The 70,730-nt window shown below is 46.9% G+C and overlaps 2 protein-coding genes across 9 annotated transcripts in view; one reads left to right on the forward strand and one right to left on the reverse strand.

Annotated features, from left to right (window-relative positions):
- The first annotated feature begins 26,976 nt into the window (after window positions 1-26,976).
- On the forward strand, window positions 26,977-55,373 carry PAX6 (paired box 6). Of its 8 annotated transcripts, none has more exons than XM_027562747.1 (14): window positions 26,977-27,206; window positions 33,989-34,168; window positions 37,961-38,037; window positions 38,411-38,471; window positions 42,039-42,169; window positions 42,964-43,005; window positions 43,100-43,315; window positions 44,074-44,239; window positions 49,956-50,114; window positions 50,578-50,660; window positions 50,890-51,040; window positions 51,137-51,252; window positions 53,849-53,999; window positions 54,930-55,373. In XM_027562747.1, the coding sequence occupies exons 4-14, from the start codon at window positions 38,462-38,464 to the stop codon at window positions 55,013-55,015; spliced, it is 1,311 nt and encodes a 436-aa protein (XP_027418548.1). In that variant the 5' UTR covers window positions 26,977-27,206; window positions 33,989-34,168; window positions 37,961-38,037; window positions 38,411-38,461; the 3' UTR covers window positions 55,016-55,373. The 8 variants fall into 8 exon arrangements, with proteins under 8 accessions (XP_027418548.1, XP_027418551.1, XP_027418547.1 ...); XM_027562746.1 differs by lacking the exon at window positions 26,977-27,206 and adding an exon at window positions 33,676-33,889; XM_027562752.1 differs by lacking the exon at window positions 26,977-27,206 and adding an exon at window positions 33,676-33,889 and having other exon boundaries at window positions 43,100-43,114.
- Window positions 55,374-61,178: 5,805 nt separating this feature from the next.
- ELP4 (elongator acetyltransferase complex subunit 4) overlaps window positions 61,179-70,730 on the reverse strand; it is a 257,476-nt gene continuing 247,924 nt past the window's right edge. The window contains exon 10 of the mRNA XM_027562744.1: window positions 61,179-61,579. Within this exon, the coding sequence (XP_027418545.1) occupies window positions 61,448-61,579 (132 nt within the window). The 3' untranslated portion in view covers window positions 61,179-61,447. The remainder of the gene's footprint in view (window positions 61,580-70,730) is intronic.

Raw genomic sequence — 70,730 nt, forward strand, 5'->3', positions numbered from 1 at the left:
GGATCTTCCTGACCCAGGGATCTAACCCTCATCTCTTCGGTCTCCTGCCTCGGCAGGCGGGTTCTTTACCATGAGCACCACTGGCGGGTTCTTTACCATAAGCCTAGGGACTGGAGAAACAGTGCTAAATGAATGAGGTTTGCACACTCCCAGAACTTACAGCCTAACAGGTATAACAAGTACAATAAGTGAGTCAAAGGACAGGCTGCCCTGGGTGCATATGTATCAGGGTCCCATCCTATTCTGAGGGTTAGGGAAGGCTTGCCTAGAGCAGAGAATGATTCGGCTGAGATTAGAAGCACAGTGTTAGATGGCGTGGGAGCTGTTTGGACCGAAAGGGGATCCTTCCAGGCAGAAGGAGCAGCGTGACAAGCCAGAAATGAGGGCTCAAAAAGAAAGCCCAGAAGTGGAGTTAAAAGGTAGAGAGAGGGATCTAGCTATACAAAGGCAGGGGTAGATCATTCTAGGTCTTATGGGTCAGGGAAAGGATTTTGGACTTCATCCTAAAGCAATGGGTCAATCACCAGAGTGTTTTAAGTGAATTTTGTAATTCTATTGCAATCTATTTCTCTTAATTTGTCTATTTCCTAGCTTCCTAAGTCAGTATTGTTCATGTTTGAGAATGACTTAAAATTCCTAATTATTAGTGACTTTGCATAAGAACGTACCATTTTTCACCCCAACCCCATCTCTATCTTCCAGCAACGAGTTGCGTTGACATCTCCTTTATTGACGGAGCCATATTGTGGGTGAGCAGGGAAAGATATTTGCCAGTTGGTTCCCTTGCACTCAGACGGCCTTCCATTTGGGAGCACTCTCTTCATTGCCAGACCTTTGGTAGAAGCCAGGGCCCTATCTTCTGCTACAGATGCCCATGACTTAGACTCAGCTATCTGGGTCTCCCCATTCAGATCTTTGAATCTTAAGCGGATGAAGCAAAAACACAAGGGCTATCTAGAACTCTTCCTGGGGATGAGGTGCTGGCAACCAGGTCTAGAGTCACTGGCGGCAGCAGTACCAGCAGAGATATCCAGAAATCAGACAGTCCTTTGGCATGACATGGGCCCTGATTCTGTCACCAGCCTCCCATTGGCTCCTCCCCATTCACTGATCCTAATTCTCTGTAGGCAATCCAACATCTTCCCAACTATGTTTTTATTTGCAGGTCTTTTTCTGATACCTTTTCTGAAAGACACTGACTCATGACCATCAGAGTTCACATTTCTATAGCACTCATTATTTCCCCAGCACTGTGCTAAGTGCTTTGCTAACCCATTATCCCTTCAAATACCAGTAAAATAGAGAAATAGATTTCTCTGCTGACACAGGGAAGTCAGTTGGCAGGATCACTTACTTAGAAGAAACTAAAATACAGACAGAAAACTCTTTTCAGACCATGAGATTTAAAGCTTGCTTTTCCCTGCAAGAAAGAAATTGGAAAGCAACCTGAAATGTTTGAAAATGGGGGACTAAATAGGCAAATTACAGTACAACCACTCCAGGGACTAGTATGCAACCATTCTGAACAATAATTAGCAAAGCTGAGATGTAAAATGAGAAAAGCGTGTGACTGCAACTGTGTGAAAATACGAAGGCACATGGTCACGGAGTTGGAAGACCTGTGTAAATATTCAGAGCTGTTTTGTTAGGGTGGGGTTTCCCCCTCTGTGGCTGAATTCTCTAACATTGTTATATCATATCTATAATTTTAAAAGGAAGCACACTTTCCTTCACTATATATTTATCCCAGTGCTCTGGGATGACTCTGCTCCAAGTGTGGCAAAATCCCTATAATCATCCCCTTAGCAACCATTTAAAATAATGAACTTCAGGGCCACTTTTAAGTCTATGCTGGCAGAGCAGATACTGACCACCATGTTGGACTGAAGTTTTCAGTACTAAATCCCCAAATGAGCCAGTATTTCAACCCTCATGAGCTTCTGTTGTGAGGTGAAAACCCTGATCCAGATGCATGTACTTTGGGCAGAGATGGGAGCCAGTGCTGCCCTGATTCATCATTTTTGTTGCACTACAGTTTTCTGTTTCATGCAGGGGACCTGGGGCATCTGCTTCAGTTCATGAAAATTCACAGAAAAGAGACATCAGTCCTTTGAGTCACACTTTTATCTTCTACACAGTCTCATTCCCAGGGGTCTCTGATACCCTTAATTTGTGATGTTCCTATCCACTTTCCTGACCCTCGATCCTCTCTTTCTGCTTCCCAGGCTCCAAAATCCACCTTCCCTGTGAAACCTTCTCCAGTTCGCTAAGGAATTTCCCTTAAAGATACCAAAAAATAAACTTAATATTAGTTGAGCGGCTAATGAAATGAAAATGATGGCTGCAATTTTTGTAGATCAAAAATGGTCTAACATCTAAAACATCGTCTGGGTCAGCTTAATTAATAGCAGGCAGCACCACCTACTACAGTTTGCAGCTTTGGCAGCCCCTATAAGCCCCAAGGTCACTGACTATTGCCCATCAGGATTTGCAGGGCTCTGTGGGTCTACCTCGGAGAAAGCAATGGCACCCCACTCTAGTACTCTTGCTTGGAAGCTCCCATGGACGGAGGAGCCTGGTGGGCTGCAGTCCATGGGGTCGCTAAGAGTCAGACACGACTGAGCGACTTCACTTTCACTTTTCACTTTCATGCACTGGAGAAGGAAATGGCAACCCACTCCAGTGTTCTTGCCTGGAGAATCCCAGGGATGGGGGAGCCTGGTGGGCTGCCGTCTATGGGGTCGCACAGAGTCGGACACGACTGAAGTGACTTAGCAGCAGCAGCAGCAGCAGTGGTCTACCTTGACATTGCTTTGGTCAGGTGGGCCTTGTTGTTGTTCTTTAGTCACTAAGTCATGTCCGACTCTTTTGCATCCCCGTGGACTGTAGCCTGCCAGGCTCCTCTGTCCATGGGATTTGCCAGGGAGGTATACTGGAGTGGGTTGCCATTTCCTTCTCCAGGGGACCTTCCCAACCCAGGGATTGAATCTGCCTCTCCTGCGATTGTAGGCAGATCCTTTTCCACTGAGCCATTTGGGAAGCTCAGGTGGGCCCTACTTAAACCTTTTCCATATTTTCCAGAGTTTTGTAGTTTGCACCTAATTGAGAAACTTGCACAAAGGAAATGTGAGGTCCCTTCAGGATGATCTTATTAAAGGAGAATTACTAAGTAGTTCTTAGTCACACACTGATTATATTTCAAACTTAAAAAATTCATGAACCCTGTGACCTAGCAATTCTATTTCTTGATAATTTGCCCAACAAGTATACACACTTGTGCAAAATGATGTCTATTTAAGAAGATTCATTGCTACTTTGGTTTGTAAAAGCAAAAGACTGTTTTTAACTGATTAAATCCATGTGGTACATCAATACAGTGGATTGAATAATGTGCCTCCAAGATACGGCTTTCAGTGAAGAAGTAAGATGGTGCTCTGGTATGTTTTCACTTCTGTGAGAAAGTAGTGCAGAGAAGATATGTGTATGTGTAATTGCATGGAAATTGTATAGAAAATCTCCAGATACACAAAATGATGGTTGTCTCTTGGTAGGGGAACTGGGTGGTACAAGTAAGGAGAGGAGACTAATCTTTCAGTGTACATCATTTGATACATGGCAAATTTTCTACCGTGTGCATGAATTACTTATTTAAAAAAATAAATGTGATGTTTTTAAACTAGTTTTTTTTCTCATCAGTAAGATTAAGAATTAAGAGCACAGTCTTGCTTTGATATTGACAGAAGGAGGAGTCCCTTTCACTGATTCTCATGCCTTATATTCTCCTGCTTCTTCTTGACAAAAGGTTGAGGTATTTACACAGAGGATCATACCTCTCCTGACCTGAAACTCCTAGACCACTCAAATTTCAGTTTCCTCAGTTTGCTCTTTCAAGTCTGGGGCAAGGGGAGGAAGAAGACAATTTCAGGAGGAAAGCAGAGAAAATTCAATTTCATGAATGCTTTTAAGTTTGGAATTTAGTAACAATTTCAGAAGGAAAAAGACTATATCAAACAAATTAAGCATAGATATAGATATAAAGATCTATCTATCTGTCTATATATCATACCATATGATCCAGAAATCCCACTTCTAGGTATAATTCAGAAAAGAAGAAAACTCTGGTCAGAAAAGACACATGCACCTCAATGTTCATAGCAGCACTATAATGGCCAAGATATCTATCAACAGATGAACAGGTAAAGAAGACAATGTGTGTGTGTGTGTGTGTATACATGTATATAAATGTATATATATACATAACTTCTCTGGTGGCTCAATGGTAAAGAATCCACCTGCAATGTAGGAGACTCAGGTTCCATCCCTCGATTGGGAAGTTTCCCTGGAGGAGGGCATGGCAACCCACTCTAGTATCCTTGCCTGGAAAATCCCGTGGACAGAGAGCTGGAGGGCTACAGTCCATAGGGTCGCACAGAGTTGGAGACTATGAAGCAACTTCGCACACACAGCACCCATTCACACACACACACACATACACATATATGTGTATGTATATATACCTGAATCACTTTTCTGTACACCAGAAAATAACACAACATTGTAAATCAACTATGCTGTGTTGTGCTTAGTCACTCAGTTGTGTCCGATTCTTTGGGACCTCATGAAGTGTAGCCCTCTAGGCTCCTCTGTCCGTGGGGATTCTCCAGGAAAGAATACTGGAGTGGGTTGCCCTGCCGTCCTCCCAGGGGATCTTCCTAACCCAGGGACTGAACCCAAGCCTCCCACATTGCAGGTGGATTCTTTACCATTTGAGTCACCAGGGAAGTCCAAATCAATGATACTTCATTTAAAAAAATTTTAAGATATATAGATCTCTATATTCTTGTAAACCACTACTATGAACACTGTCTCATAGTAAATGTCCCCCAAATTTATACAATATTTGTTTGTTTCTAGAAATTTGACTTAAGATCCTTCAAAGCAGAGCATTCTTTTGAGTAGGCAACATATCTTCCCCACAATTTTGAAAGTAATTTGAGCCCAATTGAATAAAGATTTCCTATGCAGACACCTCTATCCATTAAGTACTATAAAGCCAGCACATCAAAATCTGGGATAGTGTTTTCCAAGGTTGTTTTATTTCTGACTTGATTCCTTGTCTTTAACCACTTATTGTCAAGTAAAGCTAAATCTAGGTCAATTCCTTATACAAAGGACCACACATTCGATCTTCAGATAGATTTTAGATATGAAGCCTTTTGAGGGAAAAAAGAAGAAAGCAAATGATAGTAAAAGAGAAATCATTCAATTATGTTTTAGTTTCAATAACCTGGTGCTATAACCACTAACTACTCACCCTCCAAACAACCCTAGTCTTAAGTGCTCTGAGCAATTTATGAAACATTGAAAAAAGGAATGAAACTGGGTTTTCTTTCCTTACTTTTGGGAAATGCATAAGCAAATAGTGTTAGAATATCTTTAGAGGCTTTGGCAGAGGAACTGCCAAGTGGATCCTTTTGCGTCCTCAGTGGAGGGTACCGCTTACCCCTTGTTTCCTCCAGTCAGAGTTTTGGTAACATTATGAAACATGTATAATTTCCCCTTTTAAAGTGCATTTTTCACTTTTAAAGGGGAATGCAAATATATAATTAATTAAAATAAAAACAAAATTATAAAACTAATGAGAAACATATGCAAAACGTGACATGGTTACTATTCTTCATAAATAAATATTCTATATTTTTTGATGAACACAATACAAACTGATCATTAAATGTATGAAAAACTGTCAAACTTCACTGATAAGGAAATGCAAATTTAACTCAACAACAAAATAACATAAATAACCTGATTTAAAAATGGGTAGAGGATCTGCACAGGTATTTTTCCAAAGATATTCGAGATGTTCAGCATCACTAATCATCAGCGAAACACAAATCAAAATCACAGTAAGATATCATCTCACACCTGTTAGAATGGCTATTATCAAAAAGACAAGAAATAACAAGTGCTGGGGAGGATGTGGAGAGAGGGGAGCCTTCAACAACTGTTGGTGGGAATGTAAATTTATACAACCACTATGTATACCAGTATGGAGATTCCTCAGAAAAACTGAAAAAAGAACTACCATACGATCCAGCTATTCCACTTCTGGGTATTTATCCAAAGAATATGAAAACACTAATTGGAAACGACATATGTGCCCTTATGTTCACTGCAACACTGTTTACCACAGGCCAGATGTGGGAACAACCTAGGTGTCCATTGAGGGGTGAAGGGATAAAGAAGATGTGAATGTATGTGTAATGAAATGCTACTCTACAGAGCCATAACAAAGAAGAAAATCTTGCCATTTGTGACAACACAGATGACCCCTGAGAGTATCATGCTAAGTGAAACAAGTCAGATGGAGAAAGACAAATACCATATGATATTATTTATATGTGGAATCTAAAAAACTAATCAAGCAGAACAAAAACTAGCTCACTGGCACAGAGGACAGATTGGTGGTTACCAGAGAGGAAGGGAGTTGATGGATGGACGCAACGGGTGAAGGAGAGCAATTGTATGGTGATGGGTGACAACTAGACTTTTGCTGGCGATCAAATCATAATGTTGTACACCTGAAACTTATGTAATGTTCGTGCCAATTTCACTTCAACTTTTTAAAATTAAGCAAATTAAAATCTGTGCCATTTCACCTATCATGTCAGCAAAGATAAATATTAATGTTTCATAGTCAATGTCTGCTACCCAGTGAGGAAATAAATTTTCAAAATATGCTATGGAATTATTACAGAACTGACTGAATAAATAGTGATGAAGCCATAGGATAAAATGTTTCTCAATGTCCAAATAATAAACACAAGAAAATGGCAATCAATAGTTTTGAGTGGAAAAAAGCAGTTTACAAGAATATAGGCCATATAAAATCAGACTGTTTCTAGCAATGTACTTCATTAAAGTGTAAACGTTATTCTCTTATAATTTCATGGATTATTTTTTAAACTTTGTTCATTGTAGTTTTTTGCATTATTTGATTATTTACTGTAACCATGTCAGTTTCACAAAACCCAAAAGGCTCTTCTCTTTAATAATATAAAGGAGTAAATTAATCTCCTTTGGAAAGCATCTATTACATATGTAGAAAGATTCATTTTTCTTGGGGCCTCTTATTACCCATTAAAATGAACTGCACATTATTTTTACTGCTTGAAGTCCTCTGAATAAATTTGTGAGCATTCTCTTCCAAAGACTCAGTCTGGAGAGATTAATCTGTGGTTTTGGTTTAAGAAATGAAGTCTATTAAGTGGTCCTAAAAACAAAAGTGGGCATCAATGTTAATGCAAATCATTGGCTTTAAAAGTGCTGAGCTTCAGCGAGCACGGCTTTCTCTTCCTTTGCACTTTATTTTAAATCACTGGAGAAGGCAATGGGAAGGGAGCCCTGTAACCCAGACATCCACCTGACCTACACACTTGGAATGAAGGCCAATAGACCTTCTAAAGTTGGGAGTCTGAGTGAGCCTTTGAGATGACAGTGGGACTTTGATTTTGTGATTACAATTAAAGATCAAGGTGAGCACCCAGTGCCTGCAGACTTTGCCTGATGGAAATGAATAAACACTTGGCTCTAATACTATACCCAGCTAGAATACAAATAGAGCATATTATCAGCCATCAGAGCATGTCGTCTCTGAATAGCAGTGGACTGAGGAGCAGACTTTAAATCAAAGCAAAGGAGAGTGCCCCAGTGCCCCTCATCAACCATTCCTCGCCTAGGCTCCCCATGGAGCCAAGAGAGAGGGGGGACCCCCCTTAGGCAGCCCAATCAGCAGAATGAGCTCTGGGATTCAACAAGGTGTCAGGTGTATTCATTGTACACAGATTCTCATTTGCCTCTTCCGCTGTCTGACAGATTGCTTCTTTGCAGACCTCCAGAAGGAGGCAAATTACTGGGTAGGGTGTGTAGAAAGGGACACACTCATGCACTGCCGGTGGGAGTGGAGGTTTGTACGTGATTTGATGAGAAGGACAATTTGGCAGTGTCTGTCAAATTTTACAATGCACATGCAGTAGCAACTTTGTTTCTGGGAGTCTAACTTCCAAACTTCTAGCACAAGAATATTTATACAGGGAGGCACACTTCGGCATTGCTTATAATGGAAAAAGTTCCAACCAACCTAAAGGCCCATCGTTATGGGCCCATTTAAATAACATTGTGGAATATTGTGTGGCCATTAAAAATGAACTACTATGGCAATGACTTGGAAAGATATCCCTATTAAATGAATCCCTTTGGAGGGAAAAAAGAAGCCTTTATCTCCACAAATTAGCATAGATATATGTATATGTAAATGTAAATGTCTGGCTAGTGTTGAAAAGAATTTGAAATAGTTACTAAGGATTATTAAGTTTCCCTGGTGGCTCAGATGGTAAGGAATCTGCCTGCAATGCAGGAGACCTGGGTTCGATCCCTGGGCAGGAAAGAGTCCCCTGGAGAAGGGCGTGGCTACTCCCAGTATTCTTGCCTAGATAATTGGACAGAGGAGCCTGGTGGGCTACAGTCCATGGGGTCACAAAGAGCTGGACACAACTGAGCAACTAACACTTTCCCTTTTCTTCCCCCAAGGATGATTAAACCGTTAATAAGAATTCTTTTTTTTTGGCCATGCCACATGGTTTCTGGGATCTTAGTTCCCTGACCAGGGATTGAACCTGGGCCCTTGGCAGTGAGAGCGTGGAATCCTAACCACTGGACTGCCAGGAAATTCTCAAGAATTCTCTTTTTTAGAGATGTGGTTAGGATTGAAATAGAAGAAACTCACTTCCAACTTTTATAAACTTCTGTATTGTTTAAATTAGAAACTTTTTCCTTATGAAGTTTACTGTTATTTCTTAAATTACATATTTTTTATTAAATTTTTAAATTTTTTATTGAGATATACAGCCCATTAGCAAACAGTATTGTGATAGTTTCAGGCGAACAGCGAAGGGACGCAGCCATACATATAGGTGAATCCATTCTCCTCCAAACTCCTCTCCCATCCAGGCTGCCACATAACATTGAGCAGAGTTCCCTGTGCTATACAATAGGTCCTTGCTGGTTATCTGCTTTAAATATAGCAGTGTGTATATTTCAGTCCCAAACTCCCTAACTATCCCTTCCCCCATCCTTCCTACTGGCAGCCTTCTCTAAGTCTGTGAGTCTCTCTTTTGTAAGTTCATTTGTTAAATGATACATTTTAAAAAGGTGCCCAAACTGACTTAGTATACTTCCTGTTGTTCACTTAGTATACTTCGTGTTGATGTTTTGTTCAAGGTGACACCGACTCTGTCCCCTTAGCTGCCCCCAGCCCTGAGGATGTGAGTGCTGGGCAGAAGCCAAGGGAGAGCCTCAGGCTCCAATGATATTACAATGAGTTTCAAGGCAGGGGCTTGGTCACAGTGTGGCGAACTAAGTGGCCACTTGTTACTGACTCTAGATTTGAGCTCGGAGCAGGATCACCACTGACTTTGAACCCCTGATCCCCGTCACGTCCTGCTTCCTCTGTCTCTGAACCCCATCTGTCCCCAAGGTTGGTGTGGGGCTGAGCTCACAGTGGAGGGCTGAGTGGACTGTAAGACCAGGATGGAAGTACTTGGGCCAGAAGGCAGAGGGCATTGCCTCGGGAAACTGGATCTCCATCCAGTCTCCAGCCCTATCTAGCCACTGGGCCACAGACAAATTTCTCAATGAATCTAATTGATTCCTACAGTGTCCTCTGTTTAGGGAAGCAGCCCATGGTGGGGGAAAGTGGGAGGCATGTGGGGTTAGAAGGCCCTGCAGCCAGTCTTCTTATCTGCTCTCTGGGCAGCCTTGAGAAAAATTACTGCGACTTGGTGGGAAAAATAACGCTGAAACGACATTGTATCTATTTGAACAATATGTTTTCTAAAGATACTCTGGAAGTCCCTTGTAAGTCTGGATGGCTGCATGCTAAGTCGCTTCAGTCATGTCCAATTCTGAGAGCCTACAGACTTAGCCTTCCAGGCTCCTCTGTTAACAGGATTCTCCAGGCTAGAATACTAGAGTGGGTTGGCATGCCCTCTTCCAGGGGTTCTTCCTGACTCAGGGATCGAACCCACAGTTCTTATGTTTCCTGCATTGGCAGGCAGGTTCTTTACCACTAATGCCTCCTGGGAAGCCCCTCTTGTAAATCTGTGTGCGTGTGTGTTAGCCAATCAGTTGTGTTTGACTCTTTGCGACCTCATGGACTGCAGCCCCCCAGGCTCCTCTGTCCTTGGGATTTTCCAGGCAACAATACTGGAGTGGGTTGCAATTTCCTTCTCAGTCTTGTAAGTCTACCATTCAGTAATTATAGTCTATATAAACTAAGGTTAATAAGCCCATAAGACAAAAACTCTCTCCCCATTGGGAGTCATGGGTGACCTTTGATAACTCAGCGACTGGCTAGAACATGGCACTTTAAGTCAGAGAGTGATGATGGTGGGAGTTGATGGTGGTGATGGTGATGGTGATGATGGTGCTGTTTGGGCAGCATTGTACATTCCCATCATCGGTTTCTGAAGGCTTCCTTCCTCTTCTATCTTCTTGAGAAGTAAAGTATACTCTCTGCATCTTTTGTGCAGCTTCCTGAAGCTTCTTCCCGTGGCTGTGTGTGGAGGAGGTTGTCTAGTAAGTTCTGAATGGACTAGACCAAACTTGGCCATTGATGTTCATTCCTCAGAGAGTGTTTTTCTCCCTCTTTCAGTTCTGGCAACGTGAGGAGAACATGAATGTACAGGAACACAGATGCGAAGGAGGAGGCAGGAAGACCTCTTCCTCAGAGTCCTTTTGGGAACAATACTCCCTGTGTCCACCAAGTGCTAACAGCTGATGGAGCCACTTGTCATTTCTTTCTTTCTTTTCTCTTTCTGCTATTTTACACTTCATGTTCTAAGTAAGAAAGGAGAACAAAAGGAATAGGCAAGAGAGGAAAGAAGAAAGGAAGGAAGAAGGAGATGAGGGCTGGAAATATTCATCTGTGATAAATTAGTATGAGAATGGATGAAGCTACTCACTCAAGGTAAAAACATGACTAGAGAAGAGAGGTTCCAATATTAAGACCTGGGAAACACCAGCATTTTGAGATTGGGTGAGATGGAGAAACCAATAAAGGAGGCAAGTATTTAGAACCAGGGAGGGACAGAGCAAGGGAGGAGAGAAATGGGAAAGTAAGTGGAAAGCCTGGAAGGTGAATGAAAGAGAAGACGCAGGGAGGACCAGAAGAATTTGGGATGACTAGAGAGGATGGTCCTGTAGAAACAAGAGAGAAGCCTCCTGGAGGGAAGGAGTATGTTAGAAGTCATAAAGTCTTGGCATTCCCAGAGAGACTAAGATATGCGAGGTTCAGTAGCGTCTGACTCGTTGAGACCCTGTGGACTACGGGGAGCTCCAGGCTCCTCTGTCCATGGGATTTTCCAGACAAGAATATTGGAGTGGGTTGCCATTTTCTTCTGCAGGGAATCTTTCTGACCCAGAGATCGAACTCACATCTCTTACATTGCAGGTGGATTTTTTACCACTGTGCCACCTGGGTGGTTCAGGATCCCATGCAATTGAGTCCTTGTCCTTACCTGCCCCATCGCCTTCCGCTGCACCCCCAGGTCTGTCTCAGCACAGTCACCTCCATCCTCTTTTCACTTTCTTCTTCTGACTCTTGAATCTTCCTCTGCCGCTTCTTCAGGTGGTAGCTGCTTCTCTCCATGCCCTTCACAACCTCATGACCTGTTCTCTCGCACACTTTCACACTAGTCTCTCCTTAACCCTGGGCGCTGGAAGTAAAAGCCCCAAATCCCAACCACTAGGCCACCAGGGAGCTCCCTAAAGATAGATCTTGACCTCTATCTACTGCCTCATTGTCCTGTTCCCTTTTGCAACAACAAAAATCACTGAAATAGTTGTATGTACTGTCTTGCTCCAAACGTCTCTCCTCTCACTGTGCAGGGATCTTCCTCCAACAAGATTCTATTCCCACTATTCACGTTATGCAACGGTTCATGACAAGGTCCCATTGACAAGGCTCCCCATTGGTAAATCCTACAGTCAGCTTTCTCTCACGTGTTCTCCACTTCGCCTCCTGTGTGTCACTCTTTTTGGACTCTCCTCCTGCCTTTCAAGCTGATTTTCTCAATTTCTTTTGCTGATTTTTTTTTTTTCACAAATCTCAGAACTCTAAACACTGATACAGCTCAGAGCTTGATCCTCAGACTTCTTCTCTGTCTGGTTTGCCTCCCTCTCTAATTTCATTCAATCTCATGGTTTAAAAAATTATCCCAGGGACTTTCCTGGTGGTACAGTGGATAAGAATCCGTCTGCCAATGTAGAGGACATGGGTTTGATCCCCGGTCTGGGAAGATCCCACATGCCTTGGAGCAACCTAGCCCTGGGCGACACAGCTACTGAGCTCATGGGCTGCATGCCTAGAGCCTGTGCTCCGCCACGAGAGAAGCCACCCTGACATGAAACCAGCATGCCGCAGCAAAGAGTGGCCCCCGCTCACCGTATCTAGACAAAGTCTGAGCACAGCATCAGAGGTCTAGAACAGCCACACATTAATTATTAATAATGAATTTTCAAATGTATCTCTTCATTAACTATTCCCAATTTTACCACCCTGGACAGATTCCCAGAACAGCAGAGTCATAAATCCAACTCTTAACATTATATTTTCACTTGGATGTCTAACAGACACCTCACACTCAATATACCTACTACCAAGTTAGTCATTTTGCTCCATAATCCTCATCCCACAGCCACTGCCCCGGTCTTCTTCTTCTCCATAAGTTGCAAATCTATTCTTTCTGTTTCTCAGGCTAAAACCTTGACTCCTCATTCTCTCACAACCCAATACAATCCATTAGGGAAAAATTTTTTTAATATATCCAGAATCCAATCACTTCTCACACTCTCCTCTGCTACCATCTTTAGCTCTTACCTGGATATTACCACCATTTCCTGACTACATCGTGTGTTGTTGTAGATATGCTGGCTGTCTACCTAATCCATCATCCTTTCCTTCTTTGCATGTGGGTTGATACATTTCCCAGTTCTACCTGTAGTTTATTGTGACTAAGTTCTGGACAATGAAATGCAAGACGGGCTGTGTGCCCCTTCCACTGCAGACCTGCAGACCATGGCATGCTTCCTAAATCCTTTTTTCACTTCCCATGAGCCAGAACCTGAAGAAAGCTAAAGCCGTGAGTTTTGTAAACAAAGGCAATGGCCTAGGGGATAGCGGACCCCAGATGTCTGAATAATCATATAAACCATAGAGTTGAACGGAGAATAAGAAAAAGACTGGTTTTGAAAATATTTTGCACATACTATGGAAATATATGGAATGAATACTGTTATATTAGAGGTTTCCATGAACTATCAGTGTTTGAAAGCAGTGAGGTAAGTCCATTGTGCCCAATACAACAGACTTACCTAGAAAGGTTTTAAAAACAGATGGTAATGGGAATTTCCTGGCAGTTCAGTGGTCAGGACTTTATCCTTGCACTGCCTGGAGCCTGGGTTCAATCCCTGGTCCAGGAACCAAGATCCTACAAGCCAAGCTAGTGCCGAAAAATAAAACAGAAAAACCCAGATGGTGGTAAGGCCCTTCTTTCCAAAGAGTCTCATTAAGGAGGCCCCGGGATTCTGTGTTTAAGCTCCCCTTTGGAGAAGGCAATGACAACCCACTCCAGTACTGTTGCCTGGAGAATCCCATGGACGGAGGAGCCTGGTGGGCTGCAGTCCATGGGGTTGCTAAGAGTTGGACACAATTGAGGGACTTCACTCACTTTACTTAGACAAGAAGGGCTTCCTTGGTGACTCAGAGGTAAAGAATCTGCCTGCCAATGCAGGAGATGCAGGTTCAATTCCTGGGTGGGGAAGAGTCCCCTAGAGAAGGAAATGACAACCCACTTCAGTATTCTTGCCTGGGTAATCCCATGGACAGAGGATCCTGGCGGGCTATAGTCCATGGGGTCGCAAAAGAGTTGGACACAACTTAGTGACTAAACAACAACAACATACACAAGAAACTGGTAATATTAGTTACTTCCAATAGCTAAAAACTGGGTGGCTAGGTGACAGGATCAGAGAAGGTGATGGCACCCACTCCAGTACTCTTGCCTGGAAAACCCCATGGATGGAGGAGCCAGGTAGGCTGCAGTCCATGGGGTCACAAAGAGTCGGACATGACTGAGCAACTTCACTTTCACTTTTCACTTTGATGCATTGGAGAAGGAAATGGCAACCCACTCCAGTGTTCTTGCCTGGAGAATCCCAGGGACGGGGGAGCCTGGTGGGCTGCCGTCTATGGGGTCGCACAGAGTTGGACACAACTGAAGCGACTTAGCAGCAGCAGCAGCAGGTGGCAGGATAAGGAGGATTTTCACAACATTTTTTTGAAACTTTAGATTTAGAATGACATGAATACATAATCATATTTAAAAAGTAATCATATTAAAACTACTTACTGTATTAACCAGTAGATAATGAAATGTTCATTGAAGGATCCTGACATAGCTAGTCCTGAACAGGAGTTTGGGAAACAGGTCAATTTTCCCAACCATTATTCATGAAGATTTAACCTTCGCTGCAACCCAGATTCCATTTGAACATTCCCAGTGTCTCCACACACCTCTCTTCATAAAGCAGACCACTCAGTTGTCCGACAGCTGTAATTATTAGCATGTTGTCGCTCTATGCAAGTCTGTTTCAAAGCGAGGATGCTATAAACATCATCATGGAGTTGGGGGCATGATAGGATCTACAACATAACTGAATTCACTGACAACAGTGAGATAAAGAGTCTATTGGATATGACTCTGGTGGGTCTCTGCCTGTCACCAAGACAGAAAACTGAGATTGATTTTATCTTCAGATTTTTGCTTGACCTACTGCTGTGATTGTGGCTTTGCTTATCAGGGAGTTTTTAAAATGGGATGTGAGTCCTTGTTTAATTAGTATTATATCTATCTTGTCCCTGATTCTTATTGTCTAATGGAAATGGGCTTCTTTATTACCTAATATAGTAGCTTAAAGCAGGGAGAGACAAGAAAACTGAAGCTACAAAATTCAAGCAGCTGAGTACTGTCTTGTCCTGGCAACAGTGGAAGATTTCTTGGTAAATGAATGTGTCAATGCCCCAATCCAAATGCATTGCAATATTCAAAAGAGGAGACATTGCTGTGAAAGAAATGAGTGGGAAGTGTCTAATTTCGTACTTGGGTCCACGGTTTTGGAATAGAAACCAATCCTTTCAATCCCAAAGACTATATCAGTCGCTTCTACTTTATCCCCACCTCCACTACCAAATTCCTATTATTTGTTCTCATTTGAATGGTCTGAAACTGTCAAGCAACAGAAAGGTTGTTATCAATACTACATCAGCCCCAGATGGATTAGAGGGGAGATGATGCCTGTGGCTCTTTAATCCCTCCATCGATTCCAGGATTCTGAGCTTCTCCAGGGAATGTGGCAAAGCCACAGGAAGTCCCCAAAGGCAAAATGTTGCAGGCTGCTCTCCGGTTCAGCAGCCAAACACACACACACAAAGTAATGTAGGCAAGATGAGAAGAAACTCTTCTTTGCCTGCAACTCAGAGGCAGGGGAGAGCATAGGGTATTTTTTTTTTTTATTCGTCCTGTAGTCCACCTTAGCTTGTGAGTTCCTAAGGAACACATACTTCCATGTATGTCTTCTGTTTCCAAAACGAACCCCAAAGCCACCTGCTTCAAGTAACCTCATATGGAGTCAGAGATGTGTACTGCTGTTGCCTCCAGCCCAATTCTGTTTTCAAGTCCAAAAATAGATTTCAGGGAGGCATGGAACAAAATCTTTATATTCCCTTTGTTTGAGTTCCACTAAATTGAATGGCACTTGCCATTTACTTTCATCATGAAATTGAGGAGAAATAGCTGCAATGGTATTTGTTAAAAAAAAAAAAAAAGACTTTGGAGCAGATTGTAAAGAAAGAACAATGAGACATAAAGTAACCATTCTTTACTCTTTTAAGCAGTAATCTATATTTATTGAAATTCATAGTGCACACATAAGCTGTGAGAACACAGCAAGGCAAGCAGTACAGGCATTCTTATGGCAATATAGAATGAAATAGCGGAATACTGTCCACTGAAAAACTCAGATTCCTTAAACACACACAAAAAAGGAGGACCACAAGCAATATTGTAGGCAGTTCCAACAGCATTATCTTTTCTCTGCATTCAAGTATTTTTCTCAGCATTGTGTAAGACATTAAATTCTCAGCATTATGTCTTACTTCATTAAAGTAACTATAAACAAAACAAAAATTTTCAGTTTTATTTGTTACAAATATAGAGTATTTGATTTTTTAAAAGGAGTTAAGGTTGCCCCAAACGTTTTGTATAAAATATTCATCAAACTGTTAGAGAGTAAGAAAGAGAAATATACACACTGGTTGTCTTCCTAGAGCATCCAGGCCCTACAATGGCCACGACTGACATTAACAGTGCAGGTATTTAAAAATCAAGAATAAGATAACAACTTTAACAAAAACAGAGTTGAAGTCTGTTTTCATACATATCTGTATTTTAAAATATTTTCAGACTATAAAATCATAGGTACATTGACACTGGAGAACGTTCGGAATATATTTTTTGGAAAACACATCATGTGAAAAACACACGGTGTGTTATGCCTCTTGGCAATTTTTGTTTCATTTTGAATGAAAAGCCATTCATTACATTATTTGCATTAAATACAGAAGCTAGGGGGATTTCCTAGCACAATTTTCCTCCTTATTTGAATTTCTCTGAACTTTGCATTCTCTTTCAACTTATCTGTTTTGTATCAAATACTAAACTAGGAAAAGAAAGAAATTCCTACGGAAGAGTTAAACAGGGCTTTAATGTTTTCAAAAATTACTTCTGTTTTTGCACACTTCCTGCACATGACCCACAGCAAGAAAGGCAGGAGAGCTAAGAGTGAAGCAAGGTGACATTTGATCTAGCTACAACCCTGCAGGGATTTTTCTTCCCTGCAAATAACTGGAAAGTGGCAGCGATAGGAAACGTCCTTAAAATTTGGACAAATACTGAGGAATACTTCATTATACAAATAGGAAGTCAAGAAATCGCCGCTATTTCTATGGGTTTCCGGGGCAAGCGAGGCTCTTACACCCAAGTTTTGAAACTATGAACTACAGTATTCCACAGATGATTGTGCCTGGTGTTTAAAAGGCCCCTGCAGAGGTCTAGTCAAAATATTTACATTCCTCTCGGAAACTGTAACGCCAAAGAAAAGAGAAGCAAAGTGAGAGGACGAATCAAAAGAAAAACTTTCCTTCCCCCGCAGCGAGAAAAAGTGTCAGGCCGCTGGGTCTTCTCCAACGACAGTCCTGTTCTCTCCGTTTAAATCAGGCGTGGATAACACACCTTTTCAGTGAACATTCGTCTCTGGCAAGGTGCACTGGTAAAATTTTGCGTCAAAATCAGGGTTATATCAATTTGTGAAAGCCACTGGGTGATTCGAAAGCCGTAAGTGGGCGTGTTTAATTGTCCATGTGGGTTCCCCACCCTGGGCACTGCACCGGCGCTGTAAATAGATGGGTGAGTGATGGGCATGTAGATTTTTCCCATAAAGTGCAGCCACTGACTCAAAGTGAGTCAGAACCTGACTTGGAAGCGAGTTCGAGGCTGGCCGGCTGCAGGGATGGGGTGCGAGTGGAGGATGGAGCAGGCGAGAGAGGGGTCGATGGTTAGCGAAGGAAATGACCCAACTCCCTCCCTTCTGTTTTCACAATCTGCGTCACGCTTCTGGAGTTGACGAACCGGCGCAGCGCCGGGCGGCCGCGCAAGCCAGGTCAGGCAGGGCACCCGCCTAGCTGTCGTCTTCCCGGCCCAGGGTTCTCCTGCCCCGACCCCGCCTGCAGTAGGCCCCCAAGAGAGGCCGAGGTGGGGATCTGGCCTGGCGCCTGCGGGCCTAACCCGGAAGCCGTGGAGCTCGTCCCATCGCGGCGCCCCTCGACGTGGGCGCGGAGCTGGGAGTTCAGAAGCGGGGTCTGAAGCGCCGGGCTGCGGCCGGCCGGAGAGGAGGGGCCGCGGAGACATCGTGGCCTGCCCGCTCCCGGGCCGCTCCACTCTTGCCGCCCGCGTCCTAGGCAGAAACGCACCTCCTGACCAAGCATTAGTAGTAATACTCCATTATTCCTGTTAGAACAAGTTAATGTAAGGGTTGGGCCAGGAAGCCCCGGGCGGGGTCACGTGCGCCCCCGTTACTCCGGCTCCCCTCGCCTCTCCAGTTCGAGTTATGCCATCAAGCTAATATATTGTGACTGCTCTTCTCTCCTGTGACAAAGGCTTGCAGCTGCCTCCAAATCAATAGACGTCAAAGAAATATGAAAACAATCATGACACAAAACTTAAATCCTGGCTGGAGCCTACATAATCAGAACTGTGCTTCTGTTCTCCAAGCCGCAGATTAATTTATCCCAAAGTTTAGTCAAATTTTTATTCCGGTACCTTTTTCCCACCAGATCCCGCTACATCTGTCGGGTTTGTAATGTAATTTGTAATTACTGCCCTTCATGTGGTCCGGTGCCTTGAACCATCTTTAATTAAAAGCATAATTAAGGGAAGATCTAAAGAAAGACAATTACCAGATGGTCTTTTTTTAGAGGCGGTAGTTTCGCGGAGAAGGGCGTAGGGTCTGTCCCAGGGACCCCGCGCCTGGGGAGGGGGCGGCGGGCTCGAGCGACGCTTGCGCACTACGTAGGCCTCGGCCCCAGCCCACCCCTATCCCCCCGCCTCGCCCGCCCCCCAGCGTTAGCCCTGAGGCTCCGCCAAGGCCGCGCCCCAAGGTGAGCGCCAACCTCCCCGCCGTGTAAAGAGACCCTGCCTTCCTTCGCTTTTTTCCTGGGTTTGTAGGGTGTGCTAGGGAAGCTGCGGCAAGTTCAAGGCCAAAGCAACTTCCAAATCCGCGAGGGAGCCCCCGGAGCCTGCCCCGCCCGCCCCGCGCGCGAGCCTGGGAACTTAGGAACTGAAGGAAGGGAACGACACGAGGGCTGGAAGGAGGGGGAAAGGAAGGGGGAAAGGCGGCTGCCCCCAAGAGGGAGACCTGGAGATGGGGTCCCAGTTTAGGTCCTCCCTAGACCTAGCAGGGCTAGGGTGGGAGCTGGGGAAATCTGTCCCGTGCGGGCCCTAGAACTCCTGGGGACAACAATCCTTGCCATCGCCCGCAGCCCCTTCGGGCAAAGGTGGCCCCTTGACGGCGATTGTCTCGACTGTCCATTCCTCCGTGTCCACTAGTCCCTGAGATTTTCAGAACAAGTTTCGAGGGGCGAGGGAACAAACCCATTCTCCACCCCTATCCCACCCCCACGTCCCCGAAATGAATGATAGGGGCAGGAGCCAAGATTTCTGCATTTAGAGCCGGGTTGCCCCGGCGGCTGGCGCTAGGATCCCGAAGTCGGATCATGGAAATTAAACTGTTGTTGTACAGAGGGGTTGTCGTTATGTGACTGTTCATATTCAAAGTCAGGCAGAAATGAATTGTAATCATTTCAATTATCTTCAGTACACTTTCTTTAGGACACGAGTTGTCAACGATTAAAAAAAAAAAAAAGTAGATTCTTGCGGCTCTGTGGGTCCATTTTCCAGACGGTTTGTTGCTCTTGCTGCCTAATTTGGTTTCGGCATTTATTCCCCAGCCTCAGATTCTCTTATAGAGACTCCGGCGGAGTGAGCGAGCCCGGGCGGCCCTCGCGGCTTCTCCAGCGCTGCCGGCCGGCCGCGACGCGAGTCCGGAATTGGCCTCCGTGCGCCCGGCGCGCGCATTTTGGTAGCTTTCAGGTTTAATTAACTTTGAACAACAAATATGCCTGGAGTTCTAGATCTGGTGTCGCCTTGGGGAAGGGGGCCACCGTATTATATTGTGTGTTCTCCCCAGCCTAGGAGGGTGGGCTGGCTCCAGCAGCCTGCGTCCCCGGAGGCCAGAACTGTGCATCAGAAAGGCACGTGCCCGCGCCTCGGAGAGCTTCCAACCCAGAGAAGGCAAGAACGACCCAGGACTCGCAGAACCTGCTCTCCTTTGTTGAAACTACCCCGAGCGCGTCCTAGCTCTCTCTTGTCCCTGAACGTGAAGTGTTGGCGAGCTGGATGTGGTGTCCTCCGGGGATGGCAAAGCGCCCTCTGCCCCGGGAACGGGCAGAGAGAGTAGGGGTCGCCTTTGAAGCCCACGTCCATCGCACCGATTAGGACTAATCCTGATCTTTACACTAATATCGCCTCTCGGGTTTTTATTACACTCATTTGGGAGGAAATGAGCTCTTGCCAGGCAAATAGCACCCCGCATCCCACTTTTCATAGCTGCGCAGGGCTGGGGCCTGAACAACCCCGCGGGCAATCCCTGAGCTGCCGATATTATATTTGTGAAATGTGCTTTTGTTGAAGCTTTTAACACCTTCTTATAACGAATCATTTGTTCTTTTCTCTTTAATTTTGATAGACAATTAGCCATCAGAGATACACCAGTTGACTGTAACCGAGCATTAAACTCGCCTTTATGTAACGCTAATTTAGCATAGCTGCTTTGTTTAACTTTGCTATATAACAACCAGGTTTTGTAGCAAAAAAAAAAAAAAAAAAAATAGGTGTAATTTTATGTGGGGGTTTCATTTCTTTTGGCCCTGTACGCAGCAAGCCTTCTCTTTGTGAAGCGTTCTGCTGGGGCCTGACGCCATTTCCAGTGCCTAGCACCTGCAGACTAGGCTGGGAGAGAGGGAATTAGCATTGATATAGATTTAGTTGAAATGTAATCTCTTAAATCTGTCCAAGATTCGGGGAGATAATTACACTTTCACTGAATTGCCAGGGGTCAGCGTCTCAGAGGACCTGAGGAGTTGATTTACTAACAATAGTGTTACATAAAAAATGGCGTTTGAGATTATAATGTTAATGGCTGCGGTCGCTGGGGAATGCGGCAGCTACCAGCTAATTCCGTGTAACTTGTTTTTTGCTTCCCTTTCTCTCCCTCCCCTTCCTCTCCTTCTCCTTCTTTGGAAAGATTGAGGGCTTCGCGCTGTTTCATTTGGTGGCGAGCGCAGGAGATTAGTACGCTGGAGTTTGGGGTTGACGCGCTTTTTCAAAAAAGTGTGATGACAGGTAGTGGCCTGGACAGCAAGGCTGGGCTCTTCCCCACGAGGGCGCGGGCTCCCGGCACCACACAGCGAGACTCGGGCTGGAGCTGAGCGCAGGCGTCTGAGGCGGACCACGGCCTGGGGAAGAAGCCTGGTGCCCTCCGAGTCTGGGCCTCCCCCGCCTGCCTGGAACTGGACGTGCCCCACTTGCAGTGGCTTCAAGCTCCGAGGCCAGGCGAGGATCAGGCCCTCCCTGTGTTCTGTACCCTAATCTTCCCCCAGGCTTCTGCTCCTAGGGAGACTCACGTCCTGCTGCTAACTTGGGAAGTTCCAGCCGGAGTTTGGCATGGGGCCGGGACATGCGGGCAGACAAGTACCAGTATTACACCTTTAAAGTCCAGATTCTATCTGGGGGGGTCGGGGTGGGAGAAGTACTAATCTTAAAACTAAGAGGTAAACCTCCTTTGGGAATGGAGGTGGTTAAGTTTACACTCTCCTACACACTTGTCAAACTCGGGTCAAATTTCACCCACACTGGTCTCCATACCCTGGACTCCATCAGAAATTCCAAAGTGGCCCCTAACTAGCTGCCCTGGCTGAAAACTCCTGATCTTTACTTCTTCTAAACCTCACTAACCCTTCTTGAATGGCCTCAGGCCCCCAGGGTTGCCCAGGCTCCTCCCCATCCATGGGCCAACAAGGAACTCCCGAAATTGTGAACAAAAATCGAGGGATAAATAGGGGAAGTAGCCCGTCATCCTGGGTAGGACTAGAAGAGCTGGGTTTGTGCCCTCCGTCCAGGTGACACTTGGCTGGGCAATTAGAGGAGGAGTCTAGGGGTCCCAGAGGCCACACCAGGGTTCAGGAGCCTAGGCCTGGCCCCAGGATGTGGCCATTGCTGATACCTCAAAACCAGGAGCTCTGTTTCTTTCCTGAGGGCAAGACTTTGGAGTGTAAAATGGGAGAAGACATCTCCACCCTCTACCTCTTACTTCCTATGCAGCAACTAAGTAAGGCAGAGAGTGGGGCTCATCCTGCCAGACCTGGGTGCAGGCCTTGTCTGGGTTCTTTTTTGGGCTGGGTGCTCTGCTTCAGCGAAGAAGAGGTATTGGAGCCACAATTTGTAGGTCAAGCAAAAGAAGGAGCCACCCCTCAGCCTAGCACAGTCTCAGCCACCTTACTAAGCCCAGGCTATGGACTGACTGGGCACTGTAGCCCAAGGGTGCCCTCCAGGGCTCACCTAAGATCACAGTTGGAGAGGCCTGGGCACCCAAGCCCTTGGTGGTGGTGGGGGTCCCTGAGTATCGTTCATGTTTATGTCAGCCCCCTCTTATCTTATATGTAACAGCAATATATATGTTAATTGAAAACTTCTGAATTTAAAAAGGTTGTGACAAGTCATAATTTGTCCTGTCAATGCCTGGAATCCTTATTTATCTCTTTTGCTTGCCTCCCGCTCGCGCCTGTCAGCTAACAGCTTGCCTGACTCGTTGACTTCCTCACTCATGGCACGGAAATGACAAATGTGCTGTTTTATCCGTACAATTTATTTCATTATTGTTGCCAGCACGAAGCATCACAATCAATCATAAGGAAGTCCAGTTGGCAGGTGTCAATCTTGGTGTGTTTTTGTATGTCTCAGTCTATATTTAATCCAATTATAAGGGTCACGGAGTAAGTGCCAATCCTCTTGTTACAACTCACATCTTATTTAAGATTTAAAGTAAAAAAAAAAAAAAAGTCAACTCAATCACATGGACATTTTAGGGGAAGGGAGGGGATGTCTTTGAAATCCCCATCTCTCTCTCTCTGCCTTCTCACCTCCAGTTTAAATTAGGCAGCCATCCTTTTTTATTAAAGAGTTGCAGAGAATCTGAGTTTTATGAGCATTTGTGTGCAAATGAAGGCTCTAGTTATTTTGCTAAAGTAGAAACAGGCTTAATGATGAGAGATCTTTCCGCTCATTGCCCATTCAAATACAATTGTAGATCGAAGGCGGCCTTGTCATGTTGAGAAAAAGTGAATTTCTAACATCCAGGACGTGCCTGTCTACTTTCAGCGAATTGCATCCAATCACCCCCAGGGAATTCAGCTAATGTCTCAGTCTCCACCCGGACTAGAGAGAGAAAGAAATCAAACATGGTACCACAGACTGACTTCACATGAAAATATTAAAAAAAAAAGTCAGAGTTTTCTTCAATTGATTGTAATACAGATTTTCTTAGTGGGAAAGCAAGCTGGAAACACTGGAAGATTTTTCTCAAACGTGCAAGAAAAGTTTATGGTGGGGTAGAACTGACTTAACAGAGAAGAAACCAATCATTTCTTTGAATGAGAGCAGAAAAATAATTGAATAGCAGAGAAACCAGTGTTGCACATAATCATGCCTTTATGCAGTCTTTTAGATCTGGGTAAAGGGACAGCAAATATTATCTATTCTACTTCCTTTTTTGATGCTCAGATTCATGAACATTCCTCCAGTTTTTATTTAAAATGGAATCTTGCTTAAAGGGAAGGAAGTGGAAGGGAGGGAAGCAAGAAACACATACACTAACTACTCAGTAAATTTAATTTCTGAGATAATATATGGATTTCTGGCTTGTACAGCTGTTTGAAATGACACACACACACACACACACTATATATATATATATAGTATTTTTCCTCAATTAATCAGACTTTTCCCTCTCCCTCGATTAATTTGTATACGAACAGCTTTATTAAGCCCCTTTATGAACTAGCACCCGCCCAGGAATAATAATTAAAAACAGAAGTTAACAGCATGCGTTATCGTCCAGACGTAGTAAAATGAAATTAAAATACTAAGATGGAAAAATCAATTTCGACTTTTCAATTGTTCGGGAGACTCAGTGTCATTCTCAGTGAAAAGACAAATAACCAATTCCCACCCACCATGTAGCACAGATCCGGCAGGAGGGGCTCCGCCAATCTGGAAGCCTTTATTTGTACAAAGTAGTTGAGGGAGGGGGAAAAGAGAGCGAGAAACATACCTTGGACAAGAACAACAGATCTCTGCTACACTTCAAGCCAACAACCGGCTATCTTCTCCCCTAGTCTCCTTCCAAGCAAGCCTCGCCCTATAATCTCTCCTCTCGCTCCCTCACTCCACTCTTACCCGCGGTCTCAGGCCCTTCAATCCCATCCTCCTCCCAACCTGGGGTGGAAGGGAGGCTCTGGGTTTTCTCGCCGTCACAAGCCGGGGGTGACCAGGGAAACCCTCTGGGCAAGCGGCTGCCGAGCTCGGCTCGCTGCTGCGGTGGAGAAGCAGAGCCGGAGACTCTCCTGGGTGTCGGCGAATTTCAGCCTGAGCTAGCCTGAGCTGGGGGGAAGCCTGGAAGGAGAGGGGTTCCTTTCCAGTTTCGGGCCCTTTGCACACCACCTGCAGCCTGCCTTGGGTCGCACTCCCCCCATCCCGGGACTGCGAGTCGTCGATGATGCCCCGGGCCGCCCGTGTTGCCGTTCTGCCCGTGCGGCCTACAGAAATCTGCCTGTGCCCAGGTGGGGCAAGGATAGGCCTCGCGGACTGGGCACCACGAAGACTTTCGCCCAGACAAGCTACCCACAAGGCGGGCTTGAAGGGGAGCCCCGGCTTTCGGGTTCTGGAAGGATCTCCAGAGTCTTCCTGGGTCACCAGCTAGCTGGGGTACCGAGCTCTGGCAGCCGTACAACTCGCATCCTCCCGGGTGGCCACCTCAGCGCCAGCTTCCTCCCGCCCTGCTTCCGTGCCCGGGGCAAATGGAGAGCGGCTTGTGCGTTGGCCGGCAGCTCGGAAGGGCCTAGTCCGGCCTCGCCTCCACCGCCCGGTGCTCCAGCTCGCCCCGAGCGCGCCCTTTATTGACAGGCAGATAAGAAGGCGGCGGCCGTGGCGTTTCCAGCGTCGCTCTCGAGCACCCTGCTGGGTTGCAGGGATCCGCGCACACTTAATGGCCCGGCCTCCAAGCAAGCCCGGAGCAGCCTTCGTGGCGGAGGCTCACAGAGGGGGCAGGTGGGAAGCGAGCCGCGGACAGAAACTAGGGAGTCTGAAGGCCTACTCAAGCCCGAGGCCTACCCGCAGTCCAAACTCCAAGGCGGACCTTGGGGGCGGGGGAGACCTCAGGACATCTGGGGCCGGGGCCTCGACCAGATACTGGAGGTGAGCTGGGAGCTTACCAAGAAACTAGGTCACGGGAGGCGGCCGATGGCGACGGAGAAACCAGAGCAAACTCCTCCCGGAGCGCCACTCCCCGGCTGACTACCCCTGATCAGATCAGTGGGGTCCTGGGCCAGATCAGAGAGGCCGGTGGAGGGGGTTGGGGGTGGTGGAAGGACGCTCCTTGCCCCCGACACTGGAAGACCAGGGGTTTGGAACCGGGAGGAGTGTGGGGAGTGTTTGTAAATCAGTGAAACACCACGCTTAGACCTCACTGCCGACAGGCTCCCATTTCCCTTTTCCATCATCACTCCCCTACCTACCCTCGACGGACCGAGTAGAAAGAAAAGAAAAAAGTATGAAGTCCGGCAGGGAGCTGGACGGATCGAGAGGAGGCGGCAGGCGGGCTGCCTGGAGCCGCCTCCCGGCCGGTTGCGAAGTCACACACCTATCCAGGTGTGCCGGGAGCGGGAGCGGGGACCGCTGGACCTCGCGCGCCTCGGCGCCATCTGTGCTCTGCTCTCCCTCTGCCGCCCCCGCTCGAGCAAGGCTTGCAGGAGCCGGCCCCCGGGTCATCCTCTGGCCTAGACGTGCCCCTCCTGGCCTCCACACAGACTCGCCCCGGTCTTCAGGGGCTTGGCCTCCCACGGGCTGCCTAAAGGCGGTTCCACGCCCCACCGCTTTCCCTGCCGCCACCTCGTCAAGCGCCCCCTGCCCCTCCGGGCCGGACCTCTGTCACTTCCAAGTTCGAGACCCGGAAGGAAGCAGAAAAGGAAGGGATTGGACACTGAGAAGCCCCCTCCCCTGCTAGGGAGGAGGGAGGGAGACACCAGAATGACAACGCGGGTCTAAGTCCCCGTCACAAGACAGCTAGGCCCAGCTCGACTAAGCCACCTCCCGGTCCACAGCGCATGAAAGGAGGGAAAAAAAAAAAAAGCACAGACCACCAGGTTAGTATCCTGCCAATCCTGCTCCAATTTCTGTTGTGTCCTCGGCTCCAGGAAGGGGAATCTTGACTTCAGAATCGGGGACTTTCCTATTTTCCTCCTCCAGGCCACAAAGTCAACAGTTAACCTCTAAGTCAAAGAGTAATAAAATCACCTACATTTCCTACGTGACTGGAACCTAAGGGTGGTGAGGGGGATCCACGGACGGATCAGACTGACAGGCGCCTTTTGGGTGTCTCCTTCTGAGAACCCAGCGGACCATGAGAACTTTGGCTTAGCCAAAGAGGGAGCGGATTGTCCGTGCTCTTCCTGAGCCGCCCCGTCTACACCCAGCTGGTGACTTGTAGGCGCCATGGCCAGGTTGGGGTACCCATCTCTCCTCGAACTCCTCCTGCAAACGATTCCTGCCAAGTCTCCCTCTCAAACCCAGCGCCACCTCCGGTCCCTCTGATGAAGTGATTTCCTCCGAGGATCTGAAGAGGGGATCATCGGTGGGCACCCGGAAATGCAGTTGCCCAGCCCAGAGAAAGGGACTCGCGTGCCAGGCGGGGAGGAAGAGCGCACTCAGGAGGACTAGTTTCCTTGCGGTTGACTCTACGGCCTAAAGGAGGGCGGGGCGGGTCAAGATGGGTTGGGCGTGGGCAGCCCAGGGCTGGGCCCAGTAAGGCCGTGGCAGGGCACTGAGCGGGCCGGACTCGGGATGGGGAGGGGAGGCTCCCGCCCGGCGCGAGCGCAACTCTGCACGGAGCAGAGCCCAACTCTGGTCGCCATGACGTCACGCGGGTCCGGCAGCCAATGAGGACCTCGCTGGCATGGATATTAAGGAAAGTTAGCGCCTGCCTGAGCACCCTCTTTTCTTATCATTGACATTTAAACTCTGGGGCAGGTCTTCGCGTAGAACGCGGCTGTCAGATCTGCCACTTCCCCCTGCGGAGCGGCGGTGAGAAGTGTGGGAACCCGCGCCGCCAAGCTCACCTGCCTCCCCGCCCTCGGTTCCCAGGTAACCGCCGGGTCTCCGGCCCCGGCTCCGCTCGGACCCGTGCCGTCCCTCTGCTGCCCACGACGGTGTCCCCAAACCAAGCCGGCCGGCCCCAAGTAGCCCAGGGGCTTGATTTTTGCTTTTAAAAGGAGATAAAGGTGGAAGGGAATTGCCGAGGGCAGGATAAAATGGGAGGTGGGGGGGGGGGGTATCTTGTTCTTGCCGAGCGTGCTTTTCTGCAATAGTGGCAAAACGTCCCAGTGTTTTGAGTGGACTTCCAGTTGAGTGCTGAGCTGCGGGGAGGGGTTGAGAGGGAAGTGGGAAAAGGGAGACAGGGATCTGCTGGTACTGTCTGCTGCAGCCTCTTGCGATCGTGAGACATGCTGGGGGTGGGGGTGATGCAGTTTGTACCTGGAACTCCCTTGACTAGCAGTTCGCGACATTCACGCGTGCAGAGGTCCCCACCCGAGCCAGGAGTGCGTAGAAACGCCCCGCCGCGCGGGTCGGGCGAAGTGCAGCAAAAGTTTCCGGCGGCTGCAAAGTGTAGATAGTTGCGCCGAAACAAAGTCTTAGAGATAGGAGTTCGTTTCTCGGAAAGGAGAGGAGGACGAAAGAATGCTGCCCACAGAGCTGGGCAGCGCATAAAGCACGCAGCGTGCGATTTGAGCTTCACTTAGGAAGACCTAATAATTAGCGATTCTCACTGAGCTAGAACGCGGGCTCGGGTTACCGCGGGCGCTGCGCTAGCTGCCCGGGTGGGAAGATCGTGGGCGCCAGGGTAGTCGGGCCTCTGAGTGCCGGGGAGAGCAGCGCCCAGCTAGCTACTCTCACGTCCCAGGACAACCCAAGCCGACCGCCGGAAGTTTCTCCAAAGTGAGTCAGGTTAGAGACGACCCCAAACTACCTCTTGGTTCAGGAGTCTAGCCCCACGCAGCCGGAGATGCCAGAAAGGCTTACGCCAGGCACTGGAGCACCCGCCTGAGAGGTTGGGGGGCCTCTAGGTGAGGCCTGGGTTCTCCCCACTGCTGCTGGCATCCCCTCTCTAGACTTTCTGGGGACACCTTCGGTGTCATTTCTATTTCAGGCACCTGTGACAGGTGCTCAGGACCACCGCCCAACTCTGAGCAATGGCCGCCCTCTGCCCACCTTGTCCAGGAAGCCCGGGAAGGAGAGAAGTGGCCACGCAGCCGAGCGCCTTACCTGGGCCTGGGGTCCTCTCCTCCGCGGGTTCCGTTCTCCAGAGCCGGGCGGCTAGCAGGTTACCCGCTTCGCAGTGGGAAGTGAACCTTCTCCTCCAGTCATAAATCAAACCCAGCCATCCTCGGGCCTCCTCCCTCATTAGAGATGTTTATTGGAGATTGTGTTTATTCGGCTGTCACGGCGAGAAAACGCACTGACATAATTACCTCTGACCAGAGTCCTCGCCCCGCGCCCAGGGCGAGCCGGGGACCTCCTCTGTCGCCTTCTCCGTCCCCTGTCTTTGAGTAGAGGGCACATGCAGTTGGCTTGTTTATTTTTTCTCTCAGATCCACTCATATAATTTGGATTATTGAATCAGTTACTATTCAAATTTCCCCAAGGTCTGGACGTTTATTTATTTTAGAATTTTAAAGGAAAGCCGAAGGGTACCAAACACCCCTCCGAGGCAGAAGGGGGCAGCGCTGGAGAGACGGAAGGAGAGTCCTTCTCGCTGCGCAAACTTTCCGGCCCGCCCCGCTGCGGCGCGCTGGGGGCCAGACGCCACCGTGCGCTGGAGCCCGGCCGGAGCAGTGGGGAGTTGCCCTGAGGAATGGGTGTCGATATCGGTGGCGATATTTATTGTTTTATTCATCATTCTCTCTGCTCTCGGGAGGAATGAATCTGAGGCTTCAGGGCCCCGGGCTGAGTTTTCTTAAAACTCTCGAGGGCCGAACTCGGTGGAGCCAACCCGCAGCTCCTCCCCCGCGCCTCTCGCCCCGGGTCGCTCCTCGGCTTTGGTTTTCCCTGCTAGTCAGGTTTGTAAGTCACTATCTGTGAAACTGAGTTAGGAAGTGATGAAAAGCGTCGAATTGTTTCCTAATTGATAATACTTTTTTTTTTTTGGTGACGGGGCTGACCAGTATCTGGGATCTCCGCTTTTGATCCCTCGCTGCCGCCTCTGTTCTCCAATCGCTAATAAAACTCGCATTGAGCCCCTTAGTGCCTTGATTAACAGGCAGATTAACTCTTACCAGGGTGGGGAACAGCTTGTCCCAATCAATGTCATTTTAAAAGCCCGTCAGGATACGCTCAGCTCCGGTTCCCTGGCTGCTCGAGCGAGCCAGCCATGACATTTGCTCCCTCCTCCTTCCCCTGCCGCAAACCCCACAGCAAAGCCCTCAGTTTCCAGCCCGCGTGTTCCCTGCGCCAATCCAGGACAAATTGCAGGACTCGGTCCCTCGCCTTTAAATACAGGCAGCTGTTTAGAGAGGGAATCTCCAGGGAGAAGGGACTGAGGTGGCCTTGGCTTGCTTTTCATTTGAAGCAGAACTCTGGCCTCTGAAGGGCGGAGGTTACAGGGAAAGGAGCGATGGAGAGCCTGGGTAATGAAATGAACAGCAAACTTTCCTAGAAACCGTATTTGTAAAAACCGGAGAGTGCTGTTACTTGCAAGTATGTGCATGTGTCCTGCACATCAGGAGTTTTAAACCTGGTCCCTATCTAGACAACAGCATGTAGGGTCCAGAAAGCAAAGGCTTGAGAGTCCAACCTGCGGGGCAGCAGGGATCTCACAGTTAGGATTTTTTTTTTTCTTTTTTTTTCTGAGTATTGGAGGGGGAGGTGTGAGAAAGAGACGCTTGCCGCCTAATGTGAATGGAAGAGAATCGAACCCAGAGGGTGCTGAGACACACTTGCCATTTGGCAGGAGGCGAGGAAGGGCGAGGGCACCGCGGCTTTCCCCAGCCTAGCGTGGCCACAGCCCGGAGGCGCCACCCGTCCGGCTTCTGCTCTCCTCCGCTTCCCGGCGCTCTGGGCTCGGCGAGGCTGCCGAGTGAGCTGGAAACCCGCAGGTTGCTGGAGAAAAGAGAGAGGCCCGAGGGGAGAAGGCGCCCCTGGCTGGGCGGCAGGATGGTCGCCTTTGCGTTTGGTGCTCGTTGGACCCGTTTCGTCAGCTCCACGAGGCTGGGAACCCACTTTCCCAGAGCCTGCAGAGAGAGGGAGAGCCGTTTCAGGCTCTGCAAAGTGACGCAGGTGTTGGCGGAGACTTTCCTCCTCCAAAGAAAAGCTCTCCTCCGCCCTGACCAGCACGCCAGCCCCGCTCCTCTGCTAGGCGGTGGAACGCTGCAGTTCAGAGGTGTCACAGCACCGGGTGGGAGACTCTTGGTTCCGAAGCCGCGAAGCAAGCGAACATTCTTCACGAGCCGGGCATGGCTTTGCCTCGCCAGAGGCCGCCCTCCGGGCGGGAAACCTGAAGATCGGGCAGGGGGCGAATGCCAGGGACCGCTAGGGGTGAGATGCTGCCCGACCTCACACTTACGCACCAATACTGACCAGAGACTCCGGGCACTCAGGCGAGCGGCGATCCCCCAGCGCGACTCCTTCGGCAAAGACAGCCTCCCCCTACCGGGTGGGATGACCCGGGCAGCCCCTGCGGGAACAGGCCAGAGAAAAGTCCTCCTCCGACGCCAAAGGGTGAGGGCGGGGGCGGGGGGGGGGGTACCTAGGGAGAGGCGGGAAAAGGCGTGAAAGAAATGGAAGACGCGACTCCCTCCCTCCAACCCCGACTCGGAGGGCAGCAAGTGGGCCTCGGTCTTGTTGGAAGCCGCAATTAAAATGGCGACCTAGGAATTGTCTCAATTTTGCGCACACCTCTGGCCCTGGCGCGCTGCAGCTCCGTCCCAGTCCCCCAACCTGCCCTGTCGCACCCCCCCCCCTGCCCCCGGAACAGGTACTTGGCAGAGGGCGCCAGGCGGCCCGAGGCAGAACGGCACCCCCGCCCTCCTTGAGGCTAGCCCAGAGAGGACAGGAACTCAAGCTCTCCTCCCTGCTCTCCTCCAACTTTGAAAACTCTGCCTCTCGGCGGGCTGAGCTCCCCCCTCCCCCAAATATTGACACATTGGAAGCTGCCAAGTCCTTTTTTTGTTTCTTGTTTGTGCAGAGTGGTTTCCAAGAGTCCTTCTCTGAGCCCCCACCTTCACCCAATGACGTCAGTGGCATTCACTCCCGCTCCTCGCCTCTTATGATTTTTTGTTGTTGTTTAAAACTTTTCTCCGAGGTGAGGTGGGGGTGGGAGGGTGGGAGAAGGAGCTGATTCAAAGAGCTAGTGCCCAGGGGGGAAATAGCAACAAGATTACGGCTGCTTCTCTCTAAGGCAAAGCTTAAGAAGGTGCTAATCCACTCGGTCGCTAATTGAGAGGTTGTAAAAATGATATTCGCCTCCAATTCGGACAGTCTCTGGGATTCCTCCCCCCGCCGCTTATGCTCAGTGGACTTGAGTTGGAGCTTCTTTACTGATTGTTACGAAGTAAAGGGAGAGAGAGAAAGAATGCAGGCTTTCGCTGGTCTGGGATGGGCCCGCTGCCTCGCTGCCTGGGATCCTCTGAAAGTCGCGGTCCTACGAAGTCTCGCACAGAAGGCGCCGACCGGGGCGCCCATCGCCACCTCCTTAGCTTCTTTGGTCTGGGTTTTCTCCCGGCGCTGTATGGCTCCTGGGCCGCTGGAAGGGCCTTCCGCAGGCCGAGATGGTGATCGGGCTGTGCTACCCCAACTCTGGCCCAGATAGGGGAGACCTCCCAGCTCACCCCGCAGCTCTGCCCGGCCTCTCCGCTGCGGCGTTAGTGGGCGCAGGTAGGGGAGGAGAACGTGAGACCCACGTTAGGCCCGGAGCCGGCCCAAGGCAGCCTGCAGCCTCCTCGGGGTCCCAGCTCCCGGGGCAGCCGTCGCGCCGCGTGTCAGCGGTGAGTTCAGGTGGCAGAGACTTTATTGATGAGCTCTGACTTTTTGCACTTTGCACGAGTGGAGAGGAATCAAGTCTACCTGGCGACGGCTTCCTCTCAGCCTCCCTACCTCAGCTCTTCCAAACCCATCCTCTTTTGTCGGATCCTGGGGTGTGTGCCCCATCCCAAACCTTCCCCTTTCCTTGCCTCGCGACCTGCAAGTTCCAAGAGAGCCCGGAATTTTGCCGGAAGGGGCAGCCGCTCCCTCCCCTGTCACCTTAACTGCGGGCACCGAGGGGAGCCTTTGGAGTGTACTGAGGTGTGTCCTAATCGTCCGGCATTCAACAAATGGACTTGTGGTGTGTGGTCAGAAGAGAAAAGCCATTTACTTACTTTCCTCCCCGGTTTTCTGGCAACAGCTGAAGGGGAATTGCCTCCGTGGACTGAGCAGACCCAGGAGAGGGAACCGTCGTGCGAAAGACTCACACACCACAGAAGATAACTGGTGGCACACACGGATACACGCTGACACGCCGACATCGCGAGCGAGCGAGAACGCGCGCGCGCAACACACACACACACACACACACACACACACACACACACACACACACACTCTCCCAGCATTGGTCGTTTCCCTCCACTCCAGGCCTCCACCCCCCTTCTTATCTCCCCCTTGCGTCCCCTCCTCTCGGGCGCCTGGAAAAACAGCCGCACTTAGTCAACAAATGGCACGTGGGAGAAGTTGGTGAGTGTTTGGTGAGGACTCTTCAGGCTTTTCACAAGAACCCTCTGTACACAAAGTAAGTGGCGTGTTTGCTCGGGCCTCTCCAGCCCCGGCTGTGCCTCCGCTCCACTGCGCACCGCGCCTTCCGAAAGGAGAACGAACAGAAGAAAGGGCCGGGGGAGCGAGGGTCGGGGAATGGGCAGGCCCCAAAGGCCTGCACTGGGAAGGCCGCCTGGCCTCGCCAAGTGCCCGGCCGGGCGGCCTCCTCTCGGCCTAAGCTTCGCCTTAGCCTCAGCGCGAGTGTGGCTGCCGGGACCCAGTGACGCTAACGCCCTTTTCTCGTCGTCTTCTCCGCGGCCAGGTGGGCTAGGGCGCGGCCACTGCGGTGTTCGCGTCCCAGGGTCCAGACGGAGATGGGGTAGGGACGTGAGGGGGGGGCGGGCGGAGACGGGGCAGCAGGCCACGCTGCACGGGAGTTGGCAAGAAAGAGAAGCGCGCAGCTACAGAAACTTGCTCCATCCATGAGCTGTGAGTCCCGCGCCCAGCTGAAGTGTGTGGGAGGCGCGACCCCTAGCTCAGCGGCCTTCACTCCACCTCTCAAGTTCGCGGCCACAGAGCTGGCCGCGCTGATTCCCGGAGTGCTCTGAGCCTTAGAGATGTCGCGAGCGCCAGCCCCAGAGCCCAGGCGCGGGGGGCCCAGCGCCGGGGAGAGCAGCGGGGACACACCGGCGGGGCCGAAAACAAGTGTATTCATATTCAAACAAACGGACCAATTGCACCAGGCGGGGAGAGGGAGCATCCAATCGGCTGGCGCGAGGCCCCGGCGCTGCTTTGCATAAAGCAATATTTTGTGTGGGAGCGATCCGTGCATTTGCATGTTGCGGAGTGATTAGTGGGTTTGAAAAGCGAACCGTGGCTCGGCCTCATTTCCCGCTCTGGTTCAGGCGCAGGAGGAAGTGTTTTGCTGGAGGATGATGACAGAGGTCAGGCTTCGCTAATGGGCCAGTGAGGAGCGGTGGAGGCGAGGCCGGGCGCCCGGCACACACACATTAACACACTTGAGCCATCACCAATCAGCATAGGTGTGCTGGCTGCAGCCACTTCCCTCACCCACACTCTTTATCTCTCACTCTCCAGCCGCTGACAGCCCATTTTATTGTCAATCTCTGTCTCCTTCCCAGGGATCTGAGATTTGCTCTCACACACCAAACCAGCAGCGTCCGTGGAGAAAACTCTCGCCAGCAACTCCTTTAAAACACCGTCATTTCAAACCGTTGTGGTCTTTAAGCAACGACAACAGAAAAAAAAAATCAAACAAAACTCTTGACAGGAGCTTTGACTAGAGAGGATGCCTCAGAAAGGTGAGTCCGCTTCTTTCTTCTTGCTTCATTTTTATTGCAATATTCAGGCAGGTCTCCCCCTTCCTCCCCCCTTCCTTCCTCCCTCTCGCCCGTCCCCTCCCCCACTGCTACGCCGGGAGAGTTGGACCGGAGAAGTTTCCACGCAGGAGCCCAAACTTTCTACTTCCAGCGAAAGCCGGCGTCAGAGGGCGACCGCCAGCGAGCGGGAGCAGCGCAGGGCTCGGGGCGGCCGGCCCGCTCAACCCCAGCGCCAGCGCCAGCGCCAGCGCGGGTTGATCTCGCAGGAAGGACCAAGGCTCTGGGCGCCGCAGCCTCCGCGGCTCCCGGCCACAGCGTTGCCAAATGCTCCCGGCCGGCCGGAGAGGACGAAGAGGCTCTGCGGTGCCACAGACCCAGGAACGGCTGCAGCGATCGGCCGCCGCCGGCCGCTTTGTCCAGTCTCGGGCCCAGCGAGCGCGCAGAGAGCCGCGCGCCGAGGGAGCGCCGAGGGAGCCGGCTCGCCTCGCCGCCGCCCGCCCGCCCTCCGGCTTTGTGCGGCGCTCTCCCGGGCTCCGAGGAATCCGCTGGCACCCGAGCGCTCAGGACAGCCGCGCCCGCCGCCAGCTCGAGCAGTCAGTCGGCACTGCAGCCCCACGCCGGAGGCCGAAAGAAAGAGCGAGGGAGCGGGAGCCGGGAAGGAAGCTGCCAGGCCCGGGCGGTGGAACGCGCGCTCCGAGGGAGCTCGGAGACGAACGGGAGGATTGTCAGCTTCCAGCAAGCCCCCAGGCTCTGGCCCCCAACTTGGGCGCAGAGCTCGGAACTTGAAAACTCTCTGCGCCCCGGGTTTTCCCCAACCTTCGCCCTCACCCTGCGAAAGCTGGGGTCCTCCCTGTCCCAGCGTTCGGTGGGTATTTTTCCTTGTCTTCCTCTGACAAAGCTGCCCTGATGTTGCCATTTCAACAAGTTTCGAGGTGGAAAGGTTGTTTGTTTATTTTAATCCAAAGCTCCTGATTTTTTTCTTTGTGAGGCCTTTAGAAAAATCAATATGAAAGCAGTGGCTTTCCGTTGGTCTGATCACATCCTCTCCCTGCTAATTAGTCTGAGTAATTCGAGAGCTTTTCGATTCTAAGGCCCCAGGAGAAAAAGTGTCTTTTCAAAGTTCATAAAGTTGTTGCCTCTTTCCTTGTGCAGATTTTCTCAGTCTCCCTGCACCATAATAGCCCTGAATTTTAGCAAGTGTAATTTGGGGGAAATGGAGTTGAATTTCAAGTGGAAATGCTTTCTTTTTCGAGTGCTAAAACGCGGCCCTCCAGTCATGAGTGATTTCTAGAAAGTTTAAAAACAAAGTGAACGGTGGTTTCTCTCTCTCTCTCTCTTTTTTTCTCATTTTATCCAAAGCTCCCTAAGCCATACTGGACGTTTAACTAGAACTTGGGAAGATTTGAGGAGGGGGTGGGAGCAGAAAATGAAAAGCAAAGACCTTGAAAGCCTGGCGAGTTTACGGAGGAGAAATAATAGTTTGTGGCCATTGACATTACATTTTTTATAGCTGGTGACCTTTGCAAACGTCTGAAGGTAATTTGATTAGTTGTTGTCTTATTTGGCCCTAGAGAGTAAAACTTTGTCATCTTAATTGGTAATTACTCTTTGGCTGGGGGCGGGGAGGGCCAAAAGTGAGCTCTCCCCTTCACCCTAGCTAAGAAGTTTGGAGATGGTTTTGAGAATGAAGTAATTAAAACAACAGCAGCAAAACTGAGGCTTGGATCTGGGATAGGGAGGCAGTGGCCCAGTGGCCTAGTGGACCACGGCAAGGCGACTCCGAGGTGTTTGGAGACTCCCTTCCTTTCCCAAATGGGTCTCTGACTGGGCTAGGGCTATAGGAAGCCCCGAGGTTGAGCTGGGGGGCTGAAGCTGTGGCTAAGGTGGGGGGAGTCTAGTCTCCGCGAGAGTGCTTCCGGGTGTGATGCCTGGCTTCCCGGGTTGCTTTTGCACTGTGTTAACGATTACTTAAGTAATGAGATAGCTTCTTAGTTGAGAGGAGGGTGGGAAAGGAGCAAAACCAGGATTTGAAATGCTTCCACCTTCCCAGCTGCTTGGAAAATTAATCGGTTAGGCCTCTCTGGAATCAGCTAGTGATTTTTTAAAAATGGCTCCAAGAATGTACCAACCTGGACTGGGGGCATTCGGTTGTGGTTAAGTATAGGTATAGGTTACAGTAGGAAGTTTTACCCTTCTAGGGGAATTTCAGTCCCCCTTCTCCCCACCAGCTACTATTTGCAGTTTCAGAATCCGACTTGGTGTGTGTGGGGAGTTGGGCATTCTGCAGAAAGTTGGGTTTTTCTGCGTCTCCTGGACTTGACTTGGTCTCGGGGATGGAGAGACAGGAGAGAGGCTTTGGGAAACTGCCTTGGGAAGCTGGGGGAAAGTCCTCTAAGTTTATTTTTATGGATTTAAGCTGCCTCCCAGCTAGTTAATAAATTAGACCATGAATAGCCTTGAAGAAAAAAAAATTATGCTTCTTAGAATTCTTTACTTGCAGACAGGCAAAATTAATAATCATAATAAGCAAAACAGAAAAAAGAATGAATATTTTAATTTTTTAAGCAGGGAAAGTGATGCTGTGACTATTTAATTATTTTACATTTTTTTTTTTTTTGGCAAACCTTTTGAATGGGTTCTTTATTGTAACTCTCTCTTCCCAATTGAGCTCCCCACGGTGCCGTTGTATCTTTTTACAGCCCCTAACAACTCACACCAGTAACACAATTACGTCCAGATATTTATAACAAGAAATTACTTTTCTATTTTCTCCCCCACCCAGAACCTACTTCTTAAGAGAAGACAGGGAGGGGTAGTGGTGGAGGAGGTGTTAACCTTGGGGGACTAGCCCTGGGTCAGGACTTACAAAGCGAGAAGCGTCCCTCTGTTCCCTTTAAGAGTTGGTGAGTTGTTGGTACCTTTGGTTGGAAGCTGTGTTGCTAGTTAGGGAGATTCGGTTTTGCTCTTAGGGTTTGGGGAGAGCTGGAGAATAGAAGCCATTGTTCGCTCTCTGTAGGCTTTGTCGGCCACGCTCACCCCCTCCTGTTTGTACTTTTTAAAGCAGTGAGGCGAGGTAGACAGCGTGTGTCACAGTACAGTAAAAGGGGGGAAGATCTAAACACCAAAAGAGAAGTTAATCACAATAAGTGAGGTTTTGGGGAGAAAAAGTTGGGCTTGCCACTTTCAAAGTCCCAGAAAGAATGGAAGTGAATGGCGATCAAGCCGACTGGGAAGCTTTGAGGGGAAGAGTGAAGGATAAAGAGGTAACCAAAGACTTGGGTTGGGGCGAGGGGCTTGGGGCAACTGGGGTAGTGAAATTCTTGAAAGGAGTAATGGTTCTGACATCCTCCCAAGCAGCCCCAGCCTGCACCCTCAAGCACTCTGAAGTTCCAGGGTCCTCTGTGCTTCACCTCTAAACTTCAGGTATAAGCCCCCCTTCTCCCAGCTCTTGGCTTCTTCTCCTAACCCCACTGTTTCTCTTGTTCTCTCCTTTTCTTTCCCTAGTTCTTGGTATTTTTGCAAAATGGGGCCCTAAATTGTCAGGCTCTGCAAATTGCCCAAAGCCGGGTCAGAGCAGCCACTATCAAAACCTGGAGACCTTTGCAGGACAGGCTGCTGGAAATGTGGGTGTAGCTCTGGGATTTAGAGTTTAATGGCAGTTTGAGCCCAAGATGGGTTTCTTTTCTTTTCTTTCTGAGAGTGTGGATCAGAGAGTCCATGATCTATGCTTTTGAGTCATAGTTTGACATACCTTTCTCCCCTGTTTTGTCTTAGGGGGAAGACTTTAACTAGGAGCGCGCAGATGTGTGAGACCTTTTATTGTGAGAGTGGACAGACTTCCCAGATTTCAGGCAAGTTCCATGCTGGCTGCTTTGGGTTCCTCAACCTGAAAGAGTCAGAATGCTTCTTCATTGTTGTTCAGTTGGAAGAAAAAATTAAAAATCAAGTCATGGATTCTTCTGACTAAAGGGTTAACTACTAAGAGATATGGGGGAAACAGACTGGGAATACTGGAGTATTTGTAATGCAAAAGGTAGATTTTGCACATACTGGAGGGCAGAGTTGATCTGCCCAAACTGATTGATCCGATAGCCCCAAACTGATGGAGTGGATTATTTCTTTAAAGAAGAGGCTTTCTCCTGTCCTGCTTCCAGGACACCCTCTGTAGGGAGGTAGGCCTACCTGGTGCCGGCCCAGAATTAATGCCTATATTCTTGCTAACAGAGCCCCATATTCGAGCCCCGTGGGATACCGAGGCCCCCAGCCAGCGCCAGCATGCAGAACAGTAAGTGCCTCTGGTCTTTTTGGACTTCGGGCGGGGGAGGCGCGGACTAGCGCGCGGGTCGGGGGAGGGCTTGGAGGCTCTCGGTGTCCGCGCTGGCCAGGCCCGGGGCGCGAGGGAAGAGGCCCGGGGACCTGAGGCAGCTGCTCCAAGAGGGGAGGGCGTTTGCTCTGTTCTCCCTCCTGGAAGAACAGGGGCTGGGCCCTTGGGAACAGCCCGCAAGAGTTTGCGAAGCTGCGGTAGAGAAACCCCATCCCCCCAAATCCTGTAACTCACACCCCCTCCCCGCCCCTGCCCGGGCTCTGACCCCAGAGAGGGGGGCTGGACTGAGCGGGGCGGGGCGGAGGCCTCTCGCCGTCGTAGCGCGAGAAGGAGGCCCCTTGGGCTTAGTCAAGACTGAAAGTCTCCACCGTCTGGGGCGGGTGGGGGCTCCTCTACCCCAGTCACCCTAAGAGCAGCTCCTCCCATCGCCACCCTGGCGAGGGGCCTGGAAGGCCAAGGGAGTGGGGCACCCAGGCCTGCGGTGGGGTGGAGTTGGTACTGGAACCGTGGACTGTTACAGGGCGCAGACCGGCGAGAGCAGGTTTACTAGGTCTGGGAGGAGTGGGGATCGAGCCCAGGAGTTGGAGCAGCCCTGCCCTGGTGGCTACTGTGTGGGTCCTAGTCATTCCGGGCCCGATGTGCCTTTGGTTCGCTGGCTCTTGCATCTCCCATCCTCCCTTTGCCTAGACCCCTTGGGCACCCAGCCCACCTTCCTGCTCAGTACGTGGGTGCTGCTTTGTGGCAGGACGAATCTGAGACCGGGCCTGAGAGCCTGGAGGCCCAGTGAAACTAGGCCCCGGTAGAGGGACAGAGCCCTGAGGCGGTTTAAGGGCTCCGCTGTATGGAGTGCCTGAAAGCCTAAATCTTCTAGAAACATTCCCTTGCCGAACTGCAGACTGAGAGGGGTCCCTAGCCCCTGATGCATCTGTCCTGCAGCCGCTAGCTGTCCCCTGGCCCTTTAGCGGCTGGGTGGGCGTGAAGCGCAGGAGAGGGCTCAAAGCGGGCGCCGAGCTGGAAGGCGGATTAGTTGTACAGAACGTGCCAGGCCCCGGGGACTTGGCCCGGTTGGAACCCTCCTTGGCGAGGCTCGGGCTTCTGGCCACTCTTCCTGGCTGCTGGGTCCTCCCCTCTCCAGCACAAGGGCCCCAGCCGCAGGCTCTTGGGCAGGCCGGCCCCGGGCGCGCGGCGCTGAGCATTTGCCGCTGCGGCCTGGCTGGCGGGCCCCGAGGGGCGCGGGGTCGCGGGCCGGCCTGCAGGGCTTTGTGCCGCTCGCTCCCGGGTGTGCGCGAGGCGCAGAGCATCCAAATTGACACCATATGTTTTCCTATTAGATGCTTCGCGGTCGAATTCTAGGCGCATAATCATCGCCACTGGGCGAGAGCGCCAGCCGTCCCTAGGGAAGGGACACAATGATTGAGGCTTAACCTCTGAAGGGGAACTTAGAGCGGCGCTTCCTCGCTGCCATTTCGATGCTGGCAGAGGCGACCTGGCCCTGGGCAAGCACCCGCCGGCGGTCGCCGCGGAGGTGGTGGGCAGGTTATTATTATTATTTTTTTTGCCTGTTTGGGGGAGAAAGAGGGAGGTCTAGGATTAGGCGGCTTCATACGCCTTGGCATTCCCAGATTGGGAATTGCCTCGGCTGCGCGTGAAGTTTGGAAGGTCTTTCTCGATCTTTCTCTGGGAGTGCCTTTCTTTTTCCTGGAAGGCGTCCTTTGCCCAAAGGGGAGGCTCCTGTAAGCTGGAGCAGCAGAAGTTCTTTAGAGGCAAGGGAAGGCAATAAAGGGAATTTAGGAGAAACCAGGAGCGGGCTCTAGGCCTCGCTCTGTTGGAGAAGCGGTTTCCCCGCGATGTCCCTGCTCGAGCCCGGCCCGGCGGAGCCTAGATACCCCAAACGCCTGTCACTTCTCATCGAGTTGAGGCTTCAGCACGCCCCCTCAGTCAGCGTCCCCCCCCCACCCCTCTGCCCCAAGCCTTCGGCTACTCTGAAAACGCGGCTCCCCTCGAAGGGGAAACGAGTGCAGTTCAATCTCGTCTGAGTGATCTACAAATAGGGACGGAAAGGGTCGTTTTATCACGGTCCCGTTTGTCGTGACGATGCAATTTCCCGGAGCGGAGCACTGTCACAAAGTGACAAGGCTGCCACAAGCGCCCCGACTGATCTTTTCAATTAGCCTTCCATGCATGATCCGGAGCGACTTCCGCCTATTTCCAGAAATTAAGCTCAAACTTGACGTGCAGCTAGTTTTATTTTAAAGACAAATGTCAGAGAGGCTCATCATATTTTCCCCCCTCTTCTATATTTGGAGCTTATTTATTGCTAAGAAGCTCAGGCTCCTGGAGTCAATTTATCAGAGGCTCCAAGGAGAAGAGAGGAGAGGAGAGCTGAGCGGGGGAGCCACATCTCCTGGAAGGGCTGCTCTCTAGAGTCGGGGCTGCAGGTTGGAGATTTTTAAGGAAGTGGAAATTGGCAATTGGCTTTATTTGTGTGCCTGTGGTTTCTGGGGAGGGGGGCTACAGGGGTGCTAACTCCTCCCTATTCTCAGTTTAGACAATAGGGTGAGGTTGTGAGATAACCAGATAAAGGAGGGAAGGGGACACTGTGGTGTGGTCTTTTCCTTTTCACTTTTTGATTTTTGCTCCTGTCTATCCTGGGCTGTGGGGAGGGCCGAATTTAGCATCGGAAGTAAAAGCGGAGCTGTAGCTGGTGCAGACAGACTCCCAGACCTCTGGCCCACTGTAGCAGCCAGACTACTTTGTGGTTGGAGCCGATATGAGGGGCTTGAGGAAGTCTGCATGGGAGGTGCTGAACCCAGGTTGCGGTTCACTGGCCACAGATTTGCTGTTCTGGTTCTTCTTTACTCTATTCACTTTTTTTCTCCTATTTTTTTTTTTTTAAATCCTGGTGCTTCACCAGAGTTTGGAATATGACAGCAAATGTTTCTGGATCTAGCATCTGAGGGAACACTGAGGAGCTGTAGGGTTTGCCATCACAGTTCTAACAATGCAGGGAGCTTGAAGATGCAGTGGGGGTTCTATAGGACTCGTGGTTTTTCATTACACTCAGAGGGGATCTTTGGGAGGATATTTCTGAGCTGATTATTTGCACCTTTCGGGTTCAAAGACTGGCTGGGGTGTTTCTGGAGGGCAGCAGTGGGCTGGGGGTTCTCCTGGAGTGAAAGCAGTGAGTAGTAGTGAGGTGTGTGTGTTCTTACGTGTGTCTGCACCGTGCTTCTGTTCTGCAGGCGGGTGGGCAGGAGCTCCGCTGTGTCTGGGCTGGGCTGCCCGATGCCTGGAATGGCTTCGAGGTCCGGTTGTCATTTTCCATCGAGAGCAGGGACCTGATCACTGAGGTTGGCCAGGGCTGGCAGGGAGCTGAGGATGCATTGTGGTTGTCTTTTCTTCTTTTCCTTCTTCCTTCCTCCTTTTCATCCTTCTCCTTCTTCCTCCTCCACCTCCTCCTTCCCCTTCTTCTCTTTCTTGCCCCTTCTTCCCCTCCTCTCTGCTCTGCTCTCCTCTCCCTTTCTTCAGGTCACAGCGGAGTGAATCAGCTCGGTGGTGTCTTTGTCAACGGGCGGCCACTGCCGGACTCCACCCGGCAGAAGATCGTAGAGCTAGCTCACAGCGGGGCCCGGCCGTGCGACATTTCCCGAATTCTGCAGGTGATCCTCCGGCGCCGCCCCATTCGCCGCCCCTGCGGCCCTCCACTCTCAAGGCCCTCTCTTCATTTCTTACTGTAAACGCTGCTAATTATGGACCCCCACCCTCACCCCTCATTCCAGCCCCCACCCCACTCCCCTGCCTTCTGCTTTCCCCTTTCCTTCCACCATCCTTCCCGATCTCTTTCAACCTGGGTCAGTCACATAAGAGAATTCATCTGCTTAAGAAAAAAACTGGGTGTGAATTAAAAACAAACAAACCAAAAAACCTTTCTCTTTTCATTTGTTAAAACGTTCTTTGTGGTAACAGTTTATGAACTGTAATAAAATGAATTATATAAATCTGCATAATTTCATCCCCTTCTCACTCACCCCATGCTTACCTCTCAGGGTTTGAGATATTTGTTTTATTTCTTCATTTTCATGAAGAATATATATTGATTTTAAAAGACGAATGCTGTTTTCCTCCCTCCCTAACTCACTCAATTGGCATATTTTTAAAGGAAAAATGACTAAAGATTCAGTTTATTTTCCCCCTTCACTCATTAAAACATAACACCACTTTAAGCAAGATCAGCACAAAACAATCTGACTTCGTTTTGACGCATCTTCTGGCAGTGTTTATTTACAAAAACAGTTTTAAAAACTTTTAAGTTAGGTTTTTTTTTTTTTTTTAGTTCAAACTGTTTGAAAGTATCATCCTATTTGTAGTTTTTAGGGCTACAAATGTAATTTTAAGAAAAAAAGCTCTCTACAGTAAGTTCTCATACCATTGAAGGTATATTTTTGTGTTATAGACCCATGCAGATGCAAAAGTCCAAGTGCTGGACAATCAAAACGTAAGCTTGTCATTGTTTAATGCATACTTAAACAATTTTATTTTTGTCTTGAAATTATTAATAATGTGGTTTTCTGTCCACTTCCCCTATGCAGGTGTCCAACGGATGTGTGAGTAAAATTCTGGGCAGGTATTACGAGACTGGCTCCATCAGACCCAGGGCAATCGGTGGTAGTAAACCGAGAGTAGCGACTCCAGAAGTTGTAAGCAAAATAGCCCAGTATAAGCGGGAGTGCCCGTCCATCTTTGCTTGGGAAATCCGAGACAGATTACTGTCCGAGGGGGTCTGTACCAACGATAACATACCAAGTGTAAGTTCACTGAGAACATTCCCTCTCCCTGCCCTAAGCCCCATGCTCTTCCCTCTTTACCATCACTTTCTCTGCGTCCCCCTGCTCTCCTTTCTGCCAGTGTCTTTCTCTTTCTCTCCTCCCTGCTCCACCTCTGTTTGTCACCTCTGTACCTGGGGGTCTTGAGAGGAGCACTTTGACCTTTTTATTGACCTTCTGGAAATGGGAGTCAAGTGTGGGAGGGTTAGTCACCATATTTGCATGTGGCAAGGTAGAGAGTGGAGAAAGTCACTGGAATCTAGAAGGAAAGTGAAAATGAAAACCAGATTCAAGCAAGCTTCCTCCACATCTTGCTGTTTGAACCTTCTTTCAGAAATCAAACATCCATTTCTGTCCTAATATAAAAAACAAATAACAGTGAAAGAAATCTCTAAGCCAGGTCTTAATATTGGAGACAGGGAATCTTTGTAACAACAACAATAATAAAAAAGCAGCCATGTGAGTTAGGTCACCAAAGACACTGAGCGACAGTGAAGGACCCCTCCCTAGTGTTCCAGCTCTCTACCCAACTCAGTTTCTATGCCCAGAGTGATAGCTGACATTCTTTCCACGATGTCTCTGCAAGTCCACCCACTGTCCCAGGATGGCTGGGGATTTTTTTTTTTTAATGTATTAGGGGTCATTCTTTAAAGGGGTGGCATGCTGAGATGGAGACTTAAGAGGGCAACTGTGTCTTCAGGAGACTCTGCCATTTGGTTTGATCTTGATTTGATTTGCAGGTGTCATCAATAAACAGAGTTCTTCGCAACCTGGCTAGCGAAAAGCAACAGATGGGCGCAGACGGCATGTATGATAAACTAAGGATGTTGAACGGGCAGACCGGAAGCTGGGGCACCCGCCCGGGTTGGTATCCGGGAACATCAGTGCCAGGGCAACCTACGCAAGGTAAAAACCCAAACACCCATCCTCAAACTCTCCATATATGCAGCCCTTGCGTATCCTCTTCTCCTCCAACCTTTTCCCTCTCTGGACTTTCGTGCTTGGAGAACGTAGTGGGAGTAACTCTTCAAGGGCTTGGGACACATTGACTTGCGCTGTATCTAGGTGGTATTTGTTGAACTGTCTGGTTGGCTGGAAATTCAAGTATTGTGTAGTCAGAAGTAGTATGAATGTGGCTGGGGTGTGTGTGTGTGTGCGTGCATGCTTGAGTATGTGTTATGGGCAGGAGTAGGTGTGTGCCTGTATGAGCTAGCTGCGTGGTGCCCTATTCAAATGTGCCATTAAAATGCACGGAGAGCCCCCTTGCTGTAGAAGTGTGACAAGTTAACACACTGACAGACTGCAAGGTAAACATAATTGTATCATCTTGCTTTTTGCTGTAATCGACAAATTATGTGACTATGAGTAAGGTGTGTAAGAGGGTGAACAGTGAGATGCAGGGCCAAGTTGAGGATGGGGCATTGGAAATGTTGATTTCCCAACTAAAACAACCCTACCCTCTAGGTTCGGACCCCCTCCACTCCTCTGGGCCCCTACTTCTCATTCTTTGTGGGTGGCGACTGTGTAATAAGATAGGTGGGGTGAGGCTTCTGTGAGCCAGACTTTGGTGTGCTGGGAGCTACCCGGGAGTTGAGAGGAAAGATAGGATCTGGACCGTTGCAGGCTCTGTGAGAAGGGATGGAAGAAGAGGAGCAGACGGGGGTGGGGTCGGGTCGGTTGGCTCTCCCCGCCCCTCCCCTCCACACACCGGAGGTAGATTGGTCAAGAATAGGAAACAGTTTACTCCGAAGATTAATCGGTATTTGTTGTCCTCGTGACAAGGAGATAATATGAGGGATAATGGGACGTGGAATCTCACTCCCCGGAGCACGACCAAGCCTGGGGGCTCCCGGCCAGGGGAGGCGGTGAGGGGGACGCTGACGGGGCTGCCCTCGCCTCCGTGCGCTCTCAACCCAATCTGGGTGCCCCGCGCCTCCACGGAGCCGGCGAGGGAAGGGAAAATCGGTAACAGTATGCGAAATATCTGGTACAAAGGATGCTTCTGTCACTCGCAAGAATTTGTTATGGGAACAATCCTGTCGCTCTGTAATTGCTCATTAGAGAACGTTTTGTTTCTCATTAAGGCGACATGAATAAGCGTCTAGTTGAAGGAGACAGCTGTAGAAATGTTCCACAAGAGACCTCTGGACACGATTCGGCACCAATTGCCAATTAGACATGTCAGTTTTAAGAGCAGAAAACAATATAGGACGGACACTGGGAAGATAGGGAGCAAAGCGCTGGCTCGGTTGTTTCCCAGCGCGGCCGCTCGGCCGGGCCGAGGCCTCCCGATGCGCAGGGCTTCGGTTCCCCTGGGCGACCCGCCCGCCCGCTCGCCCGGATCGGGCCGAACCTCGGCCTCCCGGGGTGCGGCAGGCTGCCCCCCGAGGCGGCGCTGGCTCCCCGCTGGCCCCCTCCGGCCTCTGGTGAGGACGAGGGAGTGACCGCCATACCCTCACCTGACCTTTGAAACTGTAGGGTTCCCACGTGCGCACACCGGACACACCCAAGGGACGCACTCCCACTGCTCGCCCCCAGCACCACCGCCCACCCCAATCTGAGGTCGGGGTGACCCCACCCCGCCGCCTCGTCTGCCAGAGAAGTCTCCAGGAGGGCGCGGGACTCGGTGACCGGGCCTGGGAAGGCTGAGCCCTGGGCGCGAGGGCTCCTGTTTGCTGGGGCGGGAGGTGGCGCTCGTTCAGGAGCTTTGAACTTTCTTTCAGGCACCCAGTTGCTGGAGCATTCTGGCTCACCAACTGCCGGTTCTCCCTCTGTCCCCGGGCCCCGCCCCCCAACTCCCCCAGCCCCCCCCCCCCAACACACACTTGTGCCTGGTCCCCGCTGCGTGGGGAGGACGGTCACGCCAGCCGAGCGCGGAGTGCCCGGGTGCAGGGGCCACAGGGCGCCGGTGGCCACGGCTGACATGCCGGGAATCCTTGGCTCTTTGGGCGCTAAGAAGGCCCTCCTCCCTCCCTCGCCCCCTTTCCCGGCCCAGGAAGCCGGTTTTGGGTTTTAAAAGAGTCCATGACTCCGAAAGCATAAGGCGAGGTTAGGTCTCAGAGGGAGACAAATATGGTTTCCATCTGATCAACGCCATGCGGTGGTGAATAAAATTGTGCCGATGTGGGCTGACAACCACAAGAGACAACTCTATCCGGCCCCCAATTCTCCAGCGATTTGGTGGTTTTAGGGATCACGGAGACACTTTTTCTTATCTCCTCCCCCCACCCCTCCGTAATACCCAGGCCCTCTATAGGATTTAGTCAGTCTCTTTTTTCAACAGATGCTTCAATGTTTTGATCCGCGCTCCAGAGCTGAAAAGGTGCCGCAACCGGGTTGCTATCTTTTCTTGCTTGTTTTCCGCCTCACTGATTAAGACACTAAGAAACTAAGGAATGATTTTATTTCCCAGCGTCTTTTTTTTTTTTCTTCTTCTTCTTCTTTCTCTCTCTCTCCCTTCTCCTTCCAGGAAACAAATCCTATCCCGAGCGTCAGATGGTCCCGGGTCTGGGAGAATGGGAGGCGCTTTCACTCGCCTTCTCGAGGATTAGGCTGGAAGGTGGACGGCGCCCATTGAAGGGCCCTTTTTTTGCGCTGAGGGGGCGCCTTTTAAAGAAGATATCTTAATTGTCTGCCACTTAGGTTTATCATGGGGGGAATCCGAGATCCAACTTCTAGTTTTATTTTGCTAAAAAGCTTTAAGAGTGGAAAGTAAATCCACTAAAGGAAAAAAAAAAAAAAAGGAGAGGCATCCAGTTAAAGTGACCTCTTCCGCACCGCCGGGCTGCGGACTGTTGCTCAAGTAGCAAGCTTTCAGCGGTGCACACTGGCTCTGTTGGGTTTTGGAGGGATCCTGCAGCCAGGACTTTCTCCTGACCCGCCTCTGTCTCCACTGCTGTTTGTTTCTCCCCAAAGAGGTTTAAAATCAAGTGCTCCTCATCCTCCGTTAAATGACTCCCCTTAAAAAATTACTTCCCAAGTCGGTGCTGCGCCTTCATTCCTGTGAGTAAGTGTGTGGTGTGTGTGTGTGTGAGTGTGGTGCGGGGGGCCACGGGCGAGGGGGGGGGGTGGTGCGGAGAGGAAGAAAGGAAGAAGGAGAACGTGAGCACATGTCCATGTTTTAGAATTAGGAAAGTGTCAGTGAAGCAAACGTGAGCAGAGAATGCTATCTGTGGGGGTCTTCCGAGGCACACCCGGGTAGCTTTGTTTAATCGGAGAGATCGAATGTGCCAGAAAAAAGGACTGGGGTGGGGCCTCCTGGAAGGCGTCTGAGTGACCGCCACCCCAGCAAGATGGGATTGTGTTCGGTCCCTTCCCTACACGTTGGAGGATCGCAGGTTTTTGTTTGTGCTTTCCAAAAGCAATAACTGATGGGCCTTTCTAGTTGGTCCCCCAAAGTCTATTTCTAAAGTCTTCCTCATCGACTGAATCCAAAAAGAAAAGGGGCTCGGCATTTCGCTCCCTGAAAAACACGTTGAAAAGTCCCCGTGAAACTTGGGGCAGTAAATTAGCGGGGACGCAGGTGCCAGGCACCTGTGAGTGAGCTGCTCTCGGGCGCGGCCGAGGAGCCCTCCCCAAGCCCCACCTTTCTGATGTAGCGCAAGACGATCCGAAGTAGCCCATTTACTAAGTCTCTGTCTCTCTCTTATCTCCCTCGGTCTCTCCCCTTGTCTGCTGACCCTCTTGTCTCTTTTCCTCTCAGCGCTCTTTTTCTGTCCTTCTTACACCTTTCTGGCCTATTCCTCTTCGGAGCCTCTTTCTGGCCCCACCTTTCTCTACCCCTCCCCTCTCCTCCTCCCTCAACCAGACCTCTGTGCCTCCCCTCCTGTCTCCCTCCCCGCTGGTCTTCATCCGCTCTGCCTCTCCGCCCCGCTTCCCCCCACATCCCGTCCTCATCCACCGTCCCTGCGCCCCCCCACCCTCTGCCCCGGCCCCCCATCCACCCTCCAGCCCCCAGCCAAGCGCCCTAAATAGCATTGAGGCGCCCGCTCTTCGGACAGTGATTAATGATAGCAGAGCAGAGGGGTTAACACACTTCACTGAAAAGTCTGTTGACTGGGCTTCTTGTAACACAATTGGTCCGCTGCACGCCTCAAGAGAATCCTTTTGTTGTCCGCGCTCATTGTGGCCTCGAAATTCTGCCCACGAAAGTTTGCCAACGCTCCTGCCCCAGGAGTTTAATAGTTTCCCTTACTCGCGGGGCATTGTGCAGTGCTGAAAAGCAGCCCCTCTCTATTCAAGTGTTGGTGGTCATCTCAATAGATCTCCAAGGGCCCATATGGTGGCCAGTGCTGATGAATCTGCCTGTTTAAATGGGGGAGAAAGTTGGGGTTTTAAAACATTTCAAAGTTCCTGAAAAGATCCCACTAGATCCTGTCACAATTCCCTGAACTCTTTGAAGGCATTGCCTATTGTCTCCCGGTTATAAATGATATTCCTGGCCAAGTCGATTCCCACCAAGGCGCCCCAGAGCCTCCTCCTCCCAGGGCCAAGTCGCTAAGATGGGGAGGGGGGCAGCCCCGTTTGGTATCCCTAGGGGGCCTTAGGACCCAAGACCAAGGACCCAGGAGGCAGTGGTCCTGGAGGCCTAGCGAGAACTGAATCCTTTGCTTCAGACAGGCTGTGGCCTCTCCAGCAAGGCGCAAAAGGAGACAGCTTGCCCAAGTGCACATCTTGCCCTCCAAGCAGCAAAGGAAAACAATAAAACTTTCCCCTGTTTAATGATAGAAATTACATTAAAAGTGGTGGAAATGCCCTAATTAAAAATGCACCACTTAAATGATATGCCAAGGATTCAGCTGCAGCATAGCATATTTAGCTAGTTAGTGAACTCTCTACTATTTCTTTTTTAAAATTACACGTTAAAAATTTAAAAGAAATCTTACTTTTCTCTGGTGCAACACATTACAAAGAATGGACAGTCCTTTTATCTAAATATAAAATTCCATTTTCAGCAATTATAGCCTGTTCTTGGTGATGATATAATTACAGCTGTGCTCGTAATAGGTGTCAAGGCAAAGCGCACTCATACAATAGTTGAATAAAACTGCAGAACAATGCAAGCACTTCTAAATTCACAACCTTTAAAATGAAATTGACTGTGCAGAATTCAAATAAAAACTAGATAAATATTTTTTTTAAAGATTACAAGCTTGGTTTGGTTTCTTAATAGCATTTTCTACAAACCTATCAACATCTAATTGATTAGATAGGAATTACTGATTATAGATCAGCTGAAATCTTGAACGTCACTCTTCTATTTTCCCAACACAGCCATAGGTAAATAAATTCTGCAAGGAGAGGGAGCTGGGTGAAGCATGTGGAGGGTCAGGGTTAGTTATGAAAGAACATTTTAATTGGAAACTATACCACTTGTTTTGTTATTCACAGAATAACATTCTATAAGTATCTACATTGCACAGTCTCATCATCATAAAAACAGAAAATGGTGGTCAGGTAACATGTGTCACCAATGTCTTTTGAAGGCTGACAGTTACCTCGGGAATGTTTTGGTGAGACTGTGAGAATAGACTGCTCTTGGAGTTTATGGCTATGTGAGGCCCCTTTTGCAGACTCCAAGTTATTCCCAATTTCTCTTACTGTCCTGTTCCTTTTTTTCCAGATGGCTGCCAGCAGCAGGAAGGAGGGGGAGAGAATACCAACTCCATCAGTTCCAATGGAGAAGATTCAGATGAGGCCCAAATGCGACTTCAGCTGAAGCGGAAGCTGCAAAGAAATAGAACATCCTTTACCCAAGAGCAAATTGAGGCCCTGGAGAAAGGTGATGGAGTTTTTCAAAGTAGGGAAGCAGTAAATCAAAGTAAATGCCACATCTTCAGTACAAAGAGCTAAATTTAGCCAGGGCCCTTGCACAGAGGCCTGAAAAGGTTCCCTTTTTCTGTCTTTTCTGGGTATCTCTTTTAGTGTATGTGTTTTCTTTCTTCTTTCCACGTACCAGGAATTCAAAGATGAGAAATCTGACTTCTCATAAAGAAAGAGTCATGATTTGGCTAATTCAGGCCACAGAAGAGACCTTGAATGAATGACATTAAACAAAAAAATAGAACACGGTTCTGATGGGATAGTTCTTCCAAGTACAGTCAATGCTAATAGTAGTAGCATTTTAAAGGGAATTGGTTGAAAGTGATGGAAGTCAGGAGGTGAAAATCAGCTTGATCCAGGCTTTGGTTGACACATTTTGTATAGTTCTGGTGCAACATAGAAAATGCAACTTACTCTTTCAGAGTTTGAGAGAACCCATTATCCAGATGTGTTTGCCCGAGAAAGACTAGCGGCCAAAATAGATCTACCTGAAGCGAGAATACAGGTACCTGGGGACTGTGTGTTCATGTGTTCATGTGACTCATACCATTTGCCTTTTTTAGAGACCCAGCTGCTTCTAAGGAATGTCATTTGTTTGTATCAATAGAAACAGATTTAGTTTGCTAAATGCTTTGCCGTCACTCGGGGACTGGGGGAGGAGGACAGTGGACCTGTCAGGGATGGGGCAGAGCTGGGAGCAGGCACAGGGCTCACCTGTTCTGTCTGATTTCCAGGTATGGTTTTCTAATCGAAGGGCCAAATGGAGAAGAGAAGAAAAGCTGAGGAATCAGAGAAGACAAGCCAGCAACACACCTAGTCATATTCCCATCAGCAGCAGTTTCAGCACCAGCGTCTACCAACCCATCCCACAACCCACCACGCCTGGTAACTGGAAATATTAATTCTGCTGATCAGTGTGTTTCAGCCTTTCTGCCCTTGGCTCTGACTCTCACCACGACTGTTGTGTTCCTCTCCCTGCAGTTTCCTCCTTCACCTCCGGCTCCATGTTGGGCCGAACAGACACAGCCCTCACAAACACGTACAGTGCTCTGCCGCCCATGCCCAGCTTCACCATGGCGAATAATCTGCCTATGCAAGTAAGTGAGGCCGGCGGTTGCCCACTTAACGGGTCCCTGGGAGAGGAGGTTAGATGTGGGTTGGGGCATGCAGACCTCACTGCCCCTGTGTTTACCCTTGGGAGACTTTCTCAGTACAGTGATTGGCTTGATCAGTGAAGTCTAAGATGAAAGCAGTCAATCCAGTCTTTTAGCTGATTGATTCATGCCTTTAATAAAATAAAAACTTGATTTTCAGTCCAGTTAATCTGCCTTTTTGCTTATTGGGAATGTCAACTTGATGATGTTGGATGAGAATGGGGCATGCTTTAGGGATCAGTGTGAAACTTGGACCAGAAAATGAAAATAATGCTGGCAAATTATTAGCTAGTAAGGGGTTAATATGGGTAAAACAGGTTTATAGTCAGGTGTTTGTATAAATAAATTTATAGTCTTTATGTGTATTTTGGATGTTATTTAGGATGTTTGTGATAAACTGGTGAGGAAGAAAAAAAGGATCAGAATTGGGATTCATATTGTATAGTGTGATTTACTTAACATAGAGGAAAAGATAATTTTCTTTTTCTATCTTAGAATAAAAGGAATAGAAGGTATTTGCTAGAAATATCACGTATCTTTGCTGTGAATGATGTGATGAGTTTATGGCATAACTAGCTGCCTGGAAAGGTTGATGCTATTCACTTGGTATAACAACCTGCCCCTACTCAATTCCATCTCAAATATATATCGGCCCCTACCTGTGCTAGGTCCTCAACTAGGCTAATCCTATTTTATGATGAACGTTGTATAAGGTAGGTAGGGTGTACTGGAACCTTGAAGCCAGAGGGTTTCTTGATGGGGAGGATATTCTGCCATGACTTCTTCAGGATTCTTGTTCTATTTGTACAGCAGTTAGAGATGCTGGGTGGTATGAGACTGGCCAGCATGAGCCCCTGGAAACAGATTGGGGGATACACAGATAGTTTATTCTCCACTGAACATCTTTGGCTGGATTTCTAACCCAAATCACACTAAAATAAATGTTTCACGGTCTTTAGATTAATATAGGAACAGCTAGATAAGCAGCTTCAGAGGCATTATTCACATGTCTATTTTTATTACATCTGGATATTATTGACCATAGAGCAATTAATGTAAATTAAGGGATTAACAGCCCATTAGTTGGGGTGGCTATAACTGCCTTGGAATTTTCTAGAAGTCAAGGTTGCCTGGAGGAAGTGATTTCAGGATAGAAACAAATGCAAGCTGAAATTCTGGCAAGGCCCTGAGGGCCTGCTTGCCTCTTTGAACTCGGTGTTAGCAGTCTTCCTCTGACTTTAATAAGGCCACTGACTGTCTTGTTCAGTTTTATAAATTGTAGCAATACCTAGGTTTCTCTGAAGATAAAAACTGTATATATGAGAAAACAGAAACAATTAAATAGATGCTGCTATTCTGTTAGAGTTGTGTCCACATAGAGGCCCGTGTGGGTTGATTTATTTCAGATGCTGATTTTTTAAAATTATATAACTTAAAATATCATTCAAACCACATATATAGTCATCAAACAAAATTAAAGTATCAACAATTCTACTATTCAGAGAAAACTGCTCTTTGACTCTTGGAATTGGGTGAGGGGTGTCCTGTCTTTCCATCAGTTTATCCTGTTGACCAAAATCTTCAACCATTTGAAGCCATAAGGAGCAGGTGTCCTTCTCTGACCTTCTCTAATGCGTCACTGCCTCTGAGGATGTGGATCTTGGAATGTTAAACATGTCTATAGTTTGCAGATTAGAGCAGTGCTGTCCTCTCCCTTGCTCCTGACATTACGCTTCTATTAGTTCATCCCAAGTTTGCTGCCCCACCATAGCCCTGTGAGAGCTCAGGAGGAGTTTTGTCCCAGCCTTGTGTATTTATTTAGTTAGGATAAAGGTTTATCTTTTTACTACCATGATTCTAAATATTTAGAGGGTAGCAGCACAATTTTGTGGATTAAACGCAATCTCGGGTTTGGGGTCTGTAAGAAAGTCACAGCAAATTTTCATGGTAGGGCTAGGTATTTCCTGACACTTCTGACTACTTTAACCTGAGATCATTACTGATCTGCCTTTTCAAGAATCTTTAAATCCATGAGTCCCACCATCAAAGGCTTCCAAGGTCCCTAAACCAAACTTTACAGAGTTCCTCCCGGTGTTTTCTGCCTCAGAGCTTGAAATACAGCATTTAAAGGGTGGGGGTGTCATTGGATTCCCAAATATTAATAGATTGAATTTGTGAGAGAGGGGTAATGTATTTATGGAAGTCCTCATGTTAAAACTTCTCTAAAGGTGCCAGCGAAGGTCCAAGATGAAAACGGACAAAAATTCTATTCATTTATGGATGGTGCCAACCATCTAGCTGGATTGTAGTCTGAATTTTGGGCACTTTAAAAAGTTTGGTATGTGGGCAACTTTCCTGTAGCAGTGGACAATAGAAGGACCAGTTGGAGGCCCAATCTTAGAGTTCCCACATGGAATTCCAGTGCTTTACTTGAGGGTGTATTCAGACTTATTGGCAGAGTCCTGGGGAGGAGGGAGCCTGGGGATGTGGCTGTGCAACGTGTCTCTCGGTAACCACGGGTTTGCCTTTCTCCTCGCAGCCCCCAGTCCCTAGCCAGACCTCCTCGTACTCCTGCATGCTGCCCACCAGCCCTTCGGTGAACGGGCGGAGTTATGATACCTACACCCCCCCACACATGCAAACACACATGAACAGCCAGCCGATGGGCACCTCGGGCGCCACTTCCACAGGTGAGCCGTGCTCTCCGCAGGCTGCACAGAGATGGCCTCTGCAGCTTCTTTTGCCAGGTCATCTCCCTTCATTCGTAGTTTATCTGGAAAGAATCTGTCGGCCTTGTATGATGGTGTGTTTTACTCTCTGTTGCTTGCTTCTCTGGGGAAAACTAATTAAAAAGGGGAATTCAGTCAAACTAGTTAGTAACTTAATGCCATACTGGCAAAAAAAGTTGTTTTTCCTGAATTTGGTTGCGGAAGTTGCATATGAAGGCAAGACCCAAAAATGTATCTTTCAGAAGGATAACTTATTGTATTAGCCAAACTCAACAGTGAAGGCCATCCCCCCACCTCGTCCCAGCTTACTGGAAAGACTTCTCAGGTCCTTCCAGTTCTTCTGTGCCTTTCATTGGAACTGAAGAAGTACTACTTTGGTTTTCCAGGATGGTTTTGTTGCTAAAGTTCCAAACATACAGACAAGTGGAAAGTGAAAGTGTTAGTTGCTCAGTCGTGTCCTGAGTCATGCTCAGGCTGTTTGCGACCCCATGGACTGTAGCCCACCGGGCTCCTCTGTCCATGGAATTCTCCAGGCAAGCGTACTGGAGTGGATAGCCATTCTCTTCCCCAGGGGATCTTCCCAACTCAGGAAGAGCATCGAAGCCCAGTTTTCTGCATTGCGGGTGGATTCTGTACTGTCTGAGCCACCAGGGAAGCCTGGAGTTGGTGTTTTTTTTGGGGGGGAGGGGTTGGGATTCAGTAGGTGCATGTAAACATGTTTTCTAGTTTCTGAAGGTGCTCCTTTTGTTTATAAGACTCGAAAGTTTTTTTTTAAATATATTTGAAATGTTAGAAAGTACTAGAGATTTTTTTTTTAACTTATAAATTCATACTCCATGCCTGTCTCTCAAAGGGAATCTCTACATGGCTATTTCTTTCATCCACTTCTAGGACTCATTTCCCCTGGTGTGTCAGTTCCAGTTCAAGTTCCTGGAAGTGAACCTGATATGTCTCAATATTGGCCAAGATTACAGTAAAAAAAAAAAAAAAATCAAAAAAACAAACAAAAAGAATATATTGTGTTAATTCAGTCAGTGACTATGTGGACACAGCAGTTGGGCGTTCAGGAAGGAAAGAAAAGTGGCTGTTAGAAGCACTTCAGTTCTGCGGTTGTGTCCTGTGTGGTACCACTGGGGAATGGACTTGAAAACAAGGACCTTTGTATACAGAAGGCACGATGTCAGTTGGAACAAATCTTCATTTTGGTATCCAAACTTTTATTCATTTTGGTGTATTATTTGTAAATGGGCATTTGTATGTTATAATGAAAAAAGAACAACGTAGACTGGATGGATGTTTGATCTCTGTTGATCATGAAGTTGTTTAAAAAAAAAAGGAAATCATGATCGACAAGCTTTGCCACGAATTTAAGAGTTTTATCAAGATATATGGAATACTTCTACCCATCTGTTCATAGTTTATGGACTGATGTTCCACGTTTGTATCATTCCTTGCATATAATTAAACCTGGAACAACATGCACTAGATTTATGTAAGAAATATCTGTTGGTTTTCCAAAGGTTGTTAACAGATGAAGTTTATGTGCAAAAAAAAGGGTAAGATATAAATTCAAGGAAGAAAAAAGTTGATAGCTGAAAGGTAGAGTGTGTCTTTGATATAATCCAATTTGTTTTATGTCAAAATGTAAGTATTTGTCTTCCCTAGAAATCCTCAGAATGATTTCTATAATAAAGTTAATTTCATTTATATTTGACAAGAATACTCTATAGATGTTTTATACACATTTTCATGCAATCATAAGTTTCTTTTTTGGCCAGCAAAAGTTAATTGTTCTTAGATATAGTTGTATTACTGTTCACAGTCCAATCATTTTGTGCATCTAGAATTCATTCCTAATCAATTAAAAGTGCTTGCAAGAGTTTTAAACTTAAGTGTTTTGAAGTTGTTCACAACTACATATCAAAATTAACCATTGTTGATTGTAAAAACCATGCCAAAGCCTTTGTATTTCCTTTATTATACTATTTTCTTTTTAACCTTATAGTGTGGTGTTACAAATTTTGTTTCCATGTTAGATTAACATTCTAAACCAATGGTTATTTTCATACATACTCTGTTTTAAATCCTGATGATCCTTAAGAGGTAATTTTTACAGGTATCAAATTGCAAATGTGTTACAAAGAAAAACTCCACTGGAAGCTGTGTGTAGATCTGTGCCCATTTATACCCACAGTACCTATACAAAATGGTAGCATTTCCCAGTTATCTGTTCAATTCAAAAACTCAAAGTCTAGAAATAATTTAAAAATGCAACAAGCTATTAGCTAGGAATTGTCTTTTGAATTAGGGCTGGCATTTTCAATCTGGGCGGATTTCCATTGTCAGCCTGTTTCAACAGTGATTTCACTGAAGTATATTCAAAAGTAGATTTCTTATACAAGGTTCCCTGAAAGCCGCTGCCTTTCTCAACCAGGCCCTCTCCCTTTTCTGCCTCCCTCCCCTTTGCACAAGAGGCATCATTTCCCATTGAACCACTACAGCTGTTCCATTTGAATCTCGCTTTCTGTGTGGTTGTGGATGGCTGGAGGGTGGAGGGGGGATGTTGCATGTCAAGGAATAATGAGCACAGACACATCAACAGACAACAACAAAGCGGACTGTGACTGGCCGGTGGGAGTTAAAGGCCTTCAGTCATTGGCAGCTTAAGCCAAACATTCCCAAATCTATGAAGCAGGGCCCATTGTTGGTCAGTTGTTATTTGCAATGAAGCACAGATCTGATCATGTTTAAAGTGGCGGCACGCAGGGCAGGAGTGCTTGAGCCCAAGCAAAGGATGGAAAAAAACGAGCCTTTGTTGGGTGAAAGAGGCCTGTCTGAGACTTTTATTTCTGTCTGTTCTGTGTAACATATAAGTCAATATGGATAAGTTTTCTTCTGCACGCTTCAGTCAAAGGCTGGGGGTCTGGCAGTCTAGATTAAATGCCTGCACAGGCAAAACCCTCTGGGGACAAAGACACACTTCCACTGAATTGTACTCTGCTCTTTTTTGGTTTTGTTTTTAACCCCTGAAGGCAAACAATCAGAAATAAATTAATTGGAGGCTTTTTAAAAAAAAAATCTTCTAGCTCAACATCTACTATTTTCTAGTTAAAGAATATACTTGTGAACAGATAATTGTGACTGATCTCTCTGGCATGCTTTATATTAATAATTTTATTCCACCAGACTTGCTGCACACTGAGACATGCTGACTGCCGTTTTTATACGTGTGTATGCAATTTGATCCCGTCTGTGTTGTACGTGTGTACACTTCTGCAGAGGAGCACATACACATATGCACTGTTGGTACACCTGTGCAGGTATTCCCCCCTTGACATTTAGCCACCTGCATTCCCAGAGGAACACGTGCTGGGAGAAACGTCCGAGGAGGGCTGTGTGTGAGTGTGTGCGGTGGCTGCTGGCTGCCTCACCTCCTCACTGCAAGAAGGGATGGTTTCCAACCGACTATGATTTGGGCCAGGGTCAGGCAGCTGGTCCTGGCCCACGGCTCTGCTGTGCAGGAAGCAGAGACTTTGGAGAACTGGCTGTGACATTTGGGTGTAGGAGGTGGGGACGGGAGAAGGGGAGTGTTGTGGAGCAGAGGAGCTGCCTGTGTGCACTTAGGCACGTATACGAGTCCTCAGAGGGTCAAGCTTGCCAGGGCGCAGTGGCTCCGCAGCCTGGTTTAGTCTGATGCAGCCGCTCAGCTGTAGATGCCCTCTGGTCCAGCAGGATGGGTCGGCTGCCTTGCCTTCTGCCCTCACCCTAGGGAGATGAGCTGTCCTTTTGAATGGAGTTCCAGACACACCCCTGGGGACAGCATGGCAAGCTCAGTGTGGAAGCTGTGCCCAGAGGTGGCCTTTTACTCATTCTTGAAATAACTTTTATTTATTTATTGATAGGTATATTTATGTATTTATGAATGGGAACTCTTCAGGGATGCCTTGATGCCATCCTCCAGGATGGTGGCCATCTATTTGTGATGTCCTTGGTAGAATCACAAGATTTTTCTCCAGACTTGACTGACTTAGGGAGACCAGGTGAACAGAATTTGAGCTGAATGTTTAAGAACATTCAAATTACTCCGAGTAAACAAATGCTTTTTACCATAATGAATTCTCAGAATATCCCTCCTTCCCCACCCCAAAGCTGTGCCTCCTCTTAAATGGAAACTGGCTTTTGGTATGGCTCACATAATCATTTCTTCTTCCTTTTAAAGAAAAATCACTACTAGGTTTCCTAAGAGTCATTCATACAGTATTATTCCAAGATTCAGCTTTGTTTTGTGAATATTTGTCATTTTAGGATGGTGTCCATATTCTGCTTATTTCTTTTTGCTCTGGGCCTTAATGTAAACAAGATTTTTTTAAAAAAGGGTTTTCCTCTTTGTATAATGTTTGGCTCACCAAGGCCAAACACAAATTTTTCCTTTTTCTGTTCTTCAAGAATAAACCTCAACTGTTTCTTATTTAAGCACCTTTTTTTTTTTGCTTTGGTTCTGAATGACTTCACTGCTCAGTTTTAAAGTTCAAAGTGTAAGTATTTAGGGTTAGTATTGCTTAAATTTGGTGGTGTTGATGGTGACTATCTTTGGAAAGCATTGACATGATGCTTTAGGAATGATGTTCATAATGGGCTTAAACAAATGAATAGGGCTCTCAACTTTTGCTTTGTATGCGCATTTGTGTGTCTGGTTCTTTAAAAGATAGACAGGGAATTGATTGCAGAGTGTTGCTTCCTTTTGAAGTAGTTTTATTTTGTCTAGTGTTAGTATGTGCAGATCCTGGAGGTGGAGATAAAGAATAAATGGAAAAGTGGAAATTGGTGGCTACTAAAAAGAAATTCAAGAGGTCTTAGAACCCCAGTACCTGAGCAGACTCTAGCAGTCAAAATATTTACCTCATGTTAAAGAAAGGCAAATCTAGCGTAAGAAATGAATACCATAGAGGGTTTAGAAGTTTTAGAAACATTTACAAGATATGAGGACATTTCAAACACTGTTTGACATTGTTAACTTAAATATCTTTAAGACAACCTGATAATTGAAAACTAGAATCTGTTAATAGTGTACATTTCATAATATATCAAATTGTTTGTATACCTACAGTAGCATTACTGAAGACCAGTATTCTAATGTAGTAAGTTATTAGCATATGGATAACTGACAAGTTTCCAGAAAGAAAACACATGTTTAGAGTGGGTTTTTATCAGAGGAAAATGAAAATATACATCCCTCTCCAATAGCTTATTTTAACAAAGCCTGCCTAGTGAATCAGAACACCAAAGCACTTGGATCTGATTTTTGGAAAGCCCAGGTACTATCATTGTTCAGAATGCACTTTTACTGAGTTTTAAAAGTTTCTTTTTTATTTAGAACAAGGGTTCAAACATGCACATTCAATTTTTATAGTATTTATCTATTTGCAAGGCATATATTAACTAGAAATTGGCCGTTAATTTTATAGTTGTGTTAGCTAGGGTAGTAAATCAATGACCTGCTAAGTATTTCTGACAAGCAATTTTCATATTCGATGACCTCACATTTCCTTTTCGGAGTCAAATGCTATGTAATTGTTCTGTTGTGTGTTTGTATAAAATGAATCACAACATGGTAAAGAAAAGGTTAGACTTATTAAAATAATAACCCTACTAAAATATTCACTTTATTCAGATTGTTCATAATGCTTTCAAAGGACACAGCAAAGCTTTTGTGGAGAATCTGCATATTATTTATCATCTATGGACTAAATTGATTTTTTTGAAGTTGCTTTAAATTTTAAAAGCACCTTTCCTTAATATAAAAGCCCTTTAATTTTAACTGACAGATCAATTCTTAAACTTTATTTTGAAAAGAAAATGGGGAAGAATTTGTGTCTTTCGAATTAAAAGAAGTGAAAAAAATAAACCAGACATCCTAAAAAAATAGAAGAAACCTGATTTTTAGTACTAATGAGATAGCGGGTGACAAAATAGTTGTCTTTTTGATTTCGATCACAAAAAATAAACTGGTAGTGACAGGATATGATGGAGAGATTTGACATCCTGGCAAATCACTGTCATTGATTCAATTATTCTAATTCTGAATAAAAGCTGTATACAGTATGTGTTTATGCTACAGTGGGTTTTTTTTTAAGTGACTGACATTCATCATATTGGTTAGACAGTTTTAAAAACCTAGTCTTTGTTTTCTGCAATGTTGTCAAGAACAAATAAAGTATAATTTGTGGTATATTAAAAGCAAACTGCTTAAAAGTGCTAGATATAACTGCTTCAAGAAAGTCTAATATACTTGGAAATGTATTTAGAAAATTCAGTTTCTCCTAACAGATGTTAAACAGCTTTTTAAAAACTGAGACTCTTATACAGTATGTGTCTATGCTACAGGGGGTTACTTGCTTATTACTTAAATATGCAAGTTACTTTTAAACTTTTACTTTTTGTCTATTTGTCAAAAGCTTTGAGAACATGGAACTATGATTCAAAAAACTGGTGTTTCCTATGAAAACTAGTTTAATATGTTATATATTCCCAAAGACATGTTTATATGGTTATAAATGTACACATCTACCGATGTTCGTAATTAACAAAGGGTTTTACCTGATGCAATAGAAATTTGAGTTACCTTCGGTTTTATACTTTGTCTCAGACCTATGTTTTGTAAAAATCTCTCGCCAAGCCTCCATACATGTTTTCCCCCAGTATCCTTGCATTCATGTAGCTGTCAGTTTAAATTTCAATCCTGAATTATGTCTACTGACATAATTTCATAGTGTGGACTCTGTTTAAACAGAGACCATCTCTTTCTTTGTCTAAGTTTTCTATTACTCAAGTTCTTTATTAAATACTGTAGTAGACTATTTTTAATGGATTCTTCACCCCCAAATATTGTCTTATCTTCAATTTCATAACAGGATATGTAAATGCAAGTTTATTTTATTTTAGTCTTCATATAGTAGCAAAGTTTTTATCTCATAAAAACATTTTTGGTGAGAGGTGTCTTTTTCAGAAGTGAAGAGAAAAAAATGTTTTTCACAGTTTTGCATTTCATAATGTTTCATATGCTGCCTGCTGTAACGTGGACTTTGCCGTGAGCCAAGTGCCTTATATACACATACGCTTAATGACCACTGTGAGGCATCCTGAATTTCGGACATTTGCTTTTATTTAAAATAAAATTCTTCACTAGATACAGCATAAAACAAACTTTTAAAGTGAAAGTATTTCTGCTGTACTATTTCTGTATAAAAACTTGGTTAAAATAATGAAGAACGGTGGCCTCATTTTGCAATCCTAACTGTATTTTTCAAGGATTGGAGGGTCACATCGTTAAGAAAAATATTTACATAAGCTATTAGCAATCATAATTAGGGTGTCACAGAATTCTGCAGGCAATGACTAAGGAGGAGTCACTAGAAGTCCAGGTGCTTCTTGCCTCCGGCCGTCATGCCACAGCCTGGGCCCAGCAGCTTGGTGGATTCTGCCAGATCCTGTTTGCTTGAGCGGCTCACAGTGTCTGACAAGTCTGGAGGCAAATGCAGTCGCTATGGCAGAAGATTTCAGGGGACGGAAAGAAGGAAAAAAAATAATTAATTTTGCTTTTGCCAGCACACTTCAGAATACAATATTATGCTCTGTTGATCAGCATTTAGTCTTGCATAGAAAATTCCTGCTAAAACAATTCTTTAGATTAAAGCCCAATATAATGACATCCTATTCCTACTAGATTTTACAAATCGTAGTCATTACAGAAACTGGACCAGGAATCTTAGTGGCATATTTCCAGAGTCCAGACCTAAATGTATTACGATTTTTCTTACTTAGGTAGAAATGAAAACACGGTAACTGCACAAACGAAAACATAATAGAAAAATATCACATAATAACGGCAGGTTGTTTTTTGGCTATTTTTTTTTCCCTTAGAGCTCCAAGATGGTATTTTTAATTGAATGTAGTTTTTCAGCAATTATGGATTCCTGCAAATGCCTGTTTTCCTTTGTCTATTAAGTTGACCTGATGATTTTTTATTTCAAGGCTATATCTTCTTTAAGGAACTTAACCATTTTCATGGACATATGTCATATTGACATAAGGAAAAAAATGATACCACTTAAAGGGTCAATATTTTTCATATGCTCAGACAGGTCAGCAAAACATTTACTGTAGGTCTTGGTAAGTGTGTTTCTATGCATGATGTTGGCTCACGTTTTCAAAAGTATAGTGTAGCTTTGAACATCTCGCCTTCCTATCTGTCTGCAAATATAGGTTGATTTAAGGAGACCCAGTAACTAATCATAATTACAGAACAGTTATTGTAATTAGGGAGAAATACTCACATTTCATAATAAACTTTTTGGTTTTTCAAAAGGATCTCTATCAAGTTCCTTTAATTATCTTTGCTCCCAGACCATGTGATTTGTTTCATAAAAATCCAAACTCAAAGGAACATGTATGTTGTGTGAGGCAGAGTGGTTATGGGAGCCTAAAGGTAAGTAGGGCAGGATGGGGTCATCCCCTGATGACTAAGCAAAGCCTTGACGAGGTGAACTGACCTGGAGACAATCCATCTGAAACCCTTCATTTGAAAACTCCCTTGGATATGAAAAAAAAATCAAGATGAGAAAGGGAAAAAAACACTTTTTTTGGGTCAAAATATTGTGATACACTAGCATATGTCCTGGCTAGTTTCTTTCCTGATAAAAGGCTTGTTTATTGTCATGTAAACACAAGCTGTGTGCAAGGATCAAAACATTTTAAAACATTAAAAATAATTTATGAAAACATTCTTCCTTGATTTCAATTTGCTGATTCAAATATATCTAGGATGAAAGACTCTTATATAGATATATGATCAACAAAGATGTCAGGGAGATCCAGGAAAATATAATATCCATACAGTAATATAAATACAGTGTTATTCATCTGTATCCTTAGCACTCAGCCTGTCACTTATTAAGTCATTAAATGTCGATTTCTTAAATAATAAAAAAAGAATTCAAAGAAAGACATATTTGCTTCTTTGTTTTAAATAATTGTTTCATTTCTTCATACCCTAGTTTTAGAAAGGATTTCAGGTAGAAAGTGTGAAAGGCTCAGGAATCGAAAAGACACATATGACTCTAAAGTCTGAGGTCATGAATGTCTTTGCAGTGTTAAGTCTATCAATGTTCATGAGTGGAAGCAACAAGGAAAGAGATATTTAATTATATGTCTGAGCTGAAATGTTTCTTTAAGATCTTGTAGTTATTGCTAATGAACAGAGGAAAAATGACTAGGGAACATGCATGACCTAAAAGCTCTCTAAAACTTAAAGAGAAGTCACCATTAAAAAATGTGTGTGTGTGTGTGTGTGTGTATGTGTCTGTACTTCTGGTTGGGACCCCACAGAGATGAGGTCATCTGACCTCATCTAAATAGGCTGTTTAGGAAATCAACTGGAGTCAAAAATATTTAGAATCTACTCAAAGCAAGGCATTCTGAAAAGATATGTGAACAGGGTATCCTCCGAACTCCGTGTTGCCTTATATCCCAGTAACAGGCATGAGACAAGCACACGAGTAACCCTCACAGGGAGCAGTCCAAGTTACAGCCACAAAGTTGTAGAGACAAAAGCAGAAATTGTGGTGGGGGATGGGAACAGAGAAAGTTTCATGGAGATGGGCTAGGTGTTAAATAATGAATTGGATTCTGGCATGCAGAAATGGCGATTTGCTTAAGGGCAGAATCAGTACATTTTAAAGATGCATTTTGGTAGGTTCTACTGCTCTGGCAATCCAAATGGGGAAACTAGTGTACTTTATTCAGAACCAGCATAAATATAATTTATTTCAGGAGCTTACCTATTTGCTAAAAATTTCTCTTCCTTTGCTTCTCAAGGCAATGAGCGTGAGCCAGTTGGCTGAAAGCCCTTCATAGCAAAAGTAGCTAAATGTGACGTGTGACATGCTTGGAAGTCTTTCAGGTTGAATGGCTTTGAAGAAAAGTCAAATACCATTCATGTGTAACTTCTGAGCACAGAAATTTGGGGTGATGTGGTTAAATGCTCCTAACCAAATGCTACACTGTAAAAGCTAGTTGTGTACCCGTGTCCTCTGAAAAAAGCCCAAGGATGGTTCTGGGAAACGTGGGAATCTGTGCGATTTTGCCGGCTTTTGTTGACTATTACTTGAACGAGCTTACTAGGCAGCCTAAATTCTCAAGCAGTGGGTTTTGTTTCCTCCCTTTCTAAGCCTCCCCCTGTGCACCATGTCAGTGCGATGTGAAGCAGCGAGGAAGAAGAAGAGGTGGGTTCCAGGCTTGCCAGGTGTGTCAGGCACTTTCCCTTTGAGGCTTCCAAAGCATTTGCACACTTGACATGTAAACGTTCAGATGCTGCTGTACCCTGGATCTGTCTTCTAAAGAACACGCTGTAAGACACTCTACACGGCACAGGGATCTCCTTTAGACTAAAGCTGCAAGGCTGTAGGGGGATATAGACTTCTAGACCTTGAAGTTTCACTGAGTAATGGAAAAAAATCAGGCCTATACAAATAATCTAGTACAGATTTAATCTTATAAACCAAATCAAGGTATTTCTCTTTCTCATTTTGTACCTGGGGTTCTGAGGCCAGGGACAAAAACATACCGTCGATCTTGAGCTAAAATTCTATCACCTGATTTTCTTTTCCCAGATTCTGGGAGGAAGGCATTGTGCTGCTGAGGCACGGGATGCTTATCTGGCTGGCTGCCTCTTTTTTCCATGAATGCCTGGTCTAGAATGATGATTCTGTGTAGGCAAACGGACCTGGGGAAGGTGTGACAGCTCCCAAGGTTCTGTAGAGGCCTGGGGTGCTTTATAGCAATTCATCCCATTGGTTTGTTGTTGTTCAGTCGCTCAGTCGTGTCTGACTCTTTGCAACCCCGTGGACTGCAGCACGGCAGGCTTTCCTGTCCTTCACTGTCTCCTGGAGCTTGCTCAAACTCATGTCCATTAAGTCGATGATGCCATCCAAATATCTCATCCTCTGTCGCCCCTGTCTCCTCCTGCCCTCAATCTTTCCCAGCATCAGGGACTTTTCCAATGAGTCAGCTCTTCAAATCAGGTGGCCAGAGTATTGGAGCTTCAGCTTCAGCATCAGTCCTTCCAATGAATATTCAGGGTTGACTTCCTTTAGGATTGACTGGTTTGATCTCCTTGCTGTCCAAGGGATTCTCAACAGTCTTCTCCAATACCACAGTTGGAAAGCATTAATTCTTTGGTGCTCAGTGCTACAAGGTGGGAAACGGCGAGCCTGACAAAATGCTCTGGCAGATTAGGGGAATTCCTGCCAAAAGGCACCCTTAGGCCCATAGGAAGCCCTGGGTCCTAACAAAGAAACAGTGGCAGAAATGCTTTGCTCTGTGGCTTCAAGGGGGACCAAGCTGAACTGGACTGGAATTCTTCCCTCTCTGCCAACCTCTCTGTCCCTCTGTTGGGCTGAGCCACTGACTATATTTTGTTCCTTCCTGAATCAGCAACTCTACTGATCACATATAGGATTGAGCTTCCTGGCTCCACAGTTCTTTTCCTAATTCCTTTTCTCCCAGCCTGCCAGACCTGTGCTTAGCACTTACAGTTCCCAGACAGACGGGGCAAGATAATGAATCTAGATTACCACTTGGATTTGAGACAAATTGCAGGTAAATACCCATTAAAATAAGCTTAATCAACTTATATTTTTCATATTTTTCCAAGACCGAACCACTGGGCACCATATGTTTTCTGAAAACAACTCATGTAGTAAGTACATTTTAATCTTTAGCAAATGAATAGATTTGTTTGTATCCTTTAAAATTTCTGACATTTCCTGAAAAGTCACACTTTCCATTACTCACAATCACAGAAATAGGGGTTAATATTTCAAAATACTTCCTAATAGATTTTTTCTTTTTTCTTTAAAACATAATCAATTTAAATGAAAACTTATGAACACCTTTGAACATATAGGTTCTACATTGGTTTTTTCACAGGGGCAGCCGGTGACAGTTTGATACTCTACTCCCTATCAGTATGACATCAGATAAGTCACATCTGAGTCACTTCACTCAGATAAGAGTGCCGCAGAATTGATGCTTTTGAACTGTGGTGCTGGAGAAGACTCTTGAGAGTCCCTTAGACTGCAAGGAGATCAAACCAGCCAATCATAAAGGAAATCAGTCCTGAATATTCATTGGAAGGACTAATGCTGAAGCTGAAGCTCCAATACTTTGGCCACCTGATGTGAAGAAGTGACTAACTGGAAAAGACCCTGATGCAATTTGGGGGAAAGATTGAGGGCAGGAGGAGAAGGGGGTGACAGAGGATGAGATGGTTGGATGGAATCACTGACTCAATAGACATGAGCTTGAGCAAACTCTAGGAGATAGTGAAGGACAGGGAAGCGTGGTATGCTGCAGTCTATGGGGTCGCAAAGAGTAGGACATGACTGAACGACTGAACTGAAGTCACTTCACTTGTCTAGCTTTAGTATCCTTATCTGTCACAAGTGAATGATTCTCCCCTCATAAGACTGTTACCAGGATCAGATGAGATATGAAGTGTTTTATAAATTATTACGTACTGTGCTAATTTATTTATACCTTTTCTTGTTCCAAAAAAGCCATTTGAGGTGACTTATAAAAATACATATGGGACAAGAGAACCCCATGAAACAGTATGAAAAAAGATAAAAATAAGTGAGCTTATTAGGGCATGGAAATGAATCTACCAGTTTAATGAAAAACATATTTATAAGCAACAGCAACAGAACACTGCACTTGGCCAGCAGGTATGGTCACTAAGTCTGAGCATTTATTATACAATGCCCTTTACTGTGGTGCTGTCAAGAAATATAAAAGGAAACTCCGGTAATAGTCTTTGCTTCTGGTAAGATTTAAAAAGTCTAAACAGGACTTCCCTGGTGGTTCACTGGTTAAGAATCTACCTGCTAATGCAGGGGACACAGGCTCAATCTCTGGTCCGAGAAGGTCCCACATGCCATGGGCAATTAAGCCCACGCACCATGACTACTGAATCCAGTGCCTCCTGGAGCCTGTGCTCCGCAGCAAGAGGAGCCGCTGCAGTGAGAACCTGCGCATCACGACTGGAGAGCAGCCCCCGCTCACCACAACTAGAGAAGGCCCGCACGTAGCAACGAAGACCCAGCTCAGCCACAAACAAACAAAAGTTTAAAAAGTCCAGACAATTTCCCTCACACCCAGTAACACAATAGTGAAGATGGGGCCTGGCTTCCTTCCAAATGCAGGACTTGGTACTAAAGGAGGCAATTTGGGGTCCATTTATCACTATTATAAAGGGAGACTTCCACTTAAAAAAATCATTTTAATTTACTTATTTGTCTGCACTGGGTCTTAGTTGTGACATGCGGGATCCAGTACCCTGGTCAAGGATCAAATGCAGGCCCCCTGCGTGGGGAGTGTGGACTTCTCCCACTGGAGCACCAGGGAAGTGCCGTCACCGTGATTTCTTCACAAGATTTCAGAGTGTTGTTTCAACTGGCAAAAAATTAATCTTATATGCTATTACATAATTATTATATTTCATATTCTTATTTATATTATTTCATGATCATTACATTATTACAATACAATGTTATATTGTAATGACTCTACATCTGGTTAAAATTTTAAAATGTGGAAGATATATCTGCCTAATTTTGGAGAATTCTGTGTTACTCTTATACATGAATGGGGCAGTGGAAATCATGCCAGATCACATTTTTGCTTGTTTTGGATAAGTGTACATTTTATAGTGGCTGAATATGTCTGGAAAAAATTCTGCCAAAACATGGTCAAGGTTTTAGGTGTCACTTCTGTTTAAGATCCAATTCATTCTCAGGGTTGCAGATTAAAACTGTTCTATTGAATCTCATAACCATACTATATCCTGAATTGAAAAAAATTCAGTTGGTTCTTCCTGATTGATCTGCAAATTAGACAAAATTTCCGAGTTGGAGCAGTGCACACTGGCTGCCCATTGAAAAATGCTCAGGTGTGCGATTATTTTGACCGTCAATTATAACTGACAGTATTGTCTTGCCTCCAAGCTCACCTCTCTGAAAGCAAATTGTGAAGAACTCACTTGTCTAAACAGAAGTGTGATTTGTGAAAAGGCATGTGTCGGTGGCAGAGATTGTTAGCTTACTCCCAATATCTATTCTCTTCCTTTGCAGAGTGAAAAAAATCCCTGAGTGGGCCACATGGCCTCCCAGAATAAAGGCCACACTTCCCAGCTTCCCTGGCCAATAGATGAGGCTGAGTGCTTAGGCTCTGGTGACTTCATCTTGAGCAGAATTGCCATGGTTAAGTTCCAGGTCAGATCCTTAGAGAGGGGGAAGTGCCATTCACTTCCCTTTCCCTTGGCATCACTATTCAACCCCAGCAAGAGGGTCCCCCCTTCAATGGGCACTGATGCTCCTCCCCCTGTGAGGTGAGGAGTAAACCATGGTGAAGAGGTTTTGCCCATCTAGAGCATGTACCCTTCTTTGGAGGACACACTCTGGGTACTCAGGGCTTCAGAACTCCCTGTGCAAATGGCCACAAAACCTGCACAGGTCTCTTCCCCAGGTCTGTTTCTTGTGGGTGAAATTTCTTATCTGTGTGCACACCCTGGGGCCCCAGGAGGAACCTAGGGATGGCTGTGTGTGGGGAGTGTGGACAGAGTTTGAATGTGCAGGCCGGGTGTCCCCAAGCACATCACATTGCCTGCTCTGTGTGGGAAGGAGGCAGCGGTGGGGAGAGAAAGGAGGTAAGCTGTAGGCCAATTCCTCCTATGTCTCCATCTTCTGGAGTGGAACCCTGATCCTAAATTTAAACTTGGCTTCCCAGGAAGGTGTACTTGTGAAGAAAGGAAGATAAAATATATTTAATGATTTGTTGGCTTGACAACTTTTAAATATTGAGACATGTAATTATGTGGTCCTTTATCTGCATTCTTGCTCTAAGCTCCACAATGTTGGGGACAAGCTAAGCTTCCCTTCTTCCCACTCACTGAAATGTGGCCTTGAGGGCAGGCACTGAAGCAGCCATCCTGGACCATCAAATGGAAGCTATGGGCTGAGGAGGGCGGAGCAAAACCACAGAAATAGCTTAGGGTCTCCACCAAAAGAGCCTTGGGTCACCAAATTGGGCTTTTATACAATATGTGTTCTATATTATTTAAGCCACTGCTTTTTTGAATTTCTTTAATAACAGCCTAACCTATATCCTGTTTGTAGAGAATTTGGTATCTGAAAAATGGATTGAGTTCTAGCCTCAAAAATCTAGGTTGGTTTAGTGGTTAGAAGGTGGGCAGTGAGGTCAGTATCACAGGTTGGAAAGCTGATGACTCTCATTAGGCTTGTGACAACTTGGAAGGCAAACCTCATATCTCCTAGTCAGTGGCTCTAGTTGAAATGTTGGAGAAATTCAGAATATTGGCGTATTAGTGGCTTCTTGCCACTTTTGGCAAAGTTATTTACGAAAGAGAAATGAACTTAGGCTGGAGCCATAGAATGTGCTACAACAGTTCTATTAAAGGAGGTACCTGCCTGAAGCTCACAGCCTAAACGAACCAAAAGCTTGTAATTTGGGGCATCAGAGGCTTGAGAAAGCCCAGCTACTTCTGCAATTGCACACCAGAGCAGGCAACCTTCACAGATGTCTGTGCCTCTGAGCCATGGTGAAATGCCTCATTAAGAGGCTGGCCAGAAAATGGGAGCCAGAGACAACAGTCAGATTAAGGGTGCTGCCTTCTTTCTCAAGTCGATTATTTCAGATTGCTTCAAGCTAGTTACAAGTAAGATGAAAGGGAGGGGTATAGGCAGAACAGAGAGGCCAGAAAGTAAGACTCAGGTCTTACAAGATGAGAGTTGTGGTGGACAGCGCCCATTTCACCTGCCCTGTGGTGTGTCCGCCCGCAGGTAAGAGGCTGGAAAGGTGTGAATTAGGCTTACCCACAGCTGCAGTAGATTCAGAAGGTGGAAAAGAAGCAGGTACTTATCTTCCTGCTACTTATACTGAGGCATTTGGCAAACGTTGCACGGACAGTGGTGTTTTTTTTTTTTTTGCATTCTAGTGACCAGTCGACAGCTTCACAGGCATCACAGGAGCAGAGTCAGTTATGGGAAGGGAAGCTCACTCAATTTCAGTGTCCAGTGACATGCTTCCTGGGGGCCAAGAGGCACTGGCAGCAGTAGCCGTGGGAAGATTCTAGCTGCAGGACTGCAGCCACGGAACTGTGAGGCTACTTTCAGGAAGTAGCTATAGTTGCTGCCTCCCAATTCCTCACCTTAACTGTCTTTGGTAGAGGCAGCAGCCTCCCTGGAGGCCAGTTTGGTGGCATTATCCCTCAGCCCTTCCAGTTATTTCACTGCCTCCCAATTTTCTGGTATCAACTTTCCAACTGCATAAAATAATTAGATGGGACCTCTTTCCTGCAGTTGAATGCTAGAACTATCAATATGTCTGGACAACTTTTTGGCTCTGATTACTTGCATGTGGAAGTGAAGAGAAGCAAATCAACTGGCAACCTCATAAAATTTGGAGGGGGTTGTTTTGTCAAAGAAACGACAAGCCTGGTCAAGAGTCCATGATTTTTCAACGCCTACAGAATCTTACGTCCAGGAATCTGATCTATATATAGTGAAAGTTTCTCATGATGTATTCTGCATATAAGTTAAATAAGCAGGGTGACAATAT

The sequence above is a fragment of the Bos indicus x Bos taurus genome, chromosome 15 (genome assembly GCF_003369695.1).
Source record: "Bos indicus x Bos taurus breed Angus x Brahman F1 hybrid chromosome 15, Bos_hybrid_MaternalHap_v2.0, whole genome shotgun sequence".
NCBI lineage: Eukaryota > Metazoa > Chordata > Mammalia > Artiodactyla > Bovidae > Bos > Bos indicus x Bos taurus.

What these genes read in the sequence shown, in the direction of transcription:
- PAX6 (XM_027562747.1), top strand. An exon ending in ACATTTCCCGAATTCTGCAG is followed by an intron (nt 42,170 to 42,963) that starts GTGATCCTCCGG and finishes TTTGTGTTATAG; the next exon opens with ACCCATGCAGATGCAAAAGT. An exon ending in GCCAGGGCAACCTACGCAAG is followed by an intron (nt 44,240 to 49,955) that starts GTAAAAACCCAA and finishes CTTTTTTTCCAG; the next exon opens with ATGGCTGCCAGCAGCAGGAA.